General features: G+C 39.1%; 3 protein-coding genes across 4 annotated transcripts; 1 reads left to right on the top strand and 2 right to left on the bottom strand.

The window, feature by feature from the left end:
- Window positions 1–21812: 21812 nt before the first annotated feature.
- CRR2 (Tetratricopeptide repeat (TPR)-like superfamily protein) lies at window positions 21813–25041 on the bottom strand. The gene has a single exon (XM_028216005.2). It carries the CDS (start codon window positions 24023–24025, stop codon window positions 22043–22045), a length of 1983 nt encoding a protein of 660 aa, XP_028071806.2. The 5' UTR covers window positions 24026–25041; the 3' UTR covers window positions 21813–22042.
- A 148-nt stretch (window positions 25042–25189) lies between these two features.
- On the bottom strand, window positions 25190–36230 carry LOC114274142 (DNA-directed RNA polymerase II subunit RPB7). 2 transcript variants are annotated; one of them, XM_028216008.2, is made up of 5 exons: window positions 35992–36185; window positions 35216–35381; window positions 33963–34028; window positions 33793–33861; window positions 25190–25364 (listed from the first exon to the last, which is right to left on the bottom strand). In XM_028216008.2, exons 1-5 carry the CDS (start codon window positions 36015–36017, stop codon window positions 25299–25301), a joined length of 393 nt encoding a protein of 130 aa, XP_028071809.1. In that variant the 5' UTR covers window positions 36018–36185; the 3' UTR covers window positions 25190–25298. The 2 variants fall into 2 exon arrangements, 1 of the variants encoding a protein (XP_028071809.1); XR_003633306.2 differs by lacking the exons at window positions 25190–25364; window positions 33793–33861; window positions 33963–34028 and adding exons at window positions 34306–34599; window positions 34905–35058 and having other exon boundaries at window positions 35992–36230.
- Window positions 36231–63601: 27371 nt separating this feature from the next.
- On the top strand, window positions 63602–69429 carry LOC114262536 (transposon Ty3-I Gag-Pol polyprotein). Its single transcript, XM_082904957.1, has 3 exons — window positions 63602–64756; window positions 64850–66356; window positions 69194–69429. Exons 1-3 carry the CDS (start codon window positions 63602–63604, stop codon window positions 69427–69429), a joined length of 2898 nt encoding a protein of 965 aa, XP_082761083.1.
- The last annotated feature ends 1577 nt before the right edge of the window (window positions 69430–71006 follow it).

The raw sequence follows: 71006 nt of genomic DNA, 5'->3' as shown, positions 1-71006 counted from the left end.
GGGACATATCCCGGTATTTCGGAAAGAAGGAGAAACATAGGGACGTATCCCGGTGTTTCAGAAAGAAGGGAGAAGAAACATAAGGACGTATCCCGGTATTTCGGAAAAGAATGAGAAACATAGGGACGTATCCCGGTGTTTCGGAAAAGAAGAAGAAACATAGGGACGTATCCTGGTGTTTCGGAAAGAAGGAAAAACATAGGGACGTATCCCGGTGTTTCGGAAAGAAGGGAGAAGAAACATAGGGACGTATCCCGGTATTTCAGAAAGGATAGGGACGTATCCCGATGTTTCGGAAAGAAGGAGAAACATAGGGACGTATCCCGGTGTTTCAGAAAGGAAGAAAAGGGCGTGCATAACAATGCAAGTGGAATGTGCGTGACTACGCAAGTGAAGAGGTGCATGACAATGCAAATATAATGTGCATAACAATGCAGGTGTAACGGTGCATAACAATGCTAGATAGATGTGCATAACAATGCAACGAATGGTGTGCGTAACAATGCGAGAAATGGTGTACATAACGATGCGACGAATGTGCAACTTCAAAAGCGCGTTTGAAACAAAATGCCGAATAAGGAAATACAAGCCTTAACGAGACCAAATCCAAACGCGACCTCCGATTTACCTCTCGGAGGGGTTTGTAACACACTCCGCTTGAAAAGGGTACACCCTGTTTATATTGCCGAGAGATAACATCTGCTGCTGTTTTAATTGCCATTCTGACTTGAAATAGGCTTAAGCTTGAAGTAGAGGCACACTCATTCTTCGGAGCACTAACAAGGCCTGAAGAGGTACATCCGGAGTACAATCACGGAATTTGCTGAAGGTGAAACACACTCAGATGCTTCGGTTTTCCCTCTTTTCTTTTGCTTTGTAGTCTGGAACCTATATAGCTTCAAATAGGTCCTTGTTTTACTGTTCTCACATGACCTGGGTTAAACCCTGCGGTTTTTATGAAAGAACAAATCTTGTTTTGCACAAATGTGGAGAATGGCACAACACTTTGAGCACAAAACGATTCATTTTTGAAATTGATAATGAGTTCTCGACCAGGTATTGAGCCTACAACTGACCACAGTCAAAATGAATCAAAAATGGAAGACAAAGGTAAAATAACCTAAACACAACGAGACACGTTCGGAACGACTCAAAACAAGATTTGAGACAAACAAAACAAAAGACACGACACTCAGACGTGCACAGGGAGCCTGTTTCACCGGGTATTGTTTCCCACCATTTCTCACTTGTGATTCTCACATCACTTGGCACTCAATCTCTAGTTTTCTGAAAAAGTCATTTTCTCACTTTTTCTCTCAACGCACATTTCTCTATTCTTCAATCTCTCATTTTTTATCCCTCCCCTGGGTGGTTGATGGATAAGCTGGAAATTGTCGGCTCTTGCCTCTGGTATTCTACCAGATTCTCATTCTTGTTCACAATAGTGAGTTTCTCCCACAGAGGGGCTGCGCTACAACTGGATGTGTAGCAAATCTGCAGCTAACATCGGTTGATGATGCTTTGCTGGGGAGTTTGGACGTGATCAGATCTGTCCAGATAAGGGAGTGGAATATCTTGTCTCATTCCGGTTTGTGCTTCACACTTGGCTTGATACCTCGCTGCTTGGAGGGTGAGAGAGCTTTCAGCCCTTTTGCTGTTAACTTCAATGGTGCCCTTTTTCCGACAGATATAGTGCCCTTCTGGCAAGTAGCTGACGACGGGAAAGAGACAGAACACCTGACTCAACTGTGCCCCTATTTTATCATTTTGACCATTTTTTGTTTTTAGCTTTCTACTAAAACAATTTTGACCAAAATGAGAGTTGGATTAACATGCTTGTTCAATTTTCTGATTTAAAATCATGCAAGTCAGGCTATGAGCACTGAAAATTTTCCCTTTTTGGGTCCAAGAAATGGTCCAGTTTTGGAAAAGATGGAATAATTTTTGAGAGATCAGTCAACCTCAGTAAAAATTCTCAAAAATTGTTTTTGCAAACAGCCACTGCTCAACGAGCACGAAACTTACTCTTGAGATGCACAACCTCAGATCCCAAGGAAAATTGCCCCTTATTTAAAGAGAGCATACGGCAACGGAAAGTTCCCCCTTGTTTGAATAGCACCGCAGCGCATTGGCAACGGAAAGTTGCCCCTTGTTTGGATAGTACTACAGCGCGTTGTAATCAGTTTTCACAGTGAAGGTCACAACCAAACTCTCGGATACAGAGAAGGCAAAGATAATCAAAACCATCACATAGACACACTCGATTTGGAAGTGTTTGTGGCTGGACTTCAGAATGAAGTTGCCTACGTATCCCTAACATGGCAATCAAGCCTTACGTAGTTCGGGTTAAGGTACACTCGGGTATTAACCTCTTCTTTTACGCTCTAACTTTTACCAAGGCCGCCCTTCCGGGTTTTCAACCTTGCGAGCTTTGTTTTTCTTTTCTTTTCAATTCTTTTCATTTTTTTCATCTTTTTTTTTTCTTTTTTCCTTTTCTTTTTTTCATCTTTTCTTCATTCTTTGCATTTTTTCTCTTTTTCTCTTTTTTTTTTCTTCTCTTTTTTTTTTCTTGCTCTAACTTTTGTCTAGGTCGCCCTTCCGGGTTTTCGGCCCAGCGAGCCTCTCAAGGGTAAAAGTGTAGTTTTGTCCATGTCAAATGGTTTTGAGATCCCGAAGTCATCTGAATCCAGGAGAATGGTTGCTGTTCGCTGACGATGCAGGAGTTCATCCAATGGGGGGCTGAATTTGCCCCTAGTGTTGTGGATCGGAACTCAGTTTTTCTTCAGTAATACTTTCTTCTTTCCTCCCTCTGGGATTTGGCATTCTTGCCGACCTTCTTTGATTTGTGGAATGATCCATCTTTGGCTGTTCGAGCACATTTGAAATTCTTTGCCTCTAGTTCCGGGGGTGCTTCTGATCTAGCTTTGCAAGCTTCTTTTGATGACATCTGGTCTTCTTGATCTGACTTTCTTGCCTCTTGTTCAAGGGCTGCTTTGAATCTGGCCACACAGGCCTCACGTTATAGTTGACCATTGAACATTCTGAATTTAAGTCCAAGGTTTGACAATGAGGGGTCGAGTCTTGAGGCTGAGAGCGATCCTAGGCTGCACAATCTCAAGAGCGATTCCACACAGGTCTTCGCAGGATCGCGCAAAATATTTTTTTTTTGAAATCTTTTAAGAAAACGACAAATCGCTCGCGCTGAAGACAGTGCGGAACCAATCTGGATCAAGTCAGGATCCTTCTCAGTACTCACATTAACAAGCATGATCTCAATCTTTAAGGGCTTAGCATGCCTCTCTTTCTCTCAATTGATCAAATTTTGCAAAACCCGAGGAATTCCTTCATCTTCGTTTTTATCACAATGTTTCGAAAAAAGTTTTGGAAAACTTAGGTCGATGCAATGAATTCAAGGCACAGAAAAGACACAGCATCTAGTCAAATACTGCATCTCATTTAGAATTTCTGGCACAACTGGCACACGACAGAAGCAAACACAAGAGTGTGAAAATCACTGTTGTTTCATTCAGATCTGTTGGCGTAATTGGCTCCAAGGCAGAAACAGAATCAAAAGAAAACAAAAAGACAAACACAAAACAAACAAGTGATGTCCGAGGTAACACCCCCGAAATCACCCGACTCTAACAAAACAGGACTGACTTGATACAACAAGACAGACCCGATTGACTCAGTATGAAAAAACTGACTCAATACAAAACGACAAGACTGACCTAATACCCAAGTCAGAAAGTACAAAACTAGCATTCGCAAATGCTCAAAACAGTGCGTGCCAAATGCCACATCTGGAGTAAACTGAGTGCCGCCCGTAGGTGGTTTATCCCCCGATCACATATTCGTACTATCTCCCAAGTTCACTGATTCAGTGGTGATAGACTTTGCTGAGCTGGTGCGGCAATGACCTTATTGTCAATCAAATTTTGTATCTCGTGACGAAGACGGACGCAACTGTCAGTGTCATGACCAGTTTGTTGATAGAAAGCACAGTACTTATCCGGGTCATGCTTTGTAGGGAGAGGGTTGGGTAGAGGCCGTTGTTCTAACGGTTTCAAATGTCTTTTCCTGAGTAAGACCCCTAGGGCTTTAGACAAAGGCATATAGAGTGGGGTGAAAACCCTTTTGCCTCGGGGTAGATAGTTCGAAGTTCGGGGGTTTGGATTGGATGCACCAACAAAGGGGGTGGCTGTTCTTGGTGTGGTGGTAGCGACCATGCCCACTTCGGAAGATCTTGCAGCTGTATTACCACTGGTGGTCGCATTCGAACTGTGGTTGAATGCCCTCTTGGGCTGCTCCCTGTCATTGTCAATCAAACCCTGCTTCAAGGCATCCTCAATCTGTACTCCCATCTCATACAAATCTGAAAAGGTGGGGAAGGGGAGAACGATCATCTTCTGCATGAGTTTAGGCTGGAGGTTGCGCACAACCATCCGTATTTGATCCTTGTCTGTCGGCCTAATGGTCATCATTGAGGCCTTGGCCCTCCAGCGTGTTACAAAGTCAGAAAAACTCTCTTTAGGCTCCTGACTTGTCGTCTCAAGATCACGGGTTGTAATCTCGATTTGCGTATTATAGGAGTACTGTGCAACGAAGGCCTCGGCCATCTCCTCCCAGTTCCTTTTGACGGAGTCTTCCAGTTTTGCGTACCAGATGGCCGCTATACCCGACAGGGTCCGGCTGAACAAAGAAAGCTTCTGTAACCTGGTGAGGCCCATCGCCTTAAAATGTCTAAAAACAGCCGCAAGTGCACCATGGGATCCCCGGACCCGTCGAAACGGTCAATATGTGGCATCTTGAATCTGTTTGGCAGCGTCACAGCTGCGTCGGTATACCCACCCTTGATGTCCGAGATGGACTTCACTCTTTGAGATTTCTTGAACAATTTTTCAAGCTTGTTCAGTTTTAATGCCGTAGGGTCCACCTCGAATTCGAAGGGAGAGTCCGGTAGATGGGTAGGTGTTTTGGATAGCTGGGGTAGGATTGGGGGCGGAGCCGGTCCTGTCGAAATGTCCGTATCTCCCTAGACATTTGGTGCCTCCTCGGGTGCTGGAACTCTTGGTGGGGGAGGGGCTTGGTGCGAAGCAGATGCTCTGGTTTGCTATTGCAGCCTGGCGATTAGCTTAGCCTGCTGGGCCATGATCTCGGCCTGCTGTTTGGCAAATTCCGCTTGACGGGCAGCGTCTTACTGCATGAGTTTCATACTTTCTTGGAGTTGACGCATCATTTCCTCCATTCCTGCCATGTTCTACTGTTCCAACTGACTGATTGGTATTTCTATCTCTATGGTAAAAACTGAGACCTCAGCCTGACTATTCACTGGTGGGGTGGATAAGGACCACTGATCTGGTAACTGCTGAACTGGTGGTCTGTGCCTGACTGGCCCTTTTACCCTGCCTCTGGCGAAAGAACACTGATTTGCCCTTGAACTAAATCTTCGACCTGACAAAGTCTATCAACACGGATCCAATATACCCGGGGGATATTGGAGCCCTCTAAAGCTATAGTTCCACGACTACCTTGCAAAAGAGAAAACAGACAGTATCTCAGCTTGATTTCACCAGAACAGGTATACATATAGCTGAACGACTGCGCCCTCTACTGAATTCTACCCAGAATTCTGCCTGTAAACCGATACCCTCAGGTAAAACTAATTCCCTGAATATTGGTGCCCTCAGGCCTGATACCCAGACTTGCAAACTGATACATGCATTCTTGTAGAGACACGCTCTAAAAGCACATAACAAGCAAGTGAGAACCAAAACACCTCTATGTTGGGTGTACGGGGAGCAAATATTCCGGCGTGCCCGTATTCCTTTCTTCCGAGCTCCGTCGATGTCCGATCACCTGCGAGCAAATAATGATGAGCTACCCGGCGGTGTGTGGCCGGAAAAACCCTCCGACGGTCAAGTTAGCACACACCTTAGAGGGAATAGAGAGAAGGGAGAGAGTGTTTTAGTGTAAGGATTTCTTACAGATATGTTCGTGTATCGCGTATGGGGGGCGCAGACATGCCTATATACCTTCTGAGCCCCTTACCCACTCCCAGTCATCTCCTGACACGTGGCTCTGCTATCCCATCTGTCAGCATAGACCTTGCTGAACATCACCTAATCTCAACTGCCTGACTTCACAGCTGGAGCTCGGCAGCCGAGCTGCTCTACCACTGCTATGCCATGCTTCATACCCATGCACCTAACCGGACAAACACATGGAGGACCGGGCTAGGCGGCATCCCGGCAAAGCCTAGCCCGGGTACCTCCTTTGGTCGGCCTTCCTGCCGGTCAATCAACTACCTCGACTGACCACGTCTTTCCGGGCGCCGGTCACTCGGTCTGTCTGGCTTCGACCATCCTCGGACCGAGCATCCTGGTCCGACCGGTCACTTCCTGGCCGAGCAGTTTCTGTTCGATCCGGGGTGGCACACACTCAGTCCAAACTCTGCCCGGTCCAAATCTGTCCGGCACAACTCTGCCCGGCCCAAATCTGTCCGGCACAACTCTGTCCGGCCCAAATCTGTCCGGCAAAACTCTGTCCGGCCCAAATCTGTCCGGCACAACTCTGCCCGGCCCAAATCTGTCCGGCACAACTCTGCCCGGCCCAAATCTGTCTGGCACAAAGTCCATATCATTAATCTCCCTCTCAATTGCCCCTTAATTCCGTCCGCTGAAGCGTGACTGGGATTACCTATCCTGATCGGGGTAATACTTCCTCGGTCCTCAATATGCAAGATGGTGACCGCACTAAGAAAGCGAGCAAGGTCCGCTCCACGACTTCCTTCTTGGCGAGCAACATCAGCTCGGTCAAGGAACTTCCAAGGTCAGCGAGCAAGGTCCGCTCCGCGACTTGCTTCTTGGCGAGCAACAACAGCTCGGCAAAGAACTTCCAAGGTCGGCGAGCAAGGTCCGCTCCGCGACGTGCTTCTTGGCGAGCAACATCAGCTCGGTCAAGGAACTTCCAAGGTCGGCGAGCAAGGTCCGTTCCGCGACTTGCTTCTTGGCGATCAACAACAGCTCGGTCAAGGAACTCCGAGGAAGGCGAGCAAGGTCCGCTCCGCGACTTCCTTCTTGGCGAGCAAAAACAGCTCGGCAAGGAACTTCCAAGGTCAGCGAGCAAGGTCCGCTCCGCGACTTGCTTCTTGGCGAGCAACATCAGCTCGGTCAAGGAACTCCGAGGAAGGCGAGCAAGGTCCGCTCCGCGACTTCCTTCTTGGCGAGCAAAAACAGCTCGGCAAGGAACTTCCAAGGTCAGCGAGCAAGGTCCGCTCCGCGACTTGCTTCTTGGTGAGCAACAACAGCTCGGTCAAGGAACTTCCAAGGTCGGCGAGCTAGGTCCGCTCCGCGACTTCCTTCTTGGTGGACAAGATCAGCTCAGCCAAGGAACTCCAAAGAAGGCGAGCTAGGTCCGTTCCGCGACTTCCTTCTTGGCGGACAAGATCAGCTCGGCCAAGGAACTCCAAAGAAGGGGAGCAAGGTCCGCTTCGCGACTTCCTTCTTGGCGGACAAGATCAGCTCGGCCAAGGAACTCCAAAGAAGGGGAGCAAGGTCCGCTCCGCCACTTCTTTCTTGGTGGACAAGATCAGCTCGGCCAAGGAACTCCAAAGAAGGCGAGCAAGGTCCGCTCCGCCACTTCTTTCTTGGCGGACAAGATCAGCTCGGCCAAGGAACTCCAAAGAAGGGGAGCAAGGTCCGCTTCGCGACTTCCTTCTTGGCGGACAAGATCAGCTCGGCCAAGGAACTCCAAAGAAGGGGAGCAAGGTCCGCTCCGCCACTTCTTTCTTGGCGAGCAACAACAGCTCGGCAAGGAACTTCCAAGGTCAGCGAGCAAGGTCCGCTCCGCGACTTGCTTCTTGGTGAGCAACAACAGCTCGGTCAAGGAACTTCCAAGGTCGGCGAGCTAGGTCCGCTCCGCGACTTCCTTCTTGGTGGACAAGATCAGCTCGGCCAAGGAACTCCAAAGAAGGCGAGCAAGGTCCGCTCCGCCACTTCTTTCTTGGCGGACAAGATCAGCTCGGCCAAGGAACTCCAAAGAGGGGGAGCAAGGTCCGCTCCGCGACTTCTTTCCTGGCGGACAAGAACAGCTCGACTGGACCCTCGGAGTTGAGCAAATCATCAACTCATCAGCCGGAGTAAAACATCTCGGCTGGAACCTCGCAGTTGAGCAAATCATCAACTCTTCAGCCGGAGTAAAACATCTCGGCTGGAACCTCGCAGTTGAACAAATCATCAACTCTTCAGCCGGAGTAAATCATCTCGGCTGGAACCTCGCAGTTGAGCAAATCATCAACCCGTCAGCCGGAATAAATCATCTCGGCTGGAACCTCGCAGTTGAGCAAATCATCAACTCTTCAGCCGGAGTAAAACATCTCGGCTGGAACCTCGCAGTTGAGCAAATCATCAACTCTTCAACCGGAGTAAAACATCTCGGCTGGAACCTCGCAGTTGAACAAATCATTAACTCTTCAGCCGGAGTAAATCATCTCGGCTGGAACCTCGCAGTTGAGCAAATCATCAACCCGTCAGCCGGAGTAAATCATCTCAGCTGGAACCTCGCAGTTGAGCAAATCATCAACTCTTCAGCCGGAGTAAAACATCTCGGCTGGAACCTCGCAGTTGAGCAAATCATCAACCCGTCAGCCGGAGTAAATCATCTCAGCTGGAACCTCGCAGTTGAACAAATCATCAACTCTTCAGCCGGAGTAAATCATCTCGGCTGGAACCTCGCAGTTGAGCAAATCATCAACCCGTCAGCCGGAGTAAATCATCTCAGCTGGAACCTCGCAGTTGAGCAAATCATCAACTCTTCAGCCGGAGTAAAACATCTCGGCTGGAACCTCGCAGTTGAGCAAATCATCAACCCGTCAGCCGGAGTAAATCATCTCAGCTGGAACCTCGCAGTTGAACAAATCATCAACTCTTCAGCCGGAGTAAATCATCTCGGCTGGAACCTTACAGTTGAGCAAATCATCAACTATTCAGCCGGAGTAAATCATCTCGGCTGGAACCTTACAGTTGAGCAAATCATCAACTCTTCAGCCGGAGTAAATCATCTCGGCTGGAACAGAAGAGTAGGCCCCTTATCCACTATTATTTCGACACAACAAAGCTCTTCAGCAAAAGTAATTCACTTCTATTACATTGACAAAAAGAGTATTTGCATTCAGAAGTGTTGGGGAAACAAGTCCCTCAAAAAATTACATAAGGCCGTATTCCATGGCCGGGGTACGCCTTTGCCATCCAAATCTTCTAAGTTGTATGCCCCCTTGCCCGGTTATCTTGTAAGGCTCCTCCTAGTTTGCCCCTAGCTTGCCTTCACCCGGCACTAGTGCGTTGCCCATGACCTTCCTTAAAACCCAGTCGCCCATTTGCTCGTTTCCTTCGAGGTTGTCTCCGCGGTGGACGTCGCCGCATCATCCTCTACTCGGATGTGCTCATTGATGCGCTGCATTAGGTGCCACATGGATGTCTGCTGGTTCATTGTAAGCGAATCCCTCAGCCTATGTCCGAGCGGGAGACCGCGCTTGTATTGCGTGATTGCAAGGTTGACCGGGCAATCCAAGATCTCGTTGAAGGTTTCCCAATACCTCGAGTTGTATGCCTTCAGTGTGTCGCTCGGTTCCATCTTGACACTAAGTAAATGATCGACTTCCTTTGGTGTTTTTGTGTTGGTTTTGAAGCGCGTCACAAAGGCTTCGGCCAACTGATACCATCGTTGTATGCTCCCTTCCGGCAACCTCTCGAACCACTTCAAGCCCAGCTCGCCTAAACTTGACGGGAAGATCAGGCACATAAGTCCGTCATTTCGCCTATGTCCGGCCATAACCTGTCGGAAGTGGCTCACATGCAGGTAAGGATCGGTTTTCCCGTCGTAAAGCGCGAACTTTGGCTGGTGGAAGCCTGCCGGAAGCGGTGTAGTTTCTATTTCCAGGGAGAAAGGGGTGGCACTCAACCTAGCCAAATCTGAATCCACTAGGAGTGGCGCTGCTTGGCGGGGTGGAGGCATTCCGACCTCCTCGCTGGCGTGAACCCCGTAGGATAGCCGCTGGAACGCCGGTATCCTCTGAGCTTCGCGCCGACGAACCCGCTCCTTTAAGACCGCCCGCAAATCCTCTGAATGAGCGGAGTAAGAGTACCTCGAAGTCGTCACCGGACGTGAGGGCCGGTAGGTGCTGTCTTGCGCGCTAGACTTCTCTGCATGCACGTCGGAATCACCAACCTGGTAACTTCTGGTAATAGAAATGGATGGAATGCGTCGCTGACTCTGACCGCCTGAACGGCGGGATGGGGTGCGCTCACTGTGGTCACCCACTCTAGCTTCACCTTTCCCTTTGACATGCCGCTTCAGATCCTCCATCTCCGCCGCCATTCGCCGGATGACAGCGTCTTGGTCCCTTAACTTATTTTCCAGACGTCTGGCGTGTGAGTCTCTCCTCCGCCGGTGACCGTCTGGACTCCGTGAATGACTTCTTCCGCGCTTATCCCGCGCGTCTCCCGACTGTCCGCCAGTGGGCGTTCCCAAGTCAGCCATTGGGTGGACAGTAGGAGGTCCCTCTCTCCTTCGGGTATACTCCGGGGTGGCTCCGTCGATGGCGGACAACGGAAACTCGTCGTTGTTCGCCATGGACGGCGATCAGATGAACCTGGAAGACAAGGTTTTGTCTGTCAAGATTCCCACAGACGGCGCCAATTGTACGGGGAGCAAATATTCCGGCGTGCCCGTATTCCTTTCTTCCGAGCTTCGTCGATGTCCGATCACCTGCGAGCAAATAATGATGAGCTACCCGGCGGTGTGTGGCCGGAAAAACCCTCCGACGGTCAAGTTAGCACACACCTTAGAGGGAATAGAGAGAAGGGAGAGAGTGTTTTAGTGTAAGGATTTCTTACAGATATGTTCGTGTATCGCGTATGGGGGGCGCAGACATGCCTATATACCTTCTGAGCCCCTTACCCACTCCCAGTCATCTCCTGACACGTGGCTCTGCTATCCCATCTGTCAGCATAGACCTTGCTGAACATCACCTAATCTCAACTGCCTGACTTCACAGCTGGAGCTCGGCAGCCGAGCTGCTCTACCACTGCTATGCCATGCTTCATACCCATGCACCTAACCGGACAAACACATGGAGGACCGGGCTAGGCGGCATCCCGGCAAAGCCTAGCCCGGGTACCTCCTTTGGTCGGCCTTCCTGCCGGTCAATCAACTACCTCGACTGACCACGTCTTTCCGGGCGCCGGTCACTCGGTCTGTCTGGCTTCGACCATCCTCGGACCGAGCATCCTGGTCCGACCGGTCACTTCCTGGCCGAGCAGTTTCTGTTCGATCCGGGGTGGCACACACTCAGTCCAAACTCTGCCCGGTCCAAATCTGTCCGGCACAACTCTGCCCGGCCCAAATCTGTCCGGCACAACTCTGTCCGGCCCAAATCTGTCCGGCAAAACTCTGTCCGGCCCAAATCTGTCCGGCACAACTCTGCCCGGCCCAAATCTGTCCGGCACAACTCTGCCCGGCCCAAATCTGTCTGGCACAAAGTCCATATCATTAATCTCCCTCTCATTGGGGTAGGGCTTCCTTGTCCTATTTTGTCAGGAGCTAGGGTTTCACACAACCTACAATCGGGTAAACAACCTGTCCTAGCTTGGAATGGTCACTATGGATTCCGAATATGCACTAGGTCGAATGGTCAAAAGGGTGCCCCAGTGAAAATCGGGGTTTGTGTTCCCATACTGGCAGAGCCCGCAACCGGTCAGCCTTATGGTCATGCCTTGACAAGGCAAGCCTCCGGCAAACCGTTCAGGAATAGTAGATGGCCAACACGGTGTCCTAGGCGCACCAATGCACATGCATTGCAAAGAAACACATAAGTGTAGTCAAAACAAGATATCATGAGTTCGAGTCAAGTTCTCTAAATCCCCAACGCAGTCGCCAGAAACTGTAGACGCACCCTCGGGCCCCATGCTACAGTTCGGACTCGATTTGTGTCACGGTTCTTAATCTGATCTCACAATGTGCAATGTGAGATTGATAAATCACCAAAGAGTCCAAATCCGGCAAATCGTTTTGGAAAACAGATTTTTGTAAAGAAGTGCCAAACATGGACTGCTTTGCCAGATATGGAGTCGCCACCTAAATATTTATTTTGGGGGAATTTAGGAAACCCTGACTCATTGCCTAAGGCCACGTGTCCGTCATCACCAAAGTTGCTTCGGCTCGGGAACTTGGGTACGATTGGGGAAGGTCAGCTATGAGCACCCCATCTTGCCCGATCCGAAGATCGGCCTCTACTAACCATGATATCCAATTTTGAAAACATTATGCGTTCTTATTCTGGTTATTAGCCTAGATTTACTATGTGATGCGCACAGCAAAACAAGTATAGACTAGATCGCCTAATTTGGAACAAAGCATTGCATATCCGTTTGTTTGGGAAAATGGTTTGACGTTTGCTACTCGCAAGTAGGCTAAAATACAGATTTCAATGAATTATCCCAATTCAAGCAATCCAACCTTCACCCACAGGCATTCAGGCAGTTATATCACATAAACAATTAGCCTCATGGTAAGCATGCTGTCATGGCAACACTCACACGCATGCAAGGATGCTAAAGCATAAGCACTTACCGAGTACTCCGAGCCGAAACATAAACTAGTTAGTAATCAAATGCATGATCCTAGTTCATGTTAAGATGGCTAATGCAACACATGCAAAGATGCAACTAGAATAGGCTCGTCTACCCTAAGAATGGCATAGGAGATGCGACAGTTCAATACATGTATTCAACTTGGAATTGAAATACAATGCAGTTAGTATGATGCGCAGGTTCGGTGCATGCAATACAGATGAATGATGCAAACATGTGAGCATGAGGATGCTAATTGAAATATGCCCTAGTACTAACCATCAAAAACAGGTAAGTAAAAGGGAGAAAGAAGTGGGGATTAAAAGACATGCATCACACACACGCACGCTTATTACAGTTGTGCCCTCACTCGGAGGGTCTGAATAAATAACACATACCGAATAAATAATTAACTACTTTAGCTAATTAAATATTACAAACCCTTAACCAATTAATCAACTTAATTAAGCTAATAAAGCAGTAAAATAGCCCCGGGAAAAGGGATGAATGCATGCTCGGATTGGCTTCGCTCGGAAACCCAATGTCATGCCACTGTTGCCTCTATTTACATTGTTTTGCACTTCTGAAAACTGCATAAGTCTCCAGGATGCTTCTGAACCACCTTCTGAGCACTGTAGAAGGTCACCGGCCAAGAGTAAAGGCCACTGGCCATCCATCGACCATGGATATTGATATCAGCCACAAATGTTTTGTCGGTCGGCACTGTCGATGGTCGACCGGCCATGTCTTCCTGTAGAAATATGTTTTGACAGCAGCAGAGGACAGACAAGGCATGACAATGCATTTCAAAGCAAATGTTTGCACAACCACACTCCATATCATGTTTAAGACTCAACGGAGTATGGTGCTCGACCTTCGGACCACCAATCGCGCATTTCCATGCATGATGGCCCAAGAGGCCAAGTTGTGCATTTTGATTTCAAATGACATGCAAACCGAATAAACACATAAAGCCCAACCTCTATCATACTCAATTCAAGAGGCAAAGCATGCATGCTCTATGCAATGCAACCTAGGCATGGAGGCTAAGTATGCAACATGAACATGAGGGCAAGTATGCAAGTTAGCGAACATGCAAAGTGTAATCTTAACCATGCAAGCATACAAGATGCAACATGGACAACATGTTAAGTATAATTCATGCCAAATGCATTAAAACCTAAGCACGCAAAGGTGCAATGTATCAAACATGCAAAATGCAATGTAACAAGCATGGAACGAGGCCAAATATGCAACAACACATAGGGCAAGCATGCAACAGCATGCTAGAATGGTCTTAAACTAATTTGGGCAGCTCTCAACTAGGCCCAAAACAGTGACCAAATGCTAAGGAAATGGGGGCCAAGTACACGTACAATCATGCATACAAATGGACCAACACTTAAGCATAAAGGAGGGACTCTTAAGCACACTTAAAAGAGATGAACATAGACACATTGCATGCATATTAAGCTTTGAAATTATGTTAGAAAAGGTGCCAAACCAACTAAACAAATCAAGCAAAACATGCTCATGGCGTTATACACTCAAGGCCTACAAGTTAGAATGCAAAGAGACTATACAAAACATGTTGAGCATGACCAAAGCAACTGAAAACAGAGCTAAAGCATACTAAAACATTCATAAAAGCTTCACAAAGCTTGGCCAAAATCATGCTAGAACAAGAGTCAAAGCCTAAAGCATGTTAAGGCAAATTCATGGCATTACAAGACAAGTATGCAAGGCATGCATGGTGTGTCTAAACCAAGTAAAAACAGTGATATATCATGGCAAAATAAGCACAAATAACACTTAAGACATGGCCAACATGAACTTAAAAAATGGTGTTCACACATGAGGCTAAAATGACACTTTTTGAAGACAACAAGGAGAAGGGATGACCCTCTCCTTCTTAGGACCTTAAGACACCATCCTCACCACTGAAATCCCTCAAGATTTCAGTGGTGAGGAGGCCCAAACAAGGTGGTCCCGAAGCTTACCAAAAATAGCACAAAATGGGCCAAACAAGGCCTAAGGGGGGGTAAACAACCCCAAACACAAAAGTGATCTAAACAAACTTAAAAAGGAGCTCAAAATAAGACTTTTTTCAGTTTATGACAAAGCTCAAAAATGCTTCTAAGTATGGCAAAAAGATGAAGCAAAATAAAAACCAAAAGAGGGTAAAGTGTGTTACCCTTGTAGCCAAAAAGGGACAGCAGTTTCTTGGTCCAGAAAACCAATCCCTTAGCCTCTGAAAATGGCCTCCAAGATGCTTAGAGTGATGGTGGAGGTGTTAGGATAGGAGGTGGTGTGTAATGGAGCCAAGAACTAAGCACTTTGAAGCTAAAATGTAGAGATATAGGGAGAGATGTATGTTTTTTGCCTTAGACAAATTTCTTGGAACCCTTGAGCTCTTCTTTTATAGAGGAAGAAGTGTCCAAGCTTCTCTTAGAAGCTTGGAGCAAAGGGGCCAAGCTTCTCTTAGAAGCTTGGAGCAAAAAGGGCCAAGAAGGCCAAGTTTCTTGGAGAAGCTAGGCAAAAGGGCCAAGCGTCTTGGAGAAGCTAGACAAAGGGTTCAAGCTTCTTGGAGAAGCTAGACAAAAGGGTCAAAAGGTTCAAGCTTCCTCAAGAAGCTAAAACCAAGGGTTCAAAAGGTTCAAGCTTCCTCGAGAAGCTTGAACCAAGGGTTCAAAAGGTTTAAGCTTCCTCAAGAAGCTAAAACCAAGGGTTCAAAAGGTTCAAACCCCCCTCAAAAAAAGGTCTCGGCCAGAAAAAGTGGCCGATTGACCAAAATCAGTGGCCGGCCTACCAAACACAATGCCGACCGACCATCAATAGTGTCGACCGGCTATCACCAATGGCCGGTGGCAAGGAAACAAGGCCGGTGGCCTCAAGCCATGGCCGGTAAGGTGTGGGGATGGCCTACAAGCTATTTCTCACCCTCAGAAGCCAAACAACAAGTGTTTGATGCAAAACCAAACACAAAACAAACAAGTCGAGAGGTCTCGAGGTAAGGTGCGTAGCCGAAACCTTCGAGAACTCAAGACCAATACAAACAAGGGTAATCATCGAGTGTTCAAACGATGACATCCAAGTCCTAAGGACGGTCAAAAATGGGGTGTCTACACTAGTCCTCGAAGCTATCTCTTTGTACCCACCAAATATACAACATCTTAAGTTCATCCTCATCATGGATAATGTGGTTTTAGACCTAATCCTCTCATCATCCGCCATTGGTGACTACGAAAGCTTGGTGAAAAATGATGATTCTAGGTTCAACTGGGTTTGTCCTTTAAATGAGTGGGGACTCAATCACATTAAACTACCCTCCAAGACCACGCCTTCTCCGAAAAAGGTAGTTCATTCTCACTGTACGATTTTCAATGGTTGTGCAAAAACTAAGAAATTTTCATAAACAATGGTTGTGTAAAACTAAGAAATTTCTCAATTTTTTCTAGTTTTAAAATTGAGAATATTATCAGCTTAAAACTGAAAAAATGATAATATTCTCAGTTTTAATACTAAAAAAATTAAAAAAATTCTCAGTTTTACTGGAAATTTTTGCAAACTGAAATCATTTTCAATTTTAAATTGAGAATATTCTTAGTTTTGGAATTGAGAATATCTTAGTTCTTACCTACAAATCAGATCTCCTGGCCCATCTCTTTAGTCGATTTAATATGCTCTATTCTGAACCTTGAAATTAAGCAATCAAGCATTTTAAGGGCTGGAGTTACACACACACACAAAGTTGTTGCAAATTGAAGTGATCAAGGAAGAGAATAGATTGAAACGAAAGTGTAAAAGACTGAGGCATCACAAACCTCAAACTTAAAAATCTTCGGATAATCCAAACAATCATCATCATCAAGTGTTTGAAAAGATCCATGAAGATGCAGATTCTACTCCTCTTCCTAGTCATGAAATTTCTTAAGCACGTTCCAAGTCCTCCTTTCTCTGAAGTTGCATCTCTAATACGTTAGATTCAAAAGGGCATTAACGTCAATTGCATTCCAAAATGGGACTTCTGCGTCCAAAAACTATTGCACAGGACTTGAGCTACCACACCTACTGTCATTAAGACTTTTAAGTAATTAATCCAATTTTATATAATTTTATATTGGCTTCTTTTTTGCAAAATTTTTTAGATCCCACAAGTAAGGCAAAAATATATATTTTACCAAAATAATAATGTTATTTTTTTTAATCTAAGCAACTTATGAAGTATTAATAAAAATAAAATTAAATGTTATGTGAATTAAAATCTTAAAGTAGCTCATTATAATTATGTTAAATTTGCCGGGCTCAATGTATTTATTTTTCAAATCTCAATGAATATTAATGTAATTTATTAAAAGAAAAAAAAAAGATGATGTACACAATAGTAAATAATTACAAAAAAAAAAAAAAGAAAAGAAACAAAGAAAAAAAGAGAAACAAAGAGATCGAAGACAACATAAATAATTGCATACCAGCTCAAACAAATATGTCCCACATATAAGGTGGGAAAAGGCCTAAGAAAACAAGCATTATTTTCTCCACTCGAAGTGAACCCCAAAGTCGAAAAAGAAAGGGAAAAATAAAGTGTAAATGGAGGACAAAATAATATACATAAAGTGGAAAATGATATATAGCCAAGCAAAGCAAAACACTCAACAAAAACACCACCAGCAGCCACCACCAACCACCACCTCAGCCATCACCGCCGCCGCCACCGTGGGAACTGCCGCACTCACTACCCAAAACAGACATAGTGGCGGCACTCATCACTACAACCGCTGCGCCGGCATCGATGCTACTGGTGTTGGTTGTTGTTGCTGATCCTGTAGTGGCTTCAGCATGATCATGATCATGATGTTGATGGTGAACAACATCTTTATTAGCAATGGTTCCTCTGCTTTTGCTACTTCCACGAGACTTTGTTGGATTCGAAGAAGATGAAATGGGTGTCGATGAAACTATCTCCAAATCATGTTCGGACTTTTTCTGATTACGGATTGGAATGCAAAAACACACGTTCTTGTTCTTCATTACTCTCTCTCTCTCTCTCTCTCTCTCTCTCTCTCTCGCCACTACCAATACTAATTCGAACAAAACTTTACCCTCTTCTTCGTTATATGGTGTGAATATGAAAACCCTTTAATAGAGGTAGCTTTGCGTTAGTCTTCAAGTGAAAATGTAAGAAAAAGTTAAAAGACTCTGCTTTGCCAAACTTCTTTCACTTTATTTGTATTATCAAATCCAAGTAATAATATAATCAATTATTGAGGATTAATGATTAATGGTAGCTGTGGACAAATTAAAATTGTGTTTGGATTTTAAATTTGTACAAAAATAAAAGAAACGAAACATAAGTTGAAAAAAAAAAAAAAAAAAACTTTTACTACAATCGCGCTTTTATTCTTTTATTTTTTGACTTTAAATTTTTACACATTCAAAATCTGAACAAAAGAGAAATGTTTATGACATATTTAATTCTACATGTATTAACAATTTTATTAAAAACACAAGAGACTAAATATGATTAGTTATTAAAAAAGCAATAATATTTAAATATTTAATGATATTTGAACATGTATACTTTTTATAAGATTGTTAATAATAATTTAAGTAAATGGAGTATTATTCTTTTTAACAAGTAACACATTAATCTCTATGGACCCAAAATTTGCCAACAGATATGATTTTGAAAAAGGTATTAGTATAAAGTTGTTGCTATTAAAGTAATTAAAGTTAAAGATTCCTTAAAAAAGTTGAAAATGATTTCTGTCCCTACTAAGATTAAGATGATTTAAAAATAAAATGGTTTAGACGGAGAGGTAATTAAAGAGCTTACTATTTAAGAGGTTGTGGGTTTAAATTTTACAAATTCGAAAGTCAAACATTTCAAAACTTAGAGATCACTAAATGAAGATTTTTTTGATCATTAACTGATCTTGAGATTGGCTCATAAATTGACATAAATACCTAATTATTAAAATAAAATATTAAAAAAAAAAAAAAAAAAAAAAGTGATTTAGAAACAACAACATGCGTGTATCACGGCAAGTGAATGCCAATTTATATGGATTGGTGAAGGTTTCTCTCCGTGACTGTCCCATTTGGGCCCATGGTTCCATCATAGCTTTATTTCGATAATTTTGTCCGGTTATTTTTTTTTTTTTATTAATTACCTAAAAGTTCTATCTACATATTTAGTAGTAGCTTAGATTCTGTCAAAAAAATTTTGAATCAATAAGTCCTATTTATATGTAAAAATGCGTTTTTACCCTTTAACCCAACCAAGTGTATATATAATAGCATTGCCGTTAAACTGGGTCAACACTAAGACTGAAAATGTTCTCAATTTTAAAACAGAGAATGATTTTAGTTTATAATTATCAAAACTAAGCAATTTCTCAATTTTTTTTCTAGTATGAACTGAGAATATTATCAGTTTTGAGAAATTTCTCAATTTTTTTCATGATTAAAATTGAGAATATTATAAACTGAGAATGTTCTCAATTTCAAAATAGAGAATGATTTCAGTTTAAAATTATCAAAACTAAGAAATTTTTCAATTTTTTTCTACTATTAACTAAGAATATTATCAGTTTTGAGAAATTTCAATCTACTCTATCTCTCTTACATTTACCTTCTCCTCCTCCATTTAGACTTTCCATATTTGGAAATCTCCTAATCTAGTTCTAGATCTGGTTCAAGATGAGCATGAATGGATCACAAATGGTGAGAGGCAATGATGGAGACGATAAGAGGCGGCAATGGAACGTGAAGAGTGAAGAAATAATGTGACTTGTCGAGCTTAACAGTAGTTTCGTCTTTCGCTAATGGCCATTGAATTTCATCATCAATGCGGGCGAGAACGGCGGCGACGTTTCCACTTTGCAAGAGACGAACGATTGTGAGCTCTTTGCAAATGAGCTCGACGTTCTGTCCTTTGTCTATGAGATGGACGATTGTGCTTGGAACCTTGAGAAGGCATGGTGATTGAGAACTTTCTCTGCTATGGAGTTTGAGAGAGAAAGAGAGAGAGAGGAATGAGGGGGCATGAAAAAGAGAGAGAGTGAAGAACCAAATGTTTGTGTTTTTTAATTTGTAAGGGTAGATTGGTCATATAAAATTAACATAACATTTATGGGTTTAAAGTTTTGTGAGTAGGACTTAAACTACCATTAATTGTTAAAAGAGGACTTGACTGTACATTACCCTTTTTTTTTTTCCAAAAAAAATTATATGTAAATTGTTATAAAAAAAAATTAAAGGGTAAATTACAAATATATCCCCTAAAGTTTGCTTAAAATACAGATTGTCCTTATAGTTTGAAAAATTACAAATATCCCCTTATTAAAAAAATTTATTTAACAGAATTAAGTAAAAAATGAAATTCATAATTGTTCTCCTACACAATAATAAAATTACCTAAATTATTAATTGAAACATATTTTTAACATCATTAAAAACTGTTAATTGACTTTATGATTTATTAATAAAAGGGGCGATTTGTTATGAAATTAAAAACATCAGGGGGTGGAATGTAATTTTCAAAATCACAGGGGGCGATTCGTATTTTAATCAAATCTCAGGGGGTGTGTGCGGGGAGCAAATATTCAGGCGCGCCCGCACTCCTTTCTTCCAGGCTCCGCTCCTATCCGGTCACCTGCGAGCAAATAACGGTGAGCTACCCGGCGGTGTGTGGCCGGAAAAACCCTCCGACGATCAAGTTAGCGCACACCTCAGGATAGAGAGAGAGAGAGAGGAGTGTTTGAGTGTAAGAATTTCCTTACAAAGTGTTCCTGTATCGCGTATGGGGGGCGCAGACATGCTTATATACCCTTCTGCGCCCCAAATCTACTCCCATTGGCCTCTCGACACGTGGCTCTGTTATCCCATTTGTCAGCACAAATCTTGCTATACACCACCTAACCCAACTGCCAGCCCACTCTGCTGGGAGCACGGCAGCCGGCCAACCTTATCTCGACTATCAACGGCCATACTGAACATGCCCAAGTGCAGTTGATGTCGTAGTTTCCTACTACTAGGCTTAATTCCAGCCGTGCTCAACTGTATTCCGGCGAAGCTGAGCTGGAGATTGGTAACGCCGGTCAGCCAAAGACCTTCTCGGCCAAGCTCCAAGCACAGGCCTTCCTACCGGGTTAAGGTACGTGCATTACAACCTTGCAACGCGTGAGCCGGGGAGCCTCATCTAGACTGTTCCTCCACCTATCCGGCCTTCGCAGAACCGAGATCAGATAACTCGGTTCCACGTGGGCTTTGCCATTACCGAGCAATATCACGGCCTGATCTTGGAGCCCAATACCTCGGCCCAAATCTGTCCGGCTAACGTCACGGCCCAATCTCAGATCATAAATCTCCCTCTCAGGGTGTATTTGTAATTTACCCAAAATTAACTATTCTAATAATCCTAATTATATAATTTCAATATACTTGTGTTTAAATTATAGATGGTCTATTTTAGAAATCATAATGGTTTGTTTTTATCAAATCGATTTGATTTTTTTTTCCCCCCCCCATAAATAGAGCATATAAGATTAACAAATTGAATCATTCTATTGCGCACCTTATTGGGCCCATTTCAGGATCCAATTTGATAATATGAATTGTTCACATTTTAAAAAATATAGAGTCAAACGTACCTATAAAAAATTACGTTGATCGAATATCGATAACCTTTTAATCAAATCACATTTATATCTAAAAAAATGAATGATAAGTGTAATTTGAAATATAAAATGTGAACAGTTCAAATTATTGAATTGTGCCCTGCAATGGGCTCAATAAGGTGCGCGACAGTTGAGGCTGTGCCCCATGCGCAGCAACCCAACTCCATCATAAAAGCAATACTTAGGCTATGGTGAGCTTGCAAGTCCAAACTAAATTGGTCCAATACAAATAATAGCCTGGAGACAAGTCCAACCCATATAGATTAGTAGGTGCTCTAAAAAATCCAAACAACAATGCTATCACATTATACTGACAAGAAGTGGTATCACTAACCAATAACAAATTGTCATACAAACATAATCAACATCTCTATACAAATACAAATATGAAGTTACTGGATTGTGAGTTACATTTGATTAGTAAGGTTCATCACATATTACCCTTACAGCATAGCACAACGTTTTTACCCACTTAGCAGCATAGCACAAGGAAACTAGTGTATAGTTGAGAACAAGTTCAATATATTAGAAGCAAAATTCAAACACAGTTGAAACATAAAAGCACATGAAATGTTCTTAAAATTGATGATAAAACATCATATTTATAGCAAAACTATAGTAAAGCAGATAAGTTGTTTCATATAACCCACTGCTGCAAACTGTACATGTAGAAAATCTCTGTAAGCTTTTATGACTAGGAGGGGAAAAATCATAGCTAAAGTTTGTGCAAGATCACCAATAATCTCCACATGAACAAACACCATCTTTAAAATGGTGAAATCGGTTCACATCTCGCACTAGAATCTCTCTGTTTGTGAACTTGGAAATGAATTTGGTGACAGAATGGCAGTCTTCACATAACCTCAAGTTCTTGGTGATCCTAATGGTGTCCCCTCTACTGCTGTTAATCAATCCAAAAGCAACTGCAAGTTTTTCGCTATGACCAAGTACAATCCGTTCCTTCTCTTTCGCATCAAGATCGTAAAGCACTGCTTTGGTCTCTGGCACATAACCCTTCTCCTTCATCTCCATCGATAGTTCCAGTAACAAAGCGTGAATCTGTTCAATTTGTGGGTTGAATTCATCAACCGACGTGAATGAGTATATCTTTCTTCTAACTTCAATCCAACTTCGACCTGACACTTTTTGAAGTCCCCGAGCTTTAAGAAGCTTCTTCACTCTCTTTACCTCATCCCATATCTTAGCTTCTGAATAAATATCTGCCAGAAGTACATAATTCCCAGCATTAGTGGGCTCAAGCTCAAAAAGTCTTCGGCTAGCTCTCTCCGCAAGCTCAACATTGCAATGTATCCTACATGCTCCAAGGAGAGAGCCCCAAACTTTTGGTCCTGGTTCAATCCGCATATCTTCTATCACTTTAGCTGCTTCATCTAATCGATTGGCACGACCAAGAAGATCAACCATACAAGCATAGTGCTCCACACTAGGATAAATTCTATGCTCTTTAACCATAGATTCAAACAAAAACTTCCCCTTTTCAACTAGCCCAGCATGGCTACAAGCCCCCAAAACACTAACAAAAGATATAGGGCTCGGAGATATTCCTTGGTGAATCATCTGTTCAAAAGTTTGAATTGCTTTTATTCCAAATCCATGAATCCCATAACTCGAAATCATGGAATTCCATGAAACAACATCTCTCTTATCCATCTGATCAAAAACACGTATCCCCAATTCAAGATTACCACACCTTGCATACATAGTCACAAGGGCACTAATAACAGGCAAAATTGAATCAAGTCCTTTTCTAAGTATGTAGCCATGTATCAACCTACCTTGCTCCAAAGCAGCGAGTGCTGCACATGCTTGGAGCACACTAACCATTGTCACTGAATTTGGAAGTAAATTGTGGTTCTCTAGCATCATCTTGCGAAAAAGCTCCAACGCTTCAAATGCTTTTCCATTCTTCGTGTAGCATGCAATCATAGCGCTCCATGAAACCACATTTTTCATTGGCATCTCATTAAACACATGACTCGCATATGATACACACCCAAACCTTGCGTACATATCTACCAAAGTAGTCATGATATGAACATGGGTCTCGTAGCCATGTCGCAAAATGTGGGCATGAATCTCTCTTCCTTTCCCCAGCAACGAAACCAATGACTCTGAAGCAACACAAGCCTTGAGCACGTACGTGTATGTAAACCTATCCGAAGGAATTCCGGTCAAATTCATCCGACGGTAGAGATTTAACACCTCTTCGCCATGACCCACCAAGGTGAGAGCTCTAAAAAGCGAATTCCAAACAAATATAGTTTTCTTAGTAATTTCGTCGAACACCTGGCGTGCGTGATCAACGGAGTCCAAATCAGAGTACATGTTGATGAGTTTAGTGGCCAAGAAAGGGTCTTGATCGAACCCATCATCGAGGAGGTGGCGGTGAACGGTGAAGGCGTCCGAGAGGGAGCTTTGGCGGGAGCAAGAGAGGATTAGGAGCTCGTAGGTGTGTTGGGTTGGGTTGGATTCGTGAGAGAGGACTTGGATGGCTTGTTTGAGGTTGCCTTTTTTGCACAGAGATTGAACTAACTGGTTGTTGTTGTTGTTAGTGGTGGTGGTGGTGGTTGAAGGGCGGAGAGTGGCGGAGGTCTGGTGGTGGGAAGAGAGACGGGGGGTTGTTGGGTGGTGATGGAGCTGTTTTGGGAGGTAAAGTGGTTGTTGGAGAGTTTGGGGGCCCTGAAACGTCCACATTACACGAGACTTCCACTCGGAGTCCGAACAAGAGGTCACCTCTTGCACTCTTTAGATTGAGGAGGACTTGGGGAGTGGGGGGAGAGAATTTATCTCATTTAGAAAGGGAAAGGGATAAAGAGGGGATAGGCTGAAGTCACTCAACTATTATTATTTATTTTTTTATTTTTTATTTTTTTTTTGATAAAAAAAATATTCTGTAGGGCATCATAACATTCGTGAGCTTTGGCTCCGGACTAATCGGTTGTAGACCAGATTTTACTCAATTTATAGAAAGTAACGACTACTGAGACACCTAATGAACCTCATTCACGCACCACAGAGCACTCATTACTCTACAGACGGAGTGCGTCCTCTTGACCCACCCCTATGAAATGTACATGCAATGTCCACGATGCCATATCCCCGATGCCACCACCCCAGTGGTAAAGCCACTCAACTATTAGCTCTTAAACATTTGTTGTTAAAGACTTGACAAAAATACATTGGCATGGTTAAAAAAAATCTTAGGCTTTGTTTGGTAAATTTATTTTAAAATTTTTTAAAATTATTTTCATACAAAAAGGAAATTATATGAAAATATTGAGCATTGGTCATTGATGTTTGGTAAATTGAGATGGTGAGCTATCTGCTGTATCAAAAACCATTTCTTTTTATTATGATGGAGTTCACAAATAATTAGTTATTTATTTTCAAAAAAATAATTAGTTATTTGACTTTTTGATAAGAATTTTTTTTTTTATATATAAAAACAAATGACAATTTATTTTGATATTGCAATATGTTAAAATTTAACTTTGCGTAATCATTGGCGGTTAAGGGATGGCTGCCCAAGGCACAGCACAACAGCCCCCTTGTGTGCCACTCAATGAGACCCATGTTGATCCCACCATTTCATTTTGTAAAATTCAACAAACAAATCATTGATACAAAAAATAAAATTGGTGTATTTGTCAATTTTCCCAGCATTACTGAAAAAGTTTCAAAAAAAGAAAAAGCACACGCTTCTGTGGAAGATCACTTAAGATACAGGTTCAAAACCCTTCCGAAAATTAAGAGAGACAATTCGGATACTTTCTGGAAAATGTATCCAGTACGAGCTGAAAGTATGGCTGTTCTGTCTTCCAGAATGTTTCTGCAATGGAAGAATAAATTCATTCATAATTTTCACATGCAAAATATTTCCACACCGGAAACACTTCCATTTCTTAGAAACAAACTGAGTACAGCATCATGTTTAAAAAAATAAAAAATAAAAAATAAAAAAGTTCCATTAAGAAGTTGCGCCTGGATCACTGATCACTCCCAAGAAATCATCCTTTATGGTACCAATGCAGAACTGCGAAAAGGGAGACATGCATCAGATAATGAACATAAGTTAACCCAAACAATAAGGTAGCATTTGGCAACGATTTACTTTTTTTAATTTCCAGAAAACACGAAACATATTTGGATTACTGTGTTGGAGAATAATTTTGGTAAATTAATTATATGAGAATTTACATGCGAATGAATAAAATAAAAAAAAAAAACTTACAACTTTATAGCAGATTAAACAAAGGTATGAAAATGTGATTGAGGCCAGTGTATGGACACTGTGTCTTTAAGACAGAATTACGCTCTCTCCACTGGTGTACGAGATCAATGGGTGTCCTGTCTCCAGGATACAACAATCACCACACACAGAATTTGCACTAACTCTGAGTGTACAACGAACCAAAATATGTGTTTTATACTCACTCAAACTTAAACTCTAAAAATGGAATATGCAAGATGAATAGAGAAGGAAAAGGAAGATCTGGAAAAAAATGTTTTCTTTCTTGGAAATAAAAAGGATGGAGGACTGCCTTAATATAGGCAATGGAAACCTATTATGGAAAGACATGTCTGTTCAATTTGAAAATGAGTCCATTGATGTCCGTTGCAATCCATTGCAATTTGAATATAAAATTCAAACTTTCCGGCAACAAACTAACATTAATTCAAACAATTTGGGCCCAAGAAAATATGTAATGGGCTTGACCCAAACCCAACTTATCTAGGACCTTATATATATTCTCCAAATTGTTCATAATTTTCTTGTGTAGAAAATGATGCAACACCATTTTGAGAATTTTCACAAACATGTCTAATGTTCATAAACCTTACTTAGAAGTCAATTTTCCATTCACCTATAAATGGTTTTGACTCACTAATTATATAATCTTGTTCACCATATAGAACGAATACATTGCTACTCGAACTCTCAATAAATGACTTGTGGGTCCTATATAATAATTAGCATAAAGTTTCCGAAACATCAGAATTTAAACCATTTTTCCAACAATCCCCCACATGAATGAAATTGACAAAACGGAAATGCAACAACATGCAACCTGAGAAAATACAAAACTAAAAACATCCTGCATAGGATAGGTAGCTTGTGACCTTGAACCCTCCCTTGTGAAAAACTATCGGGTGTACTGGCTGATCAGTGAACATGATGTCTTGAACTGTTCTACCGTTAGTGTAAACCGAGACAACAACTTTCACACAGTTTTGTTTTCATACACAACTTGGTTCTTTCGGTTGTGCCCGTTTTGGCCTTGGGCAATACCTGGTTTTCATGAGTGCTCTAGAGAATGTAGCCTTAGCATTCTCATAGAATCGGCCCAATTCACACTCATATAGGTGATGCTCATTAAGAGTATTCTGCTATACCCTACTTGGTTTTCCAAGATATGAACTTCATTAAAAGTAAAACTTATCCTAATTCTCGCTACAGACATCACTTGTTATCATAGAAATGGGTAAGAGATTTTCTCTTTAGTGATGGTCAGGAATCATACTTAATTCGGTTGTCCCTTTGAACCTAGATCTTGGGATCTCCAGTCAGCTAGGTTGGGTTGCCATTAAGTCGGTTCTTAATTGATAGGCTTTAATCCCATTCCCCTCGATGATCTCATAACTTGCTCTCTAGTCAAACCTTTTGTTAACGGATCCGCAATGTTATCTTTTGACCTTATATATTCAATGGAAATAATTCCATTTGAGAGCAGTTGTTTAACGGTATTATGTCTGCGACGTATATGACGAGACTTACCGTTATACATATTATTTTGTGCCCTAGCCATAGCTGTTTGGCTATCGCAATGGACGCAAATTGCGGGCACAGGTTTGGGCCACATTGGAATATCTTCCAAGAAATGTCGAAGCCATTCTGCTTCTTCTCCTGCTTTATCCAATGCAATAAACTCAGATTCCATTGTGGACCTGGCAATGCACGTCTGTTTGGATGATTTCCAAGAAACTGCTGCACTTCCCAAAGTAAAGACATAGCCACTAGTTGACTTAGAGTCTTTAGTGTCAGATATCCAATTAGCGTCGCTGTACCCTTCCTGTACTGCTGGATATCTTGTATAGTTCAATCCATAATGACAAGTATAGCTTAGATATCTAAGTACTCTTATAATGGCTGTCCAATGATCTTTCCCTGGATTACTTGTGTACCTGCTCAATTTACTGACAGCATATGCTATGTCAGGACGTGTGCAATTCATAAGGTACATTAAACTTCCAATTATTCGGGAGTACTCTAGTTGTGATACACCTTCACCCATGTTCTTCATTAAATGAAGACTAGCATCCACAGGGGTTTTTGAAAGACGATCATCATGTTTATTAAATTTCTCAAGGATTTTTTCCACATAATGACCTTGAGACAAAGCATATCCATCAGATGTTTTAGTAATTTTAATTCCTAAAATTACATCTGCTATCCCCATGTCTTTCATGTCAAACTTAGTGTTCAACATTTTCTTGGTAGTTTTTATACTTTCATTATTACTACCAATAATAAGCATATCATCTACATATAGGCAAACAATGACATAACCCTTTTCTGTGTCTTTCACATAAACACATTTGTTACATTCATTTATTTTGAATCCATTTGACATCATCACATTGTCAAATTTTTCATGCCATTGTTTTGGAGCTTGCTTTAAACCATAAAGAGATTTTACAAGCTTGCAAACTTTCTTTTCTTGCCCTGGAACGACAAAACCTTCTGGTTGTTCCATGTAGATTTCTTCATTAAGATCTCCATTTAAAAATGCAGTCTTAACATCCATTTGATGTATTTCAAGATTGTATAAAGCCGCTATAGCAATCAACATTCTAATGGATGTTATTCTTGTTACAGGCGAATAAGTGTCAAAATAATCTATTCCCTCGGTTTGCCTATAACCTTTCACTACAAGTCTGGCCTTGTATTTCTCAATTGATCCATCAAGCTTCATTTTTCTCTTGAATATCCATTTATATCCAAGAGGCTTACATCCTGGTGGAAGATCCACCAATTCCCAGGTATGATTCTGTAAAATGGACTCAATTTTACTATTAATAGCTTCCTTCCATAAAGGAGCTTCAGGCCTAGACATAGCTTCCTTAAATGTTTGAGGCTCATTTTCCAGTAGATAAGTCAAGAAATCAGGACCGAAGGATTTACTAGTCCTAGCTCGCTTACTACGTCTAGGTTCTGCCTCATTTGTTCCTTCTTGATTTTCCTCAATATGTCCTTGATTATTATCAAATGCATTTTCATAAGAACGTTTAGAAGAACTTGATTCTTGTATAGATTTACAAGGAAATATATGTTCAAAGAAAGATGCATTTCTCGACTCGATTATAGTATTGACATGCACATTTGAATTGTCACTTTTGTATACTAAAAATCGATAAGCACTACTGTTATGTGCATATCCTATGAATATGCAATCAACAGTTTTAGGTCCGATTTTGACCTTTTTAGGATCGGGAATGGCCACCTTAGCTAAACACCCCCACACTTTCAGATACTTGTAAGAAGGATTCCGACCTTTCCATAATTCATATGGAGTTTTAAGAATCTTCTTGTGAGATATTTTATTCAAAATATAATTAGCGGAAAGAATCGCTTCCCCCCATAAGTTCTGGGGTAAACCTGAGCTAATCAACATGGCGTTCATCATTTCTTTCAATGTACGATTTTTCCGCTCAGCAACTCCATTTTGCTGTGGTGCATAAGGCGCAGTAGTTTGATGAATGATGCCAAGTTGTGAACATAACGTTCCAAAAGGAGCATCATATTCACCACCTCGATCACTTCTTAATGCCTTAATTTTCTTGCCAAGTTGATTCTCAACCTCAGTTTTATATTCAATGAATTTTTCTAAGGCTTCATCCTTGCTTCGTAATAAATATACATAGCAATATTTGGTACTATCATCAATAAAAGTGATGAAGTACTTCTTGCCTCCTCGTGTTTGAACAAATTTCAAATCACAAATATCACTATGAATTAAATCCAGAGGCTCAGTACTTCTTTCAACTGAATTAAATGGTGTCTTAGTAAATTTAGCCTCAACACATACTTCACATTTATGATTTGAGTCAATAGAAAAATTAGGTAGATAGTCCAAGTGAATTAATCTACGCAATGAATCATAGTTAACATGTCCTAATCTACCATGCCAAACATGAGAAGACTCAAACAAATAAGCAGAAGATGTGGAGTTCTTATTAATAGTAGGAATTACAGTTAGTACATTCATTTTGAATAACCCGTCACACAGGTATCCTTTCCCTACATAAACACCATCCTTACACAGAACAAATTTATCAGAAACAAAAACCAATTTAAAACCATTCTTGCTTAACAATGATCCAGACACCAAATTCTTTCGAATTTCTGGAACATGCAAAACATTGTTAAGCGTCAACTCCTTGCCCGAAGTCATTTTGAGCACAATCTTCCCTTGTCCTTCCACTTTTGCAGTAGAGGAGTTTCTCATGAAAAGCTGCTCTTCATCCTTAACTTGGTGATAGGTAGTAAACATTTTCTTATCTGCACACACATGTCGTGTTGCCCCGGTGTACCCACCATTCCTTGGAATTTGACCCCATCAGATTTACCTCAGACACAACTGCTGCCAGGTTCATCTCAGTCACTCCATCAGACAAAGTCTCCAATTCAGTTATGTGTGCCTGTTCATACTTTGTCTTTTTGGAATGACCTTGTTGATCTTTGCGATTCCGACTGTCTTTGGCCCGATGTCCTACCTTGTTGCACACAAAGCACTTTCCTTTGAACTTTATAGATCCAATCTTAAAACTTTGACCAACAGTTTGTTTAGAGTTTTGCTTAGGACGCTGTCTCTTTTTCTCTTTTTGTCCATGCTCCAATATGTTAGCCTTGGCTTTGAAAACAAATCCCGGATTTCTTTTCTTTTCTGCCTCGCGGTTATCTTCCTCAATCCGTAACCGAACAATCAAGTCCTCTAACTTCATTTCCTTGCGTTTGTGCTTCAGATAGTTCTTGAACTCTTTCCAAGACGGTGGTAGTTTCTCAATAATTGCTGCCACTTGGAAAGATTCGCTCAAACTCATACCCTCTGCATGAATTTCATGTATAATCAGTTGAAGCTCTTGGACTTGACTAATTACGGTCTTCGAGTCCACCATCATGTATTCAAGAAATCGGCCAATTACATATTTCTTGATTCCCGCATCTTCCGTTTTGTACTTCTTGTCCAAGGATTCCCACAATTCTCTAGCCGATTGTAATGGACTATACACGTTATACAATGTGTTGTCCAATCCATTCAAAATATAGTTTCGGCACAAAAAATCAGAATGCTTCCACGCCTCAACTGCAGCAATTGCTTGCCGATCAGTTTCGTCCTCGCTCAAGGCGGGTGCATTCTCTTTGACAAATCTTGCCAAATTCAGAGTTGTAAGATAAAACAGCATTTTTTGCTGCCATCTCTTAAACTCTGTCCCATTAAATTTTTCCGGCTTTTCATTGTGGTTAACCGGGACAGTGGTGGGAAGTGAAGTAACCATAGGAGTAGGAATGATGACAGATGCAGATGTCGGGTTTGTATTCCCAGCACCGTTTACAGTCTCAGTTGCCATTTAAACTTTCTGATCAAAATAAAATGACAAAACAAATCTTTCCACAATAAATAAAATATAATTTCCCAATAACAAAATTTAAATCACTAAGTTTAGAAAAACCATTAAGCAACAAACAAAAAGTAGTATTGCAAATCACAACACAAACTAAAAGAAATACCACTAATTATTATTATTATTCTTCTTTTCCCAACAGTCAAACAAAAGCACAATACAACAATTTTTTTTTTATAGTTAAAAATAAAACAAATGTAATAGTCTGTGCACACAACGATGTATACCAAACCAATTTTTTTTTTTTTTTTCCCTTTCCGAATGTAAGAACCAAATTAACAGACCAAGTGATAAAATATAAAAAAAAAAAAAAAAAAAATCTTAATAACTAACCTGAAGCACCATAGACCAAAATTCTAAATACAAACAAAAGTATTTGAATTGGTCAAACCATAAACAAAGTGCACCAACCCAAACAAATAAACAAAAAGGGTCTACTGCCACGTTCCACCAAAAGGGTTTTTTTTTTAAATAAAAAAAAAAAACGTTTGAAAAAGAAAGCAGATTCAAACAAACAAGATTAACATCTATATATATAACAGAATACTCAACGTTAACAGAAAATTGAACCCAAAATATTTAACTGATGCATTACCGTAGATCATACAGAATTTATAGCATGAAGTTTTGTATTAAAACAGAACAGAAAAACAGTTTAAAAACCACACTGTTTAGAACCAGAACATTAAAATTCTGTATAGGAAAAATAAATAAATAAATAAATAAATACATTCTAAATTATACCAGAACATGCTTTAATAATCTGTATACATATATATAACAGCAAACACAGAATGATACTTTATTTTAAATAGCATGGAAAAGCATTACATTAAACAGAACAAACCCAGAATATATATATATATATATATATAAAATAGAAACAGAATCTGTTATATTAAACAGTATGATCACAAAACTGTATAAAACCAGAAAATTAATTTAACCGAAACAGTAAATAAAAGTGTGTTAATTCTGTCTTAAAATTGTTGGAGAATAATTTCGGTAAATTAATTATATGAGAATTTACATGCGAATGAATAAAATAAAAAAAAAAACTTACAACTTTATAGCAGATTAAACAAAGGTATGAAAATGTGATTGAGGCCAGTGTATGGACACTGTGTCTTTAAGACAGAATTACGCCCTCTCCACTGGTGCACGAGATCAATGGGTGTCCTGTCTCCAGGATACAACAATCACCACACACAGAATTTGCACTAACTCTGAGTGTACAACGAACCAAAATATGTGTTTTATACTCACTCAAACTTAAACTCTAAAAATGGAATATGCAAGATGAATAGAGAAGGAAAAGGAAGATCTGGAAAAATATGTTTTCTTTCTTGGAAATAAAAAGGATGGAGGACTGCCTTAATATAGGCAATGGAAACCTATTATGGAAAGACATGTCTGTTCAATTTGAAAATGAGTCCATTGATGTCCGTTGCAATCCATTGCAATTTGAATATAAAATTCAAACTTTCCAGCAACAAACTAACATTAATTCAAACAATTTGGGCCCAAGAAAATATGTAATGGGCTTGACCCAAACCCAATTTATCTAGGACCTTATATATATTCTCCAAATTGTTCATAATTTTCTTGTGTAGAAAATGATGCACCACCATTTTGAGAATTTTCACAAACATGTCTAATGTTCATAAACCTTACTTAGAAGTCAATTTTCCATTCACCTATAAATGGTTTTGACTCACTAATTATATAATCTTGTTCACCATATAGAACGAATACATTGCTACTCGAACCCTCAATAAATGACTTGTGGGTCCTATATAATAATTAGCATAAAGTTTCCGAAACATCAGAATTTAAACCATTTTTCCAACATACTGTGCATATTAAAAATGTTAAGTAATTATGTCAACAAATATTACAAGCACTAAAAGTTTAAAAAAGTTGATGGGAAAGCCTCTGAATGAAGTTCTGAGAAATGGGTCTAGAATTAAGCTATGCCATATTCTGACCATTAAAACGTAAAAAGAATTCCTAAAACCAGCCCATAAACACCTGACAGGAGACGACCCCAAGTCAATAGTACAATCAGAAGACTTCAGCTCATTTGGATTTGCTTGTTATCACACCAGCATTTTCAACCATCTAAGGCAAAATCTGAATTCTTGGATGTCAAATATAAATGTATGTTTAGAAGTTATTAAACTACTTCTCCATATGCAGATACGATTCCATTTTTCTTTTCTTTTTTTCTCCCTTTCTTTCTTTTGCTTTTTTATTTTCTAAAGAATCCTCTTCTAGTCCTTCCCTGTCCCAAATCAAAAGATTCAGTTTGATGCATATTTTATGCTTATTTTGTTCACAAGAAACTCACTTTATGCTTAATGAAGTCATGGTAGAGGTGCTCCAGACATAATAAATATACAATTATACACTGTTGATGCTTACATGAATGTGAGGAATTATCCAACTTGACAAGGTCTAGTGTCTTGTTCTTACTTATTCCCTTAATTCTCCCCAATTTTCTGAAGATCCAAAGCATCTAACATTACATCCTACTTAGAATTAATTCCTGCTCTAGTTTAAATGAACTAAAACTATGTTATCTCCAAACAAATTATGCAAAGGATATGCAGACGAGGAACTATGAGAGGAAGTAAATGCCTCTACATATCAACTATAACAAACATAGAAGCAAAAATCACTGAACCAATTTAAGTTCCAATTTGGAGCCTCAACAAATTTCCGCATTCTGACAATATTTATTTTTTAAAATAAAAGATAAAAAGTTGAGGGCATACTATTTCTGTAGCATCTACTCGAGTTCCAATAATCTTTAACCGAACTTCACTTTCCTTCTGAATCTTAACCTGCGAAGGGCCAACGAGATCAATTTTCAAGCATAGATCAATGAACTCCAAAATTCAAAAAATCATTTTTCCTGTGGAAGTAGATAGAGACTGATACATACAGATCCATCTGATGTTGTGTAATTAGGCATATCTCCAGATTGGAATTCCATATCATCTGGTATCAACTGAAAACAATAGAAGAGTACCTTAAGGTGCATATAAAATGGATACCATAAATACATACTCAAAGGCCATGTTTGTTTGGGTGGACATGAGCTTGAGATTAGACTAATAGTCTAATAAAATTATTAATCCGATGTTTGGTTAAACAATTGAAGTACGGACTAATTATTTTAAACTTAACTATTAGTTAAGATAGGATACATAATTCAATGGATTCGTAGTCCTAAGACTATTAGTCATGGGAATGCTAATCCAGTCGTCCAAACAAACATGACCAAAAAGTATTAAATGTATTCATCATCCTCTGTTTATGGCTTCAAAAATCCTGAAGGAAAAAATATATATATGTGCATTAAATTTGGCAGGAAGTATTCTATGGGAAAAAATAAAACCTAAAGAGAAGAAGTACCAGAACACGAATATTTCAGGTTAGGAAAACTTATCGAATGAAATTTGACATCATTGATCATTGAAGCTCTGGTTATCTAGTAATAGTACGAGTCAGTGACTTCCAAAGATTGTATTTACTTTGTTCAACATCATCTCTTACTACTCCGGCTAAGCAAATATAATCTGAAGGGAAACAAGCACCAAGAAAGGAGAAAGTCTGGTTACAACAGCTGACACACTTGGAAGAAACAATTTATATCAATAATTTGGTATTCATACACTAAGCCAAATTAAGCATATTTTGACAAACAAACAATTTGTGTATGTACAGAATTATAATTCTAATGATCAATCAATCAACTACACTTTTCTGTTTTCCTTTATTCTTAAATAAAAGCATCATAGTTAACAAAAATTTGAACAAGAGAATAAAATAAAATAAAGATCTGCTAAAAACCTACAAGATTCAGAAAGAATTATACACTCACATGATTAGATACAAAAAATTGAACCGGCCCGGCTTAAGCGAAAAATCCCATCTTCAAAATCATGGCAAAAACAATAACAAACTTTCACACAATCATCCATAGCCAAAATTGATGCTTCCACAGTTCATCAAGCCCTAACAGGTAGCCTTTTAAGCTGTTTTGGTTCATGAATTTAGATAAAAATTTAGAAAGAAAAATGAAAAAAGTTATTGTATTTTACCTATTATTATTCACCCACATATTTCCTTTTTCTTTTCAAATTTGCAAATCACTTCACAAATCCACCAACCAAAAACAACATTAGTGTTTACCTTATTGACCATGGTAACAACAGCTTCTAAGATCTCGCCTTTGAAGGGTCGGAACACAACGCACTGGTACTTGACAGGGAAGGTGACGAAGCCAGTGCCGTCACGAATGAGCCCTTTGCCGACATTTTCAATACCAGTTATCGCCACAACGAACCCGTGTCGACCACTGTAATGCTATGTTTGGTAACTTAGGAGAGAAAAGAAAAGAAATGATTACTTAAGTAATAAGAGAAAAGAAAAGAAAAGAAATGATTGTAATTTCTCTCATTTTTGTTTGGATAAGTAAGAAATAAAAGAAAAGAAATGATTGTGATTTCTCTCCTTCTTGTTTGGTTAGATTTCATTAAGAGAAAAGAAAAGAAATTATTTTATGTTATATTATCAAAATAACCTTTTTATATTTTCAATCATTTTATTTCTTTTATTTTTATAGGGGTAAAATTGGTATTATGAAAATATAAACATTTGTGGATTTCTTTTCTCTCCCAATCTCTCCACTTTTGGGAAGATTGAAAATAAAGGTTATGAGAGAAAAGAGTTTCTCTCCATTTCTCTCTATTTCTTCCCATTTCTCTCCACTTAAGATAACCAAACAAGGAAGAGAAATACATTTCTCTCTATTTCTTTTCTTTTCTCTCCAAATCACTCAATCCAAACACAGTGTAAATGATTCAATTAGGGTTTTACACAAGCAATCAATTGTTGAAGAAAGGCATAAAATAAACCCTAATCTACCAAGCTTTGTCGTTGTTGGTGAATTTTGAGTAGAAAAGAACCTGCAAGTGCCCTCCACGTCTTTCATGAGCTTGGAGATCAGCTTCTCTCGGAGGTCGCGATCGAAGTGGCGGGGGGTGGAGCTGCTTGTTTCGCTCCAAAACTATGTGAAAAAACATGGCTTCGAATCCGTGTCAGGATGCTCTAGAGTTAAAGATTAATGCTACGTTTGATGAAAGATTTTATGAAACTAATCGTAGGCTGAATCTATAATGCCTCCGTTTGAGAAGTGAGTTGATTTTTAAATTTTTTTATTTTTTTAATTTGGATTAAAAAGTTTAATTTGAAAAGAATTTTTTGATTTTTTAATATTTTTTGACTTTTTTTGTGAGAGAAAAATGTAATGATTATGGATTGGATATGATGTTTTGTCTGTTATGACTAAAATAGTTTATTTTGTCTTTTGTGATTAAAATAATCCCAAACCTCCTTGCCAAACAGAGCCATAATAAAACATTATAAACACTATAATATAATTTAAGGGTGGAGAATCTTCATGTAAACTTTTTATGACATTATTTTTATGATATCTAGCATTATTGAGAGTTAAAAGTTTACAGTCATCTCCTAAGTGATTAATTTAACATCTAATATTAAATCTCACTAAAATAGCATCATTTTGGTGAGTAATTTCAAAAATTAAAAAAAATTGACTTTTTAGATTTCTCTTTCACTTAATTTGTGGGAGAGTTAGAGAGAGAGAATGACCAGAGCTTTGATTTTGAGTTGAGACTCTACTTCATGTTACAAATCCTTTAATTCAAGTGAATAGTGAGTGGTTCTTGTTCTTGATCTATACACTAGTGCTTCACAAATCAACCCTTGATGAGGATGATGATTATGATGGTGATGATGAAAACAACCCTTGTTCAAGTCAGCCCCGACGCCGGCATGGCCCCACTGCTGCAGTGAAGATATGGAAGGCTTTCTATCGCCGATCTCCTTGTCCGTTGACCGGATCTGCTAATTTTGTTGCTCATTTTGATTTTGATAATGATGATGATACAGATCTGAATCAATCTTTGGTACTCGCACTATGAGGTCTGTAAATATACATATATGCATATAGAAATACATATTCTCATTTTGATTTTGATGATGATGATGATACAAATCTGAATTAATCTTTGGTGCTCGCACTATAGGGTCTGTAAATATATATATATGCATATAGAAATACATATCTGAATCAATCTTTTGATGATGATGATGATGATGATACAGATCTAAATCAATTTTATTATTGAATCGATTTAATTTTCTTCGCAGGGTCTGTAAATATACATATATGCATATAGAAATACATATCTGAATCAGTCTTTTGATGATGATAATGATACAAATCTGAATCAATCTTATTATCGAATTGATTTAATCTTTTTTTTTTACTTATTTAGATCTCACAGATCAAAGAAGAAAGCTGAATTTGTTTGATGTTTTCAAAGAAAAAAACTGAATTTTTATTTTTCAAATTACTCACCAAAACGACGTCGTTTTGGTGAGATTTAATGTTAGCCATTGGATTGATCACTCTAGGGGATGACTGTAAGCTTTTCACTCTAAAGGATCCTGACACTTCGAATCCTATGCTCAAAGTCGTGTTAAGATCCTCTAGAGTGTAAATCCTAGATTAATCTCCTAGAATGATTCATCCAAGGGTTAAGATTAAGCCTTACCAAAACGACGTCGTTTTGGTGAGTAATTTGAAGAAAAAAAAATCCAGATCTATTTATTCGTTCCTGTGACTATGGAGCAGCATTAGAGAGACAGAGAGAGAAAGAGAAGGGCTGAGAGAAGGAGAGAAGATGAGGATCCACATCGCCGTCTCGCCCTATCCTAGCCCCGTCGCTGCCGACACCCTACCCGCCATACTCCAAAACTGAGGTTATTAGGTCTTTGATAACCACTAGTCATTCCACCATTACAAAACTCAACAACATTCAAAATCAAACCAAAAAGATAAACAAACCCAGCACAAACCCACTTGGGTATCATTTTGTTTTTTGTTTTTCCCAATCCAGAGTTCAAATTCAACTACAAACCCACTTGGGTACCATTTTATTTTTTGTTTTCCCCAATCCACAAACCCATTTGGGTACCATTTTTTTCTTGAAACTTTGTAAATAATAATTATATTAGGAATAATCACGAAGAAGAAGAAGAAATAATCCATTACTTCACCCAACAGGAAAAGGGAAAAAATAATCATCCAACTTAATAGGGAATGAAATTAAAGAAACAACTGACAAAAGAAACAAATTTAATAATCATGAGAGACAAATATATGATTGAAAAACCTAACAAAAAATTCAAACAGGTATTGGTTTGTACGCATTAATTGAATACCTTACTAGAAAGACCCTTCGTAGGGGCCCACTGGACATCAGACTCTTTGTTTTCGATTTCGTCAAGGGAGTCACGATAGAAGTAGCAATCATCTTCTTCACTACTCATACAATCATCCATAGCCTAAGAACAAAGTGAATACTTTTGTGTATACAAAAATATATAAATATATATATATCAGAATATGTATCTATAGAATTAGTCGATTTCGATGCGAAATCGGATAGTTTGATCAGGAAAGAGAGAGAGAGAACAACGATGATTTCAGGCGAGCACGTCGGCAAGAGGAAAGAGAAAATTGACATGCGATGCGAAAAGAAAGAGGGCTCGAGGGAGTAAAAAATCAGACTGGGATGCAAATTTTTTTTTTTTCCTTGGCTTTACCAAAACGACATCGTTTTGGTGAGGCTTAATCTCTAGAGTGTAAATGCCAGAGTGATCTCCTAGAGTGATCCATCCAATGGCTGAAATTAAACCTCACCAAAACGACATCGTTTTGGTGAGTAACTTAAAAAAAAAAAAAAAATCAGCTTTCTTTCAAAATGACAAATACGTTCCTGCAAATATGAAGCATTAGAGAGAGATAGAGAGAAGGACTGAGAGGAGGAGCAGGACATCGCCGCCCCGCCCTTCCTTTTTCCATCCCCGATGCACCACCGCCACCGCTGCCCTGCCATACTCCAACAGATTGAAGGAAAAAAACCACAAGTTCGTTCATTTTCCAAACTTAAAATATTAGGTTTTCGATTCCAAAAATTAGAATTTTCTTTTAATGGTAATGGTAATAAAGGATTGTTTAATGTGTTGATTGAGAGATTGTTACCTAATTTATTTGAAATCTGTTCTTAGGGTTTTGATTTAGGACTTTTTACATGATTTATTTCAATTTTATTCTTAGAGGAGCTGATTGGGAGTTTTTACATGATTTCTTACATGTTTATTCAGGGATACTAATTTTTTTTTGTTTATTTATTTATTTTACAGTGAGATACTTAATTTTTTTTTATTTTAATTTTACAATGAGATACGTAATTTTTTTATTTTTTTGTTTGACATTTATTTATTTATTTTACAGTGAGATACCTAATTTTTTTATTTTTTATTTTCTATTTTACAGTGAGATACATAATTTTAGTGTAGACTGAGCAAGTAACATGAATATAAGAAGAGACGTAATTCATGTGCTTGGGAACTTGGGATGAAGCTACCATGGTTTTTGTGTTTTGACAGACCTGAATGGCTGTAGGATAGGATTTTAAGATACTATATTAATTCATGTGGTTGGGAACTTGGGATGAATGTTAACCTTTCAACTCTTTCTGGGAATGTTTGGTGGCAATGTCAACTTGAAATGGTAAGTGTTAAGTTGAAAAACTTTCCCTAATCCCCCAACAGAGAAAAGAGAAACCCCAAAATAATAGTACTAACTGTGTCTCATAGTGCACGATTGCTATTGCAATTGTTATTTTGGTTGTTGGAAGTAGTTTGCTCACTTTGATGAATTTTTCACATAGACAATATGTGAAATGTTTGTTGTATGGGTTTCTCTATAGAATGATATGTAGCATTTTCTAAGTGTCACCATGTACTGGTCCTGGTTTCTTTATAGAATGATATGATATGTAGCACATGTTTCTCTATAGAATAATCTTCTGTTTGTACTTTCACTGTATACTGTCAATTTTATCACAAAACAAATAAATATGGGTCCTTTAAGGGAACACATGATTATCTAAATGCAGTCTGATGCCAATCTAGAGATCAAAACATAAGTGAGTTAACATAGTTTTGAGTTTTGATTAACAATCCATTGTTTTTCTTGTGTAAATGTTATTGTAGTATTACGAAGATATTGTTGTCTATATATTATTGTTCCATTGTTGTTCTATTTTTGTTCTTGTCTAAATATTAACATGGGTGAAGAAGGCTAATTTGATTTGACCTTTATAATATGTTGTTATTTCAGGTAAAAAATGTCGACATCAAAAGCATCTATGAGTGATATTAGTGAAATTCAATTTAGAAATCAAAAATGTTGTTGCGGGGCGAGAGCTATTTAAGATTGTAGAGTCAAAGGAAAATTTAGGGATGTTATACTTTGCTTGCCCTTTCCACAACGCCAATGGATGCGGCTTCTTTGAATGGTGGATGCCTTTACATAAGCAGCGTCAATGGTTGAAGACGGTAAGGGAGGAAAGCGACAAAAATTGTAATATCAAGTCTTTGGTCAACGAACTGATTGTATCCAATGATGAGCTGAAAGATATAGTTACAAAGTTTAGGAAAGAAAGTAAACAAATGGTTGTAGAGATTAAAGAACTTCGAGAAAAGTTGCACTACGCCATTGTAATAATAGTATTGATTGGATTTTGACTTCTTCTTTTGTTGTTTAAATATTAAGTGTAAATTAAGTTCGAATTTGGACTTCTTTTTTTATGAACTAAATATTAAGTATAAATTAAGTTGATTGTGGACTTGAAATGCACAATGTTCTAATATTGATTGTGAACTTCTCTCTTTTGTAAATTAAGTTGGTTGTGGACTTCTCTCTTTTGTATATTTTAAATTGATTGTGAAGTTGAAATGCATAATGTTCTTATGTTGAAGCAAATAGGTTAGAATGATGGAACAGGTTGAAATGCAAACAGGTTGAAATGTATTTTAACAACCTATGGTCTCAAACAGGTTGAAATGCTGGAGCAAACTACTTCTCTGTTTTGCTTCTCTAACAAACCATGAAATGTTGATTGTGAGCAAACTGTTGCTGGATCATTGATCCATTGTTGTTTTTGTCCTATATATCATTTCAAATGTACAATGCACAATGTTCTAATGTTGACTGTTTTTGGGTTGACATTTTTGGAAAATACACATGAAACTAAAGGATCTAAAGGAGGTAAGACAAATTGCTACTCTGAACAACATTTTAGCAGCATTTGTGCAAAATTCCAGCAATAGTTTAGCAATATTTTTTCACAATTTCCACAATAGTTCAACAAAAATTTAAGCAAAAAACATGCAAATTCCAGCAACATTTCAACAACATTTTTGCATTATTTCAACAACATTTCAGCATTATTTCAGCAACATTTCAACAAGAATTTCAGCAACATCTCATCAAATTTTCAGCAACATTTCAGCTGTATTGTCATTTCAAAACAAGAAAAATACAACTCAAAATACCCCAATGATCAAAGAACACAACAATATTTTCTACATCTACATGAAAGGTTTTCAATATTACATTCACGAATACCATATCCAACAAAAAAAAAAAAAAAAATCAACTCTAAGATATTGACATGTGATCCACATGTCCACGCCCACGGCCACGCCCACAACCACGCTCATGCCCATGTAGTACCTAAAAAAAAAAGAAAATACTCTTATATCAAAGGAACCATAAAATAAAATGGAACTTTAAATGAATGAATGACAAAATAAAAGAGGAAAGGTGAAAAATAAATTACTTGACTACATGCAAGACTATTCGTGGCTTGCGAGTCATAACCGCTTACATTGTTAAGCAATGCTTGATAGCTTCCATGGACGGAATACATCGATGGCATTGAAAAAGGCATATTACTTAGCTGCAACAATAACAAACACATATCAACTTAAAATGGTAATAGTCACCTACAAATAGACATATTAAAACTTCTTATTAAACTAACTTACATCATAGGTGGGATACATAAATTGAGACAAAGAAGCATTAACTTAAGGAACACTTATCGAGAATGGAGGAAGTTGAGGAGCACTTATTGAAAATAAAGGAGCCGATTGAGGAATACTAGGCGAAAACAAGAGAGGTGGTTCAGGAGCACTGCTGAAAATAAGTGAGGAGGTTGAGGAGCAATAGACATGGGAGTTTGAGAAGCATTATGTGAACTTGTTTTATTTTTCTTTGCCAACGCAAACTCCAAACCACCTTTTGTCCACCTTCTTCCCTTGCTAGTGCACTCTCTTCTTGAGTCCTTTTGCTTGAACTACATTTGTATCCCCTACACCATCCACTTCAAAGCTTTCGGGGCATGCGTCGGAAAGGCTTTCTTGTTCAATAGTATCTGAAAAAGGCATATTGAATTTTGTGCGTAACATGCTTTCAATGATTGCAATTAATTCACCCGCTTTCTCTACCGTCAAGTTATATGTTTTCTCATTTTTGGAAGCTCTACATATTACTGCTCTAAATATTGCCATCAATGATCTATAGCGTGAAGTTTGATACAATCTTGCATCAACCTTAATATCATGCCCACACCTATCTTTCATATTTTCAGCTCTTGCTTTTTTAGTCCATCTCTTGAGAATATATTGTGAAAAAATTTCTTTAAATTTGAGAGTGTCTCTAAGGATCTTCAAACAATGACTACACAAACTGCCATTCATTTCAAATATCTTACAATTGCAAGTCAATGAACCATCACAACCTACTCTCACCTTCCTCACATTTACACCGTCACTATCAAGAACCGTATACACGGTATTCTTACCATCATGTTTAGTTTCTTCAATGTTTACTTCAAGGGACTTGACATACTCATCATGAAATTCTACATAAATTTTATTGGTGTAAACATCTACAGCTTGCTCCATCATCGTCATTTTTATATTCACCCTTGGCAACTTTTGGCATAAAACATATTCGGCTTACAACTCTTTGTACCTCTTCTCACAAAGAACTCGATCAAAATGCATGAAAAATTGCATTAAGTTATGATCAGATTGAATGAAATCCTTCAAGAAAGCATTAAAGGATTCACTAAGTTGTGCGCTACTCATGCCCGCACCCCATGCATTTCTAACATATGGCCAATCCCATTTTTCCTTCACCCCAATTATTAACTTTAACTAATGATTATCTCGCACTTTATACTTGTCAAGCATTTCCTCCCATTTTAACATAAACTTTTTTTCATCCTCAATGTTATACATAAATTTGGATAAAACACTCTGCATCCCCTTATCCTTGACCACCTTATCCTTGAAGATAGAATTTTCATGCCTTAATGCATTTTGCATCAAATGCCAAGTGCAAAGGCAGTGGTTTGTGTTAGGCATGACAGCAGGTATGCCCTTCGCCATTGCAGCATCCTGATTCATAAAAATTGTTTTCGAAGCCTTACTTGGCATTGCCTCCAAGAATCTTCTAAAAATCTATATAAAAGAATCAGCGGTCTCATCATACATCAAAACTGTGCCAAATATAACAGTTTCCCTATGATGGTTAAATGCAACGAAAGACGCAATTGGTCTATGTGCACTATTTAACTTGTAAGTAGTGTCGAAAGTCACAACATCACCAAATTGCCCATAATTCATGATCATCTGAGCATCAGCCCAAAATATGTTTATAATCTGCTCCTTGTTATCTAATTGGACTGAGTAAAAAAAGCATGGATTCTCCAATATTTTCTTACGAAAGTATTACAAAATGCTACCTGCCTCCCCATATTCTAAACTCTTTTACTTCTTCGTTCTCAAATAATTTTTTTGGTCATGTTTTGTGAACCCAAGCGACTCCCTTCCACCTGCTTCATTACCCATCACTACAAGAAAATGCACCTTTGCCGACTAATTTTGGCGACTAAAACATTTTTAGTCGCCAAAATTATAATATTTGGTTACTAAAAATTAATTTGTCGGCATTGGTTCAAATATGTAGCTACTAAAATATTTTAGTCGATAAATATTTATAATTGGTGACTAAATTTTGATTTAGTCGGCAAAATTCAATTTTTTTTTGCGACTAAATAGGATGTTAGTCGTCGTTTTCCTACATTTTAGGCTGAAAAAAATAAATTTAATCTGTAAGACTGCTTTTTCCCGATTAAAATATAATTTAATCGCCAAAAATGACGCTTAGCGACCAGTTTTTTAGTCGCTATTGACTGCTATTTGGCTACCAAAACATTATAGTCAGCATTATTTATTCATTTCCCAACTAAAAATTAAATTAGTCGCTAAAAGGTTAAAATTTCAACCCGCGCCTCTTTTATTGGTACGCACGCGTTGTTCTACTAGGCAACAGTACTGTATCACTCACAACTTCACAATAGTGTATCGCACACACACATCACCAAATCTCACAGAAATTAGCCCCCCTCACCGTAGCCTACTGTACAGGCGACATTGCGACGGCCACCGCCACTGCCACCGACGCAAAGCACCACCGTCGTAGCCGCACATCACAGGTTTTCTCTTTTTTTTCTCGCTTTCGCGCTCTACTTCTCACTCTGTCTGTGCGTCTGTCTCTCGCTCTCTCGCTCGAGCTCTCTCCTAGAGTCTATGTGTCTATCTCCCACAATCTATACTTGTTTTGTATTCATATATATATATATATATGTATGTGCAGTTTTTGTTTTTGTTTTTTTTATTATATATATTTGAAAAATTGCAGAGTTATTGATGATAGGTTTTCAAAGAAAAGCCCTGCTTGAAGCCTCTTCTTATTTCATATTTGATGCAAATATGCTCTCAAAGTAATTGAAGCATAGCACATATTTGGTGAATATCTGTGGGTTTTTAACTTTTATCACTTTGTGTTCGTTTCCTTTGATTGCTGCTCTGCCCAATATACTTGTATTCTTGTTCTAAACTCTTCACTTCTTTTGACCCATTTTAGAGTCACTTTGATGCACCTTACTTGTTTTAGGGTTTCAATTTTTGGGTATTTGATACATTGTGCCTTTGACTATCTTATTTTGTAAACTAACAGATAGATTGGGTAAGATATATATATATATATATATATGGGGCAAAGAGAATCTGGTGTTGGAGCTGTACTTTTCTAAGGTTTTGGGTATAATCAATTTGACTAATTCTTGTAAAATAGGTGGTCATGGATAAACAATTGAGAGGCTATTATGGTTCAGTGAACATTATCAAATATGAAGAAGAAACCGATTCGAGCCTCTCAGATCGGAGTTTTAATTAAATGTTTTAGTGTTAGATTTTAATTTTTACAGTGGGAGGAGTTCTCATTTTCACTCTCCATATGACGGCTATATCATGTTATACTAACTTTGATCAACATACATTGTGCTTATATACACTTTTTATCGCCTTGCCTCCATATGCAAACAACATCTTCTATGAATAATAAACACCCACAAAGAGAAGTGGCAGGCTCTGAAATTGGGGATGGATTGCATTAATTTGATAAATCAAAGAAGATATAAAACTCTAGAGATCATTACTTAATAAAATGTTTCTATCAAATCGTATATGATTGAGCCTTGCTAAGATGAATCGTCTAAGGACTTGTTTTTCTTGTTTGATTGGATTAAGACGCTGCTCAACTAACAGGAATTGTTGTGTTCATAATCCTTATCTCTAAGGCTATGCCAAATTACGCTTATCCTTGTTATTGTGACTTTTTAACTATTGACATTGTGATGGTTAGATGTGAATTAAATATGTTATTTATTAGCCAAATTACAATGGAGGTGGTGATTGTCAAAAAGGTTTAGTTGGTTGGTGAAGCGAGTTGATTTGAAGCCAATAGTCGTGGTGGAGATGATTATGTCCGAGTGCCATGAGGTAGTGTGATTGTGGTGGTGGAGATTGTATAGGCATAGCATTAATAGCCACAGTAACATATTAGTAGTGGCGCTGTATAGTGGTTGTGCTGGCATTAATTGCAAGTATGGTGCTGGTGGTGGCAATGCAGTCTTGATGGTTTTATTGAAAGAAATGCTCAATTCCAACTGGCCTTTACTTATGTATAGCGACACGGTTATTATTTTGTCCCAAATTTGTTTCAAACCTAGTCATGTATGCTCCAACTCGGCACCCAATATTTACTAGTTTTTAACATATCAGAAGAATAGATATGTCCACATCTGTTGATATGGTGAACCACAACACTAATAGGATGTCATCAACTCACATGGCTTGACGACACATCATATTCAATAGATACTATAGTAGTTTTTTTTTTTTTTTTTTTTTTTTGGTTTTTGACATATTAGAAGTATAGACGGGTATTGTACATTGATATGGTGAACCTTCACACTACGAATGTCATCAACTCACTTGGGCTTCACATATCTGACACAACACATCATTGTGTCAGACCTCTAAATACATACTCACACCCGACACCCCTACCTAGTCCATGTAATATAGTTTATAACTATTCATTATAAAGGTTGAATTTTTTGTTGTCATTTATTATTTATTGAGAATGGATTGTTGGATGTTATTATATTATTCTTGGGTTTATAAATACATTGCACTTTTGCTCATGTGAAAATTTGTTCAATTATGTGGTATTTGCCGTTTGGATATTGGTAATTCCAATGCCATCATTATGTATTTATTTTGGGAAAACAAAAATTGTTACTTACTTTTTCATGCTTGATTTAGCACTAAAAAGCTTTCATTGTTGACAATTCTCTCAGTCTCTTTATTTGTGTAGATATATTTTGATAAAGGCTCTCTGTGCAGCTTAAGTCAACGATCTCAACCTATGTTGCAATTGATGTTTTTATGCTTTAGTTTAACTAATGTTTGCTATGGTCTAATTGTTTTTGTTTTAACAACTTTAACCTATGTTGCAAATTGATGTTTTTATGCTTTAGTGTAACTAATGCATGCTTTGGGTTAATTGTTTTTGATTTTGTCTTTCTGATATTTTCTGCTCAAATTTGTTCCCTCTTCTCTTTGGCAGGAGCATCTTCTTCATCTTCTTCCGGTTCAAACAGTTTAGTGTGAAACATTTTTCTCTTAATAAACGATTGCTCGATCGCTCCTAGTGACTTCCCTGCTTTTCTTTTCTATTTTTTATTTCTTTTCTTTGGTAAATATACTTATATCCTATATGTGATAGACCCTTAAGAAAGTGGTGTTTAGATGTTGCCACGTAACAAGGGAAGTAGCGATCGGTTTTCTGTAACATTTCTGGCTTTCTTCCTTTTTATTTTTATGTTTGTGTTATCTGGCTTATTTGTTTTATGTTCTTCTCTTGAATTTTATTTGAAAGCACGGAGTAATAATAATATTTTGTCCTTTCTCATTATGCAGTGCATGAGTAGAACTCCAACCGATTACAGTGCCGAACGCTGTGATAAATATCGCGAAATGATGGCATCTTGTGGTGAAATTAAGAGGGGTTTGTATGCATATCTAGGAACTTTCTTATTTTCTCTTAGGTGCCACTTTTGCCATTATAAAAGAATAAAATGATGATTCCTTGGTGCTTTTAAGATGGGGCTTTGTTTTATTTATTGAAGAAAATTTATATCGTATTTCCTACAAACCTAGACTTCCGTATACAAGATTTACATATCAAATTTAGAAGGAAAACTAAGAAAGTTCAATCCTAGTAAAAGATTGTGTTTCCAGATGTCTTAATCTAGTCTAATATGATTTTTGATCCATCAAAATGCAAAATATTATGTTCTAAGTGTAATAACCCCGACCTCCGATTAATGCTAAACCATGATTAATTATGCCTAACAGTAATTTAGAAGGAATCCGGAATTAAATTGCATATGTATTTCATTATCTTAGTGTTTTTATCTATTTGCCATAAAATGATCTGTTCATGTTTTATGTTTTAAATTGCGAATTGAAAGCCTTATCGGCGGCTGAATCCGGAACTAATTAGTGTATTGTGTTAATTAGAATTAATGTGATTTTATGATAAATTTAGTTGAAATTTGATTTGGTATGATTAAATTAGATTAAATAAGCTAAATTACATTAGTTGGACTTATCTACCATTATGCCACTTAGTGGCTTGATTTGAAACCAACCTTATTACACTTAGAAGCATATCTCATCAACCATTTCCTTGCCCAAAACCGACTAGAGAGAGAGAGTAAGGAGAAAATAGAATTCATCTAGAGATTTGGCTTGAAACTTAGGAGAATTGAAGAGGCTTTGCAAATTTGAGCTCCTAGACTTGGAATTCAAGGTTTAAGGTAGGAGTTTCCCCTTTCAATTGTGAACTTAAGATTAGTTCTTGCATGGTTCATGGTTAATTAGTGTCTAAAGCTAGGAATTGGGTTAAAATGTTGAATTGAGGATTAATTCATGCATGCATGCATAAATTTCCATGTTTTGAGTTTGAATTCTAAGATTTCTTCCATGCATGTGTTAATTTCACTCACATTATGGTCTCTCATCTTGTTGTCCACCAAATTATCAAGTTTGATCATGTTTTGGAGGGTTTGGATTCAATGAGATTCATGCATGTTACATTTAAGTTATGTACTTAGAGTTCATGTTGATTTTGCACAAATTGGGTTGCTCTTGGGCCATGATTTCTTGAAATGATTTTTAATACATGTTGTTTTAAGAGTTATTATATGTTTCCTCAACTATTGGCCCAGAAAAATGAGTTTTGAAGGCTTAATGGTTGAGTTTCATGCTTGGAGGTCAATCTGGATTTTCCAGAAATTTGACCCACGCTCGAGCGGGTACTTTCATGCTCAAGCGTGAATCCTGAGTACATGCACTTCCGCTCGAGCGTTGACAATTACGCTCAAGCGTGAAATGCGTATACTCAGAAGTTTGTGTGTTTTGCAGTCCGCTCGAGCGGGGGAAACCACGCTCGAGCGAGACTTTGAGTCTTACGCTCGAGCAGGGGTCGGGCGCCTGTTGAGCGTGAAAATCGTGCATCCAGTACTTTTGTCAATTTTACAGTCCGCTCTAGCGAGGAAGTTCACACTCGAGCGGAGCTTCATATCTGCATGTCCGCTCGAGCGGGGTAATCCATGCTCGAGCGTGGACCTTATCTTCAGCAAAATTTACGAAACGGTTTTCAAGGCATTTTTGCATCCTCATTCCATCCTAGGCATTCTTAGGCCATGTTTAAGGCCCTTTATTGAGGATTAAAGGTTAGAAACACACTAAGAGCCAACGACGTAACTTTTGTACAATTAGAACGTACGTTTCAAGTGTGTATCTGTTATGTGTTATGTAGGTTACGTGCCGCGTGTCGTGTGATCAATCTGCTCCGTCTGTCTGTTTCAAGGCCAACTGTGAGTAATAATTTAGTAAAGTTATGTTCAAACTGTATCTACTTTCTGTGTGATAAAACAAGATCTGTTTTTCGAAATGATATGTTCTGTACAATGAATGATTGTTCAATTTCTGATATGTATTCGTGACATCCTTAGCATCATGTGATATCTATTAACTGTTACCCGGTATCGGAGGTTCCTTTATGGAACTTATTTCTGTCTGCACTCTGTTACTCGTACCGGAGGCCCTGTCAGGGGGGCTCAGCTTCTGTTTTGTTCTGTTACCCGGATTCGGAGGTTCCTTTATGGAACTGGTTATTCGTAACCTCACGTGTATACGTTCTGTTTTGTTCTGTTCTGCTTATGCTAATGGATGTATCACGTAAACTTAATCATGACTTATGATTTCTGTCTGTATATGATCTGGACAAACTATGATTTTGATATGAACTGAATTATGATTTCTGAATCTGTACGAACTCATTCATTGAAACCTTTTACTCTCTTATTATTCATTGGGCTTTCGCTCACAGTTTATATTATGTATGTAGGTGAGCCAGCATGTGACCAGGGCTAGAGTTGACGGCCTTCTGTTTCGTTTTTGTCAGCTAATCGTTGTGCCTCCCGAGGAGGTTCCGATCGAGTCTAAAGTCATGGCTATTTTGTGATCATGCTAGTCTTTGTATTTGCTTTGTACAGTCAGGTCTTGGGAAGTACAATTTGTAATACTTTGTAAATATTGGTGTCCTTTGACTGGCATTCTTATGTATATATAAATAAGTTTTAAAATGTTCTGTCCCATATACATTATCACAGCTCATTGGACCTTGTCTATTTTATATTATTGCTTCCGCAACCCCTTATTATTTGCCAATCTGTTCAGAGGCCTTTGGTAATCCACGGATTACTGGCCGGTTACGGTGCTAAACATATACGGGCGGGTTTGGGTCGTGACACTAAGGTTTTGGTTTTTTTGGGGGTAGCATATTTTGAAGGATGAAGTCCGTATTTGCCCGATCGCTATTTTTTTGGGATGTCATTAGATGGTTGTAGACTTTCCAATTTGTTAGATTCATTTTATTTTTGATTTTTTGGGAGGCATTGTAGTCTATAAACTTAAGTTCTTTGAGACAATGTATTCAAGATTGATGGGATGTGGTTAGGGGAGATTTAAAATAAGTTAGATATCATATTAAATAAAAAAAAATCTTACGATTCACGATTCATTATTTTAACAAAATGATTCAAGTTTTGACAACCATGGTCCCTTGCATGTTTGAAGGAACATAGTAGTCCCTTTTGGAGTGTAATGGTTCCATGTCCCTTTGTTTTTATGATTTGTTTAATGGAAAATTACGATGACCCTATCCTGAGATTTACCCAGCATGTTTTAGTCTATAAACAAAGTTCACAAAACCAGCCTCACAGCCAAAATACAGCACACACCCACCACACTCCCAAAACGCAGCACACTTGCTTCTCAATACCCACACCGAACTAGTCACCAACAGCACAAATGTATTCACCACTCAGCCCCCAAAATTTACACTATATATATCTATATTAATTGAAACATTAAGGGTAATTAATTCTTCCTACCTGATTTGCCCACACTTTCTTTTAATTTTATAATTTCCCATGTCCTGATGATAAACTTCAGTGTTATATTTATCATTTACCCAGCATGTTTTAGTTATACATATTTGGATAAGATGTGCTGGTTCTTGCTTTTTAGTGCAGAGTGGGAGGAATCTCAACAAGGGGAAGCAATTGCCAAAGGGTTTACCAGAAAGAAAGACTATTGGAGGCATCAAAGTGAAACGAACCCCAAAATGTGCAGAATAACTTATGAGCTATATGAAGAGGTAAATATTATTTTATTTTAGAAACTTCTTGTTAGTTGTACATGTGTTATAATAACCGTTTCTTGCTTTTTATACTCAAGAATGAATTATATGGAGTACATAGTTTATGGTTGAATTGAATCATATGGTTTACATTCTTAATTTGAATCCCATTTCAAGTTTTTTTTTTCTTCTTCTTGTCTATTGAGTTTGATCGTCAAAATATTTTATCTATTTCAATCCTATGAATCAAGAATCAGTTTCAATGTTGAAGACAAATTCGTTATCCCACTAATCGTTCATTTCTCTTATTTATCTTATTATTTACCGATAAATATAATAGCCAATCAGTATGTGAGTCTTATTCATCTTATTATTTACCTATAAATATAATAGCCAATCAGTATGTGAGTACAAATGTGCCAAGAGGTGTTTTTTTCCATTAAGAGATGGAGAGAGGGAAAGAAATTAGGGGTAGAGAACAAAACAGAAAATCGAGTGGAGAGAGAATGTAGAAGGAGGGATGAGAGGGGTAGATAGAGTGGGTATTCGGTTGCATACATCATCTTATGTTGACGTTGGTGCTGATGAACTTTGCATTAGATTGGCTAAAAGAATTTTCTTCAGAGAAAAACTACATTTTTGAGTGGCTTAATGTATTATACTGGGCTCTCTCACACATGTTCTAGGATTTTTTCAAAATATAAGAGAGAGAAATATAAGGTGATGTTTGTTACAAAAAGTAGCTATGCTAACATCATTTAATGTCATCCTCCTTTGTAAAATATTTATCGAATCTTGTTGAGCCAAGCCCAAGAGGTTTTCCATCAAGATCATTCAATCATAAAATTGCTATAAAAAAAAAAAAAAAAACTCTTATGGGTTACTATTCTGAAACACATACACAGTTTTAGGGAATAAGATTCGATAAATATTTTACAAAGGAGGATGACATTAAATGATGTTAGCATAGCTACTTTTTGTAACAAACATCACCTTATATTTCTCTCTCTTATAATTTGAAAAAATCCTAGAATGTGTGAGAGAGGGAACTATGCTTGATGTCAATTTCATCCTCTTCTTCAGTTAACATCCATGTTATTATTATGTAGTATCTTGGATTTCAATTCATAAGGCAAAACAGGAATCAGCCGTTTTATTCTTCATAATTTGCTTATAATCATAGGTAAAATAATTAATATTTTTGTTAAAAGGAGGAACCAAAATCCATTTGCATTTGGTTAATAACTTATTATGCATGGATCATACGAACTCTTTCCTACCAGTAAGGGTAGGAGCTCACTCCCAATGGGTTTGGTGAGCAAATGGCTCTGGGTTTGAGTCTCCATGGGGGCAATGTGGTTTCCATCCACCTGTGCTTTTGACTTTTCTTCACTAGGACACTGATGGGGCTGGGGTCAAGCTATAGGTCAAGCTTGTCTTGAGGAAGTGCCTGCATATTCCCCTTGTGTGCGCGATACCCCTTCTTTGTCGGGCCTGTTTAGGTCCCTCCTGTCTGGCCTCTCGGTGGGTTAGGGCCCCTTTGGCCATGCCCAACGAAGACTGCTACAATTAGTCACCCCGTCCTTTATTTTATCAAGCAAAATATGAACTATTTCCTATGTCATGTACGACTCTTTTCCAAATAGGACTTGTGACAACTGACGGAATGTTACTCGGACCCGTAGGTTGGGATTTAGAGACGAATACGTCCAAAACTTAGTTGAAAAAAGGCGTTCCGGGGGCGAAACTTCAAAACAGCCCCCGAACCGCCGTGTGGCCAACACGAACAGTTTCTCCATGCCAAATATGACTTGTTACAACTGACAGAATGTTATTCGGATCCATATGTTGGGATTTAGAGCCGAATACGCCCAAAATTTAGTAAAAAAAGGGCGTTTTGGGGGACGAAAATTGAAAACTGCCCCCGAACCGCCGTGTGGCCGACATAAACACCTTCCCCATGCCAAATATGACTTGTGACAACTGACGGAATGTTATTCGGACCCGTAGGTTGGGATTTAGAGCCGAATACGCCCAAAACTTAGTCGAAAAAAGGAGTTTCGGGGGGCGAAACTTCAAAACAGCCCCCGAACCGCTGCGTGGCTAACACAAACAGTTTCCCTATGATAAATAGGACTTATGACAACTGACAGAATGTTATTCAGACCAGTAGGTTGGGATTTAGGGACGAATACGCCCAAAACTTAGTCGAAAAAGGGCGTTTCGAGGGCGAAACTTGAAAACAGCCGTTGAACCATTGTGTGGTCGACATGAACACCTTCTCCATGCCAAATAGGACTTGTGACAACTGACAGAATGTTATTCAGACTCGTAGGTTAGGATTTAGAGACGAATACGCCCAAAACTTAGTCGGAAAAGGGCGTTTCGGGGGCGAAACTTGAAAACAACCCTTGAATCGCCGTGTGGCCAACACGAACACCTTCCCCATGCCAAATAGGACTTTTGACAACTGACGGAATGTTATTCAGACCTATAGGTTCGGATTTAGAGACGAATACACCCAAAACTTAGTCGAAAAAAGGCGTTTCGGGGGCGAAACTTCAAAACAGCCCCCGAACCACCGTGTGACCGACACGAACAGCTTCCCCATGCTAAATATGACTTGTTACAACTGACGGAATGTTATTCGGACCCATATGTTGAGATTTAGAGCCGAATACGCCCAAAACTTAGTCAAAAAAGGACGTTTCGAGGTCGAAAATTGAAAACAGCCCTCGAACCGCCTTGTGGCTGACACGAACACCTTCCTCATGCCAAATATGACTTGTGACAAGTAACAGAATGTTATTCAAACCCGTAGGTTGGGATTTAGAGCTGAATACGCCCAAAACTTAGTCGAAAAAGGGCGTTTCAGGGGTGAAACTTCAAAACAGCCCCTGAACCGCCGTGTGGCCGACACAAGCACCTTCCCCATGCCAAATAGGACTTGTGACAACTGACGGAATGTTATTCGGACCCGTAGGTTGGGATTTAGAGATGAATACGCCCAAAACTTAGTCGAAAAAGGGCGTTTCGGGGGTGAAACTTGAAAACAACCCTTGAACTGCCATGTGGCCGACATAAACAGCTTCCCCATGCCAAATAGGACTTGTGGCAACTGACAGAATGTTTTTCGGACCCGTAGGTTGGGATTTAGAGACAAATACGCCCAAAACTTAGTCGAAAAAGAACGTTTCGGTGTCTCAACATACATTTCTACATATTTCCTTTTTATGATTGGAACTCGTTTTTGTTATTATTTTTATCACATGTTCTAATATCCTTTCTAAAATGGCACTGACATACGTTAATAAGCAGCGATGGTTTTATATCCAATGTAATGCTACAAGTGCCTTTTGCAAACAAATAATGAGGAAGTTGGTAAAAAGAATACTTTCTATTCACATTGGGCTTTGATATTGGTTTAGCCACAGAATTTGGATATATGTTGCATACAAATAGAAGATTGTTACATTAGCTTTATGTTACTAATGAAAGATTTAGTAATGATTGTTCTGCATTTAACAATGTCCCTTATAACAAAAGACTTTAGAAAGGCTGTAGAATGACTGATAATTGATTCATCATAGAAGGTTGCTTCTCACTTATTTTTATTTGTCACTTGTTGCCAAATTCATTCATGAAGTTTGGCATTTTTGGATCCAATTCTAGTGTTTTTTTTTTGTTTTTTGTAGATAACTTTGATGCGTGGACTTCTAGAGATATTTTGGTGTATGGAAAAGAAATTGTACTTTTGTATAGAAGTAATATAATACATTTGTCATCTCCCGCTTTTGTGCAGTTAACTATGACTGATACAGAAAACTTTTGGCAGTCAACAGATAATTACTAGTATGGTAGATAGATCACCTTTTTTCGCCATACAGATATATGATTTTTTGTCGTGGTACATATATAAGGACCCCGACTCCGATTAATGCTAATTCATGATTAATTATGCTTAACAGTAATTTAGGAAGGATTTGGGATTTATTTGCATGTGTATTGCATTATTTATGTGTTTTTATCTGTTTGCCATAAAATGATCTGTTTATGTTTTGACTTGAAATTGCGAATTGAAAGCCTTATCGGCGCCGGATTTCGAAATGGATTAATGTTTTATGTTAGTTAGATTTTATGTGATTTTATGGTAGGTTTAATTAAAATTTGATTTGGTACGATTAAACTCGATTAAATAATGTTGAGTTATATTAGTTGCTTTAAGTACTAACTTGCCATTGAGTGGCCATTCCCATACACTTGTTAGGGACTCAATTAGCACATTCTTTACATTATTTCCTCAGTCATTTTTTAGACCAAAAACGTAGGAGAGAGAGAGAGTGAGGTAAGGAATGGTATCAACAAGAGATTAACTTGGAGAATTAGAAAGAAGTAAAGGATTTTGCAAAAATTGAGCTTGTAGACTTTGAATTCTAGACCCAAGGTAGGAAAATCACCTTCTTGTTTGTGCATTTAAGTTATACCTTGCATGATCCATGGTAAAATTGAAGATTAAAGTCAAGAATTGGTTTAAATGTTGAATTGAGTAGTAATTCATGCATGCGTGCACACATTTCCATGTTTTGAGTTTGAATTCTAAGATTTCTTCCATGCATGTATTAATTTCACTCACATTGTGGCCATTTATCTTGTTGTCCCTCAAATTATTAAGTTTGATCATGTTTTGGAGGGTTTGGTTTTAAGGAGATTCTTGCATGTTACATTCAAGTTTTGTTCTTGAGATTTTATTTGAAATTGTGTTCAATTGACTCACCCTTGGGCTTTGATTTTACAAATTGATCTTTGACACACCTTATAATATGAGTTTACAAGTGTTTTCCATAAAATGGACCCAAGAGGTCGAGTTTTGAGGTGTTGAATACTTGGTTTGAGCTTGGGAGGCAAATCTGAAAATTCCAAAATTTGGCTTCCTCGCTCGAGCGAAAGATTCCACGCTCGAGCGACCATCGTTTGTTCAGAGCTATGCTCGAGCGAAGGAATGGTGGCTCGAGCGTAAATTGCAAGCTCTCAGGTTTTTGGGGCACGCAGACGCACGCTCGAGCGACGAGACGTACGCTCGAGCGAAGAGCTATGTCTTATGCTCGAGCGAGCATCGAGCCGGCATCGAGCGTAAAATTTCAACAACCAGTACTTTTGCATTTTTACAGACCGCTCGAGCGAAGGAATTTACGCTCGAGCGACCCCTCTGTTTTGACAAGCTCGCTCGAGCGAAGAAAGCCACGCTTGAGCGAGACCCCTGTTTTCAGTAAGTTTTGAAAAATGTTTTCCAAGGCACCTTTGCATCCTCATTCCATCCTAGGCATTTCTAGGCCATGTTTTAGACCCCATAATGAGGATAAGAAATTAGAAACACACTAAGGGCCAATAAAATAAGTTTTGTACAATTAGAACGTGTGTTTCAAGTGTGCATCTATTATGTGTTGTGTAGGTCACGTGCCACGTACCGTTTGACCAAGTTTACTCCGTCTGTCTGACTCAAGGCTCACTGTGAGTAATAACTCTGTAAAGTTATGTTTAACTTATGTATTTTCTGACTGGTACGATATAATCTGTTTTCTGAAATGCTATCTTACGAATGATGAATGAATGTCCAATTTTCTGAAAAGTATTTGTGGCACCTTTAGTTCACGTGGCCCTCGCCCAAGGGTAGCAATACCGCGACCAATCTGCATGTGGCCCTCGCCCAAGGGTGACAATACCGCGGCCAATCTGCACGTGGCCCTTGCCTGGGGGTAACAATACCATGGCTACTTACGCGCAAGATATGGACCTTTATGGTCGTTGGTACCAACTATGTATGCGGGTCTCTGGACCAATCTGGTCTGATAGCTAATGGGTGCACCACGTATGATCTAATGCAAAATCTGAATGTAAACATGAGTGTGTATCTGAATCTATATCTATTTTGAAATCTGAATATGTTCTGATTTAAATACTGGATTCTATTTTGTGATGGACATCATTCATATAACCCCTTTACTCTGTTATTATTCACTATGCATTCGCTCACAGTTTATATTATGTATGTAGGCGAGCCGGCACATGACCAGGGTGAGAGTTGACGGCCTTCTGTACTGTTTTTTCAGCCAACCTTTGTGCCTCCCGGGGAAGTTCCGATCGAAGTTTAATGCCATGGCTATTTTTGTATTTCATGCTAGTCTTAGTGTTTGCACTGCATAGTCAGATCCTGGGAAGTTCACTTCTGTAATTATTTTGTAAATATTGGTGTCCTTGACTGGCATGTTTATGTATATATAAATAAGTTTTAAAATGTTCTGTCCCATGTACGTTGTCACAGCTCATTGGACCTTGTTTATTTTGTATTATAGCTTCCGCAACCCCTTATTACTTGATAATCTGTTCAGAGGCCTTTGGTAATCCACGGATTACTGGCCGGTTACGGTGCTAAACCTATAGGGGCGGGTTTGGGTCGTGACAACATAGATGTACTTTTGGCTTGGTACATACATCATTTTTTGTCGTGGTACAGATTACGATGGGAATTTGTACCATGCCAAATGGTCATGTCACATGGTATAGTAAATGTAATTTTTGTATATGGAGGGCTTTACTTTTTATATGATTCTATATTTTGTATGGAATTATTATTTTAGTTTAGATAATAGTTGGTTTGTATGTACTTAAACAGTTAAAGTAATTTATTTTTGTATACGGATGCAGATTGTGGAATGATTGATAGTTTATGTATCATTTTATTTATATACGTATTACAAGTTGCATAGAATACAGACAGGTTATGGACACATTAAAATATTTGCAATAAAACATAATATCATGTTTTTTCCGACTAAACGTTTTGTAGCCAAAAAAAGGGGGAAAAAAAAACACCTTTGGCTGCTAAAAGTTTTGTAGTCAAAAGAAAATCAAATATTTGGCTACTAAATTTTTTGTAGCTAAAAGAAAAACAACCATTTGGCTACTAAATGTTTTGTAGCCAAAAGAAAATCAAACCTTTGGCTACTAAAAGTTTTGTAATCAAACATTTGACAACTAAAATCTTTCGTAGCTAAAAACAAAAACTGAAGAATAAAAAAATAATTTTGCTGACTAAAAATTTAGTAGCAAAAAATGTGAGAGTTTAGGCGACTAAATTTTTAGTAGCAAAAAATGTGAAAGTTTAGGCGACTAAATTTTTAGTAGTCAAAAGAAATACTATTTGCCGACTAAAATTTTAGTAGCCAAAAAAGATTGACTTTAGGCGACTAAAATTTTAGTAGCCAAAACACTAAATATTTGCTTTAGCGACTAAAAAATTTAGTAGCTAAAAATTTTTTCGCGACCAAATGATTGGCTTTTGGCGACAAAAAAAATTAGTCGGCAAAAATGTATTATTTAATTAATTTTCCAACCTATTGGCGACTAAATATTTAGTCAGCAAATGAATACATTTGGCGACTAAATGAAATTTAGCCTCCAATTAGCTTTGCCGACTACTCTTCGGCTACTAATTTTCTGACCAAAAAATTTAGTCGCTAAAGGCTATAGGTGACTAAAAAATGACTTTTGGCGACTAAAAATTTAGTTGCCAAAAGTGAAAATTCTTGTAGTGCATGAACTCAAATGCAGCATTAAGACGGATTCTAGATTTTTCAGCTAAATCTATTTCGGTTGTCTGTAATGCAGATATCTTACTTTGGAATGGTAACATATGCGTACATTCTGCTGGTACAAAGATATGATTATGTTGTTCAACAAAATCACCAACAAAAAATTTCTGGAAATTCCTATCCCACTTAATGATAAGTCGAGCTTGATAACTAATCCTCATTTCTTGCCTAGATTTTTTTGTTAATGGATCTCGCTTGTCGACAACCCGAAACCCCTCCTTATTACAAACAAATTGCCTTGATGTGATTTGCCCCTCCTTGGTCTTGTTTACATAACCCCTTCTAATACTAAAGCCCAGCCTTCCTCCATAAGCATTATAGAAATCATATGCTTCTTGTTCTGTTTCAAATGTCATGCGAACTCTAGGCTTCCAATCACAATCACCCTCGTCATGCTCAACATTATTAGGTTCCATATCAATGTGCCAAGTCACTTAAAAAAATAAATAAGTGCTCAATATTAGCATAAAAACAATAAATTATGTTTGCAAAATAATACAAACTGAATAAAAACACTACAAGAGTTAACTCATATTATATTATATAAGCACAGGGGAACAAATCCCTTAAACAGTAAATTATGTTTTCAATGATCCAGATTTAACCCAAATCCCTTAATTTTCTTATATACAAAATCAAAATTAAACAACAAACAAGCCAAGCCAACAGTGATCAGAATTGGATTTTTCTTATAAATCAGAATCTAAAGATAGGTAAGAATTTAGAGATTTTAAATGGTACTAATCAATTTGACTCAACAACACAACATAAAAGCAAACAAAAATAGAAATTAACAAGAACCAAAACCCAATCGGCTGGAGCATTATGTATTGTTTAGAAATAAAATAAAAAATTAGGTATCTCGCTATAAAATAATAAAATAATAATAATAATAATAAAAGGAATCTCTGAATTCAAAAACAACATTAAAACATTATGCATTGTTATAAATTTATTGTACATAGGTTGATTTAGGAAATGAAATGCAAACCAAAACCCAAATACCTGTTCTAAACATGTGTTCTAAACTACAGTAAATACCTGTATTTTTCTTCAATCAGCTGGAGCAGGAAGTCTGCGGCAGTAGGGGTGGCGGTGGCAGTGGCAGCAGAACGGCAGTGGCAGCAGAACGGCAGCGACGGCGAGGCAAGTAGGAGCGGCGTCTCTCTCTCTCTCTCTTCTTCTCTCTCTCTCGCACTCTGTTTTCCTTTCCCGGGTCTCGCCTTCTACTATACCTGCGTATATAGAGGGAATTTTGAAATGATTTTTTTTTTCAACTTACTAACCAAAACGACGTCGTTTTGGTTAGTTTGCATTTCAGCCGTTGGATTGGATCACTCTAGGATTTTACTCTAGAGGATCTTGATGCCAAAGTCAGAGACCATTGCCCTCTAGTGCTCTGTGTATTTGGGCAGAAGGGGTCAAAATAGGGAAAATGTTTGGGAGCTCTAGAGGGTAACTCTAGGAGTTCTAATGAGATAGGTCCTGATGTGATGTTTGTGTCTTATTTTTATTATTATTATTATTGCCAAATGTATAGAGTGTTTGATTAAGGCTGAAATGTACATCATTGAGGCCGTTAATTAGAATCTCTTAACTTCACTTGTTGGTCAAACTGTATATTTTATGTGTGTTGAGTGTCAATCAGGTTATACATCGTCGGAGCATAAAATGAGCAAAAAGTCAGAATTTGGGCAGAGTTGACTTTCCCGCACGTGCGTTGACTTTTCCCGCACGTGCGTTGACTTTTTCTGGGAAAGTCAAACCAACGTTTTAAACCTGTTTGGACGAGATTGGAAGCATAAAAAGACAAGAAAAAGGCTGGATTAGGGTTCTGAAATTGTTTGGACCTAAAGAGGGAGGCTAGGGTTTGGAAAATAAGAAAAACAAAAGCTTCAAGGATGTCTCCCATGGTGGTTCTTTCTCCTTCTACTTCCTTCCACTCCTCCATGAGTGGCTAGTCTTCTTTTCTAGGGTTTTGATGAAACCCTAGCCATGTAATGATGTAGTTTTCTTTTTTTTGATTTTATATTATGTAAAGGTTTGAACCATTGTATGGAGTTTTAGAAATTCTTTATATATAATTTTCATTATCTTTTCAAATATTTGACTTTCTGTGATTGTTGAATATTATCCATACATGAGTTTTCTATTCCTTCACATTCAAGGTATGGGACGAACCATGCTACGAGGAACGAGTCGTATCACTACCCTAGTTTAGAGTGAACGATTCGTATTACTTGAGATGGTTCGTGCTCGTACATTGAATGTGATGGTCTTCTTGTTAAATGCTTTAAGCTTGTAGTTGTGAAGCATTAATTCGTTCAAACCATAGCATAATTAATTTCAATTGGAAACCCTAATTATGTGGTTAGTGGTGAATTCTCTACCCTAGGATTTTTCCCCAATTTAGTAAATCCAATTTCATTTATTATTGATAATTTAATTCCTTAGTTTAAGTTATTTGTTATTAAATTAGGTTATGATCATTCAATCTTTTTATCAAAATTAATTTAGGAATTTAACAATTAAATTAGTTTAATTTCACAATAGTCCCTATGGATCGATACCTGGACTTGCCATTATTCTGATTGAATTTGGTATAGTTTAGTATTTAATTTTGGTGTGTTCAACGACCCATCAAATTTTGGCGCCGTTGCCGGGGACTTCTGGTGAAATTAGTTAATTTAAAGTTACATTCTTATTTTAATTTTTAGTTTAGGATTTTATGCTTGTGGTGTTGCTAAGTGTGCAGAGCGTTTGAAATTGGAGCTATCACTGAACTGCAAGCGGAGCGCAGCCGAGTTTTTTAAAAAAAAAAAACCGCAGCGCTAAAGTGAGTAAACAGAAGCAAACACTCACAAGCAAAGCACCAAAGTGCTAAAACAGAAGTCAAAGCTCAAACAGAGGTTGGAGACAACGTCTACACGCCGTAAGACGAGTAAAGCGTTTTCGTTAAACCGCTGTGAGTATTTCTTCTTTTGGTATTTTGCTTTCATACTTAGTGCACAGAGTCGGAACTTGTTGTGTATGTTTGGGTAGTGTATGCACGGGCGTCGTTCTTGTCGCCCTGAATTGTGGAGTTTGGACCTTGAACTAGAAAGGACCCTTAGGAGACTTAGGACCTCTGCCCGTATTCCTAGGCTTGAATATTCATACATTGAGCCATTAGAGATGGCAGATCCTAATATCTCGAATGAGCCTAACCGGACACTTAAGGATTATTTTACACCCACTGCATATACATCACCATCATGCATCCAATTGCCCAACACCACTGCTGCTCATTATGAGATCAAGTCCAGCACTATACAAATGCTCCCATCATTCCATGGACTAACTCATGATGACCCTTATAAGCATTTGAATGAATTTCTGGAAATTTGCTCGACAGTAAGGATCCAGAATTTCACAAATGAGGCCTTAATGTTGCGATTGTTTCCATTCTCGTTAAAGGATAAAGCCAAACACTGGCTAAATTCTTTACCTGCTAATTCAATCACAACTTGGGACCAATTACAGCAACGGTTCTTGGAGAACTATTTTCCCATAGGTAAAACCAACCAACTTAGGCGAGCCATCACAAACTTTGCTCAAATAGATGGCGAGCAATTCCATGAGACTTGGGAAAGACTTCGAGACCTTCTCCAACAGTGTCCCCACCACCAAGTGCCTAATTGGCAACTTGTTCAAACATTTTATTATGGCTTAACTGAGCCACACCGCCAAATAGTGGATTCGTCCTGTGGTGGGACATTTATGTCTAAAAATGATGCCGAGGCATGGCAATTGTTTGAGAACCTAAGTGATAATTCCCTTCACCATGCCTCCGCAGCCCGGCAAGTCCGGCAACCCATGGTTGGAGCCCCGAAAAGAGGGGGCATTTATGAGGTCGGGCAAAACCTAGAGTTAGCCCAACAAGTAGAGGCATTGTCTCGCAAGATGGACCAATTATTAGCTACGGGACATGCTCCTACCCAACATGATCAGCCTCAATTTCAGGAGGCATGTGTTATTTGTGCGAGCCCTGCTCATGACTTGAGTGAGTACCCTTCGGCATCACAATTTCCGGAGTTAGTCCAAGAGCATGTGAATGCGGCTCAAGGATTCTCCAACCCGGGTAATAACCCATACTCCAACACATATAATCCGGGATGGAGAAATCACCCTAATTTCTCATGGAGGCCCCCTTCACATGGCACTTCTTACAATCCTCCACCACCAAGGCAGAATTTCCATAATTTTGCCAACCAATCATCTTACCGACCACCGCAACCGTATAGACCCCCACAACCATACCGTCAACCACAACCCCCGCCTGTTCCTCAGGGCAACTCTGCCTTTGAGACTCAGGTGTTGGAAGTTCTTTCAAAACTTAAGGGGTTAGCACCGATAGTTCACTCCCATACACACTCTATTGCCAAGATAGAGACCCAATTGGGTCAAATGTCTAACAACATGAATCGGAGAGAGGAGGGAAAATTACCAAGTCAAACTGTGGCCAACCCTAAGGGACAATACGGGGCGGAGATTTCGGGTGGGAATGGTAAGCAACATGAGCAAGTGCAGACGGTGGTTGCTCTAAGAAGTGGTAGGGAGTTAGAGCCTCAATCTGTTGCGTCTGATGTAACTAGAGTTAGGAAGGGTGACCACGGTGGTTCACCAAGTGAGAGCAAGGGTGAGGGGGAAACACTTAAGAGGGATGAGTTAGTCCCTAGCACTCCATATGTGCCTAAGGCACCCTTTCTCCAGTGCCTTGATACACCGTCCCCTTTTAATAAGAATGCGGTATCTATGGAGGCAATGATGGAGGTCTTTAAACAGGTAAAAATCAACCTTCCCCTGTTGGAGGCGATTAAGCAAGTACCATCATATGCCAAATTTCTGAAGGACCTTTGTACGCAAAAGCGTAAATCTAGGACACATGTGTCCCAAAAGGTCCTACTCACGGAGCAAGTAAGCTCCATCTTGTTGAATGACACACCTCCTAAGCTTAAGGACCCAGGTGCCCCAACCATTGCATGCATTATAGGGGACCACTTCATTGATAGGGCCTTATTGGATTTAGGGGCTAGTGTTAATTTGTTGCCGTACTCTGTGTACGAGGAATTTGGGCTTGGCGAGTTGAAGCCCACGACTGTTACTCTTCAGTTGGCTGACCGGTCCCTCAAAGTGCCACGTGGCATGATTGAGGATGTGCTAGTTAAGGTTGATAGGTTCTACTTCCCTGTTGACTTTTTGGTATTAGATATGGAACCGGTAGCCAGTTCGAGGAAACAAATCCCGGTGATTTTGGGTCGACCTTTCTTGGCTACGGCCAATGCATGCATTAATTGTCGGACCAGGGTTATGGAAGTTTCATTTGGTAACATGCAAGTGAAACTTAATGTTTTCCAAGCATCACAACAACCTCATGAGAGAGAGGAGTGCTTATTAGTGGATGTTGTGGATGAGATTGTTGAGGAGGCTTTGCCCTCCATTCTTGTAGAGGACCCTTTGGAGACTTGTCTAGCTCATTTTGGGTTTGAAAATTTTGATATAGATGGGTCAATTGAAGAGGTGAATGTCTTGCTTAATTCTTCTTCTACACCGGATTTTCCTCCATGGAAAGCCCGGTTTGAGTCACTTCCTCCTCTGTCGAGAGAGCCTGCCACACCTTCTTTGGTCACACCACCTACACTTGAGTTGAAGCCACTTCCGGCCACACTCAAGTATGCATTTTTAGGGCTCCAAGATACTTTACCGGTCATCATTGCATCTGACTTGACTGCAGCACAGGAGAGTCAGTTAATGAGTGTTCTCGTGGCACATCGGAGTGCTATAGGGTGGTCAGTGGCTGATTTGAAAGGGATAGATCCCTCCGTGTGCATGCATTATATACACCTAAAGGAGGACACCAAACCTTCTCGCGAAATGCAACGAAGACTGAATCCTAACATGAAAGAGGTGGTGAAGAAGGAGGTTTTGAAATTGTTGGATGCGGGTATTATATACCCCATCTCAAATAGCAAGTGGGTGAGTCCCACACAAGTAGTGCCCAAGAAATCGGGCATCACTGTTGTTGAGAATGAAGGAGGAGAGTTAGTCCCCACACGGACCACTACTGGGTGGCGAGTGTGCATTGATTATAGGAGACTAAATTCCTCGACTAGGAAGGACCATTTTCCCTTACCTTTCATTGACCAAATCCTAGAGCGGTTAGCGGGGCAGGGTTTCTATTGTTTTCTTGATGGCTATTCGGGGTATAATCAAGTCCCGGTGTACCCCGCTGACCAGGAAAAGACCACATTCACATGCCCTTTTGGCACTTTTGCTTATAGGCGCATGCCCTTTGGGCTGTGTAATGCACCGGCGACTTTTCAACGGTATATGATGGCTATTTTCTCCGACATGGTGGAGAAATTCTTAGAGGTTTTTATGGATGACTTTTCGGTGTTTGGACCGTCTTTTGAGGAATGCCTTAGGAACTTAACTAGAGTGTTAGAACGATGTACTGAGGCAAACCTAATCTTGAGTTGGGAAAAGAGCCATTTTATGGTTCGTGAGGGTATAGTGTTGGGACACATTGTGTCCCCTCGAGGTATAGAAGTTGACAAGGCTAAGGTCGACATCATTGCAGGCCTTCCTCCACCCAATTCTGTGCGTCAAATTAGGTCTTTCCTAGGGCACACAGGTTTTTACCGTAGGTTCATCAAAGACTTTAGTAAGATATCACGTCCTTTGTGTAGTTTACTGGTTAAGGACACGCCTTTTGTCTTTGATGAAGCATGCTTAAAGGCATTCGAAACACTAAGAATGGCCTTGACTACCGCCCCAATCATGAAATCACCAGATTGGTCTCTTCCCTTTGAAATCATGTGTGATGCCTCCGATTATGCTGTCGGGGCTGTGTTGGGCCAAAGGGTCAATAAGGCACCATTTGCTATATATTATGCTAGTCGCACTCTCTCGGATGCTCAATTGAACTACACTACTACCGAGAAAGAGTTGCTAGCTGTGGTCTTTGCCTTAGACAAATTCCGGTCTTATCTCCTAGGTTCCAAGGTCATAATCTTCACTGATCATGCCGCTTTGCGGTATTTACTATCTAAGAAAGAGACCAAACCTAGGTTGATTAGATGGATTTTGTTGCTTAAGGAATTTGATTTAGAGATCCATGATAAGAAAGGATCTGAGAATGTGGTGGCGGATCATCTCTCCCGAATCCTCGTTGAGTATAATAGTGACCCTCTTATTTTGCATGATTTGTTTCCGGACGAACAACTTTTTGAGCTGTCACAAGCGAGCCCCCCGTGGTTTGCACATATTGTGAATTACTTGGCCATTGGGCAAACTCCGCAGAATTGGTCTAAGCAAGACAAAGACCGATTCTTTTCACAGGTCAGGTATTACTTTTGGGAGGATCCGGAGTTGTTTAAATATTGCTCCGACCAAGTGATCCGACGGTGTGTGCCGGAGAGTGAGGTGCATAGCATTCTTACATTTTGTCATTCTTCTGCATGTGGCGGTCATTTTAGTGGGCATAAAACGGCTGCCAAGATTTTACAAAGTGGGTTTTATTGGCCCACAATTTTTAAAGATGCCCATCAATTTTGTAGAACTTGTTTGCGCTGTCAGCAAATGGGTTCGATGTCTCGGCGTGACATGATGCCAATGTCCCCTATTCTTGTTGTAGAAATATTTGATGTTTGGGGAATTGATTTTATGGGCCCTTTCTCGTCGTCGTTCGGGTTTGAGTACATTCTCTTGGCAGTAGATTATGTGTCGAAGTGGGTGGAGGCAATAGCTACCCGAACAAACGATCATAGAGTGGTAATCAAATTTTTGCATGAAAATATCTTTAGTCGTTTTGGGTTTCCTAGAGCCATAATAAGTGATCAGGGTACACATTTTTGTAACCGGTTCTTTGAGTCGGTAGTTAAGAAATACTCTATCACTCATAAAGTTGGCACTCCATACCACCCTCAAACTAGTGGCCAAGTAGAAGTCTCGAATAGGGAGGTAAAGCACATAATTGAAAAAACGGTGAGACCGGATAGGAAAGATTGGTCACAACGGTTAATTGATGCATTATGGGCTTACCGCACTACTTATAAGACACCCATTGGGATGTCACCATATAGGGCAGTGTTTGGCAAAGCTTGTCATCTCCCGGTTGAACTTGAGCATCGAGCATTGTGGGCCATAAAAAAGTTTAACTTCGATATGGTCGCGGCTGGGCTCAATCGGAAATTGCAACTCAATGAGATGGAGGAAATCCGGAATGATGCATATGAGAGTTCGAGAGTTTTTAAAGCTCGGACTAAGGAATTCCATGACAAGCACATTAATAGAAAATCTTTTGAACCCAACCAAAAAGTGTGGCTTTTTAATTCAAAATTAAGACTCTTTCCGGGTAAGCTAAGATCAAGATGGGATGGCCCCTTTGAGGTTGTTGAGGCATTTAGTCATGGCGCCGTTGAGGTGCGGGATCCAAAAACTGGCCACACTTTCAAAGTGAATGGCCAAAGATTGAAACCATATATAGAGGGGATTGGGAATGGGGATATGATTGAGTCCATTGCTTTGATGGACCCATTTTACTATGATTGATAAATTGATTTCTTGTTCTCTTTTCTTTCCCTTCTATGCTATTTGGTTTTTCTTTGTTCTCGTTATGCTTTACTTGCGTCTAGGAGACTTTAAATCCTCTAAAGGTGTAATTCCTTTGGTGTTTGCCGTGCCCGAACGGCATCTGACAGTCTGGTATAGTCACCTAACTGTGTTTGTAGTGAGTTCCTAGGAGACCAACTGAGACGGTGGAAACTAGAGTTCGAATGGCAAAGCCTAGAACACAAAGGTTTGGGATTTCCGAGACTAAAGTCTGGTTTAAATACCCAGGGGTGTGGACATTGCTTCAAAACTACCTCGGCTTGAACTCTGTATGGCAGCCCCATAGATTGAGGTAGCTTTATGCGCCTCGATTTTGGATACCAAATCAACCTAGTCTGTCACCCTGTTGGAGAATAGGAAAAGTTACAAATACAGTTAGGGAGAAAAGTAGTACCCGTGGTTTTCGCGTGAAGATCATACCTTTAGTGGGCCTTCCGTGTTCTTTTGTGCTATTTTTATTCCGGATGTCAATTAAAAGTAGAAATGTTTATTTTCAGTGTTTAAAACCATGCTTTCATGTTTATTTTCTGTGTTTATACTTGATCATTTAAAAAAAAAAAAAAAAATTGAAATCGCCGCACGTGCGGCCTGGGCCCCGCACGTGCGGGAAAATTGGGCAATACGCTCTGCTAAATATGCAGGTGCGGAGGAGGTGCGTTGACCAAGCCGCACGTACGGCTTGACTCCCGCACGTGCGGGACGCCGATTTGCGGAAAAAAAAAAAAAAAAAAAAAATGAAATCGCCGCACGTGCGGCCTGGGCCCCGCACGTGCAGGAAAATTGGGCAGAAACCATCCTTGCACTCTGCTAAATAAGCAGGTGCGGAGGCCCGTGCGTGGACCAGCTGCACGTGCGGCTTAACTCCCGCACGTGCGGGACGACGATAATAATTAAAAAAAAAAAAAGGGAGAAGCTCGGGGGATGGAATCGCCGCACATGCGGCCTTAACCCCGCACGTGCGGGCGGGGAAATTTTAAAAAAAAAAAAAAAAAAATTTGTTTTGTTTTCTTATTATTTTTTATTTTATTATTTATTTTATTTTATTTTATTTCTTTTATTTTTTTATTTTTTTTATTTATTTTCATTTACTAATTTTTATTTTATTTTATTTTAATTTTCGTACAAAAAAAAAAAAACCAAACCACCTTATCTACTCACTCTCTCCCAATCACTCTCACACTCTCAGATCTTTATCTTTATCTCTCTCTCTCTCTCTCTCTCTCTCTCTCTCTCTCTCTCTCTCTCTTATCCCCACAAACCCTTCTTCTTCTTCTTCTTCTTCTTCTTCTTCTTCTTCTTCCCTTTTCTTCTTCTTTCTTCTTCCTCACCACCATCATCTCACCGCCGGCACCACTTCCCTCTCCGTCCTGCGAAACTCCGGCGACCACCATTTTTTCCGGCGAACCTCCATTCTTTTTCTCTCTTTCTCCACTTTTTCAAGGTAAATTTTTCTTTTTCTTCTTTTCTTTCTTTTGCATAGATTTGTGAAAGTAGAAATTATTTTGTAACGTTTTTGATTGATTTATTTATTTATTTTATCTAGATCTAGTGTAAAAAAAATAAAAAATAAAAAATAAATAAAAATAATAAAAAAATAAAAAATCTTAGAATGCATGTTAGTTAGAATGCATGTTTGTTAGTTTCTTTTCTTTTATTTATTTATTTATTTTTATTTTTATTTTTATTTTTATTTTTTTTATGCCTATTATTATTTTTAGAATGCATGTTTGTTAGTTTCTTTCGATCAGGTCCATCATACTCTTCATGATCACCGCCAGAGTCTCATGGAGTTGCGCACGGATTTCCAGGCTTTTCGCGACTATTCTCAGGCGCGTTTCGATCAGCTCCACGCCGACAACCTCGCCATCCAGCAACAGGGTCAGGATAATGCCTTCGAGACGCGCGCTTTGATGCAAGCCTTGTTTGCCCACAATTTCCCACCACCACCACCACCACCGGCTTCTCCCTAGTACCCGCCTGTATCTTGCTTTGTCTCTTTTATTTTTATTTTTATTTTTATTTTCCTTTATCTTTTCAAAAAAAAAAAAAAAAGTGAAGTGTGTATATGTTACTCTCTGCCTGCCTGGATGTGCACCTACAATTCTGGTAATTTTCTCTCATTTCTCTTTACTTTTCCATTGAGGACAATGTCATATTCAAGTTGGGGGATGAGGGTTATATTTTATTTTGTGCATTCCTATTTGGCTCATAGTTCATGGTTATACCTGTTTCACTTGACTGCATTACTTCACCTAATGTGACTTTTTGCTAGTAGGGTGATGATATTTGCATATGTTATTTGGAGATCATAGTAGACTTGTATGAAAAGGATTTATTGGGTAGATACTTGCATGCCATGTTTGCACGAGGAGAGTTGTCTGTGTTTGTGATTTTAGTACACTTGTCATGAGTATGTCTTAATTCACATGAACACACTATCATAGCGGTGATCTTTTTATTATAATCCCTAGTGTACATCATTGATAATAGCTATAGTTGCAGAAAAGAATAAATGAGGAGCCAATATCTTTTCAAAAAAAAAAAAAAAGAAAACTTAACTGGTTTGGATCCGTAGCCTTTTTAACTCGAGTTATTAAGCCCGTAGGGGTGTCTCTACACTTAATGCCCTAAAACCGTCTAGTTTGGGAGTCATTGGCCCAAAACTTGCTACATGGGTAAATTAGAAAGCTTAAGGGACTTGGACATTGCACAGTTAAGGAAAAATAAGAAGAATGACTTGTTCCGATTCGTAGCCTTTTCAACTCGAGTTATTAAGCCCGTGGGGGTGTCTTTACACCTAGTGCCCTAAAACCGTCTGGTTTGGGAGTCATTGGCCCAATGCTCGTTACATGGGTTGATTAGAAAGCTTAATGGATCAAGGCATTGCACAGTCATATAAAAAAAAAAAAAAAAACCAACTTTGAGAATCTTGGCTGCAACAGGTTAGTTTTTCTGTATATGTTGGGTGTTATTATGAGTTACACTGGGCTATTATAGTGGATAGTTAACTAATATGGAGATTGCACTTTACACCGAGGGTACTCATGGCTTGTCTACTAGCATGCACAAGTATAGGAAACTTTACTTTTGTATTAACTGAATTGTGGTTTTGACTCAATAAGTTCCTTCATACTTGTCCACTATGCCTTTAATGACTCATGATGTCTAAATATCACACTGTAGTGGCACATAAGTTGATTGTTAGGTGGAGTAGTGTGGTCATTTGTTGTTGAGTATATATGAATATGTTAATGTTTGTTGGTATCATTTCTGGAAACCCTCACGAGACTTTACTCGTCCACCTGGGGTCACCTTGTGGTTTAAACGCTTGTTGCATATGCTAAATGCAACCGTTTTCCCACGAAAGAGGAAATAGATGTCACGACCCAAACCCGGCCCTATGGGTTTAGCACCGTAACCGGCCAGTAATCCGAGATTACCGAAGGCCTGCAGAACAGTAGAATAATAAAACAGAGTACAGGGCCTGGCGGAAGCCAATACAGTAAATGAATAGTGTCCATTGAGTTATGTCAGTCTGTATGCCAAA

This window comes from Camellia sinensis, chromosome 14, assembly GCF_055761805.1.
Source record: "Camellia sinensis isolate YWXY chromosome 14, ASM5576180v1, whole genome shotgun sequence".
In the NCBI taxonomy this organism is placed as follows: domain Eukaryota; kingdom Viridiplantae; phylum Streptophyta; class Magnoliopsida; order Ericales; family Theaceae; genus Camellia; species Camellia sinensis.
The sequence above is the reverse complement of the archived record's forward strand: the minus strand, read 5'-3'. Positions and strand labels throughout refer to the sequence as shown.

What these genes read in the sequence shown, in the direction of transcription:
- LOC114262536 (XM_082904957.1), top strand. Translation starts at nt 63,602, where the DNA reads ATGGAGGCAATGATGGAGGTCTTTAAACAGGTAAAAATCAACCTTCCC. An exon ending in ATCCTAACATGAAAGAGGTG is followed by an intron (nt 64,757 to 64,849) that starts GTGAAGAAGGAG and finishes GTAGTGCCCAAG; the next exon opens with AAATCGGGCATCACTGTTGT. An exon ending in GGCTGCCAAGATTTTACAAA is followed by an intron (nt 66,357 to 69,193) that starts GTGGGTTTTATT and finishes CATGTTTGTTAG; the next exon opens with TTTCTTTCGATCAGGTCCAT.
- LOC114274142 (XM_028216008.2), bottom strand. Translation starts at nt 36,017, where the DNA reads ATGAAAGACGTGGAGGGCACTTGCAG. An exon ending in GACGTGGAGGGCACTTGCAG is followed by an intron (nt 35,382 to 35,991) that starts GTTCTTTTCTAC and finishes ATAGCATTACAG; the next exon opens with TGGTCGACACGGGTTCGTTG. An exon ending in TTGTTACCATGGTCAATAAG is followed by an intron (nt 34,029 to 35,215) that starts GTAAACACTAAT and finishes TATTGTTTTCAG; the next exon opens with TTGATACCAGATGATATGGA.
- CRR2 (XM_028216005.2), bottom strand. Translation starts at nt 24,025, where the DNA reads ATGTGGACGTTTCAGGGCCCCCAAACTCTCCAACAACCACTTTACCTC.